Here is a 72,089-nt window from a genome sequence, read left to right as displayed (position 1 = left end):
CCTACATCTATTGCTTCTTGTTCCTGATTTTTCAAAAGATATTTTGGAGGGTTTCAATCTTTTTTAGAGTTTTTTTTATTTGCATCTGGGGAGCTTTTTTGTTTCTGGGCATTTTGGGCTCAAATGGACCTCCCTGTTGAGCTCAAAACACCCAAAACCCCCATTTTCATATAAAATTTGTCCAATTTGGACAATTGTGGCTTTGGCAAAAAAAAATGATTTTTGTCCTACTTGTGCATGTTTTTCGAGACAAAAAAATCAAAAAAATATTTTTAGGCAGTTTTACGACTTACCCTAGCCGAATGCACCAAATTTGTTAAAAAACCTTTAAAAAAAAAGGTTTTTTCGTTTTGGTTTTTTTAAAAAAGGGAAGTATTTTTACAAAAACAAAAAAACACATTCAAAGGGAGGAGGGGGGGTGAGGAGTCGGCGGCCTCTGCAAGTCCGTATGGCCTGCAGCAAGCCATGGACCTGGCTCCCACTTCCTCGTGCGCTCAGGTCCCATCGGCCCGCTCACGTCGTCGCCCATGGCCCCGCCTCCCATCATCCACTGTGCAGGAGCCCGCCTGCCGCTCAGGATGTCGCCCCGCTTCGCCTCCCGAGAACCACCCGGTTTGGCCGCCTCCCCGTTGTCACCGCCACCCAGGCCCAAGCCGCCTGTCGTCAGTCTATCGCTTCTGACCCCCTGCCCACCACCATCGTGTGAGCCCACTCCAGCTCCACCGACGTTTTCTAGCTCGCCCCTCTATTTTTTTTCCGGTCGACAACTAATGTTTTCGGCAAATGTTTTCCAGTTGGGATTTTTCCAGCGGCACATTATTTTTTCCGGCAAGCAACGCTTTTCCGACGTCTGCCAAACTTTCAAGTAAATTTTTTTCAAGCACGGGCGTTTTTTCGAGCAGGGGAATTTTTTTGAGCACCGTATTTTTTTTTGGACACCTTTTTCGGCAAGCAAGGAATATTTTGGGAATATTCCACTGACATCAGCACTGTGTAGGCAGTCTTCAAGCCCCTTTTGAGCCCATCTAGAGCACCTTTAGTCTTTTGGCCATACCTTGGGCTCACGAAATATCGTCGGAAAGCTCTTTCCAAGCTCTATCCAAATCTAGAGGTTTGAATCTTTTATTTTGTTTTTTTTATAGTGTTTTTTGCTATCAAAGCCAGAAATTCTTTTTTGCACTCCAGGAGACATAACTTGAGCATCTGAACCTCATTTTTTGAAAACTTTATATCGTTGGAAATCTTATTGTGTTCTTTCTAGTCATATGAGTTTTTCTTTCCATATTCTTCTCTGAGTACATTTTATTCATTTTTTTTCTTTTCATCACTCTGGTGAATATCTTGGATGTTTCAGGTCCTAGGATCTCTTTCTTTGAGTAGGATGTCTTGTCTTTGGCTGTTCTTTCTGTATTTCCAGTCTTATGTCTCTTCCGATCATTGTAGATTGTTTTTTGTAAGCATTTTCTTTATGCAAACACACTGAGATAAAATGTCACTATGCATTGTATACTTGGGATCTTGCACATCTTGTGTCTTATTGTACATGCACTACATTATAAAGTGTCATGGGAAGTTGATGTTTGCCTTTGTTTTCCATCTACCTTTGTCACGTGAGTGTTCCTTCCACGACATTAGCCTCATGATATGTGTTAACTGAGTGTTTCTTCCATGACACTATGTACTTTCTCTACACCTTCGATGTTCCTGGTTCTTCGTCATGCAATTCTAGTTGGTTGTCCATTTCAGTGAACCTGTCCCTCACCCTTGTCCACATTATGGGGGGGTTTTCCTGTTGTTCTAATGCTTCCTTGGTTCGTTTGATCAACTCTTTAGGCTTTGGTGTTTTATGTCATTTGTATCTTCAAGTTCAGTTGTTTGCCTTTGTTTGTCATCTAATTTGAGTAGTGTTATTTGAGGGCACTCATGCAGATTACAGTCTTTTCTACCTGGTTATCTTCTATTTCAGTGGAGGTTCTTCATGCTTTAGTGATTCTTCTGCTCTTCTTTTGTTCCTGTCCTTTGGAACATTCTTGTTTGGAGGCTTTTTCAGTCCTTCTCTTGCTTTTTCCATCTCTTTTTGGAGTGGAATTTTTTCCCACGTGGTTTTCTCTATTTCTCTGGTTCATAGAGATTTGGTTGTGGTTGGGTACCTCATCAGGCCTTGTTGTCAGGACCCAAATTTTCCTTCATCTATAGTTGCATTTTTTTTTGCTTCATGCATTTATCTTTTTATCTACTCCCTAATTTCATCTTAAGGGGGGTGTTAGAGTTATCTTGTATTAGCTAATAACTATTCATATAATTATTAGTCTATTATACTCTACGCTTAAGCTAAACTTAGGCATTTAATATTATTGTAGGTAATTATTAAATACACTTTATCCCTTTAGGGTTTATTTAGGGTTGCACACATTTAGGGTTGATAATATCCTTTTATAAGGATTATATTGTTTTTTCTATTGATTCCCTCTTTGAATGATAATCTTTTTTTTTAGAGCCATTATTATTTTTTTGTCTCCAATCTTATCTTGTGACAGGTATTTTGCTTGCAAGTGCTCTTGGGATCTCTGAAGTTGTATTTTCTCAACTTCTTCACCTATCTTCATAGCCAAATCTAATAACATTAATCTAAATACATCTAATTTAATCCTTTATTACTATCTAGCTATATTTATCCCAAAATATAATATTTTTATTAAAATATACTATCTTATCAAAAATAAACTATGTTTTCCAATATTTATATAACCAACACCAATACACATGTATAAAAGTATTGACTTAAATATAAAATGCATTAGTCAGAATATGTGCGTGTGTGTGTGTATCGAACCCACGTAAAAAATTAAAATGGAAAAATAGCATTTACCAAGTTTTCTTTTTTAATGATTTAGCAAAATTTTGAAGTATTTTAATTGTAGAATTTGGAAAGTGTTGTGTGGGGGAGAGGAGGGAGGGTTGGAGGAGGGGGAGTGGGAGGGAACCACGAGGGGAACCATCATGGACCCCAACGGTAGTGGAGATCCCACCATTGTCGGTAAGCCCACGATGGGTGGGCTACACTCCACAATCGTAAGCTCGCGGTGGGTGGGGTTTCCCACCATCGTGGGAGCCACGACACCCCCAAAAAAATACAAAGGCACAGAGATAAAATAAATTGATACGCAGAGAAATAATTTTCGCTAGAACAAAGATTAACAACAATAAATAAATAAATATATATATATAAACAGACATGATTTTCACAAGAAATTTACACAGAAATGAATAACTATAATCCTCTCAGATTCATGAATCATAAACATTATTTAGACAGAACAAATGTAGATTCAAACCCCAAATTTATTGAAATTTTTTAAAAAAACAAGATCAATCAAAATTCACAATTAAGATCACATAATGAAAATTTTCCTAGAAAACCAATTTTACCTCGGAATTTGATTTTAAAATTCTTTTAACCCAAATTTCTTTTTCAGATAACTCATTAAACCCCGTCACCCCCCCAATTCTAATGATCTAAAAATTTGTAACCCCAAATAACGAATAAGATGCAAGATGATTTCCTTCAATTAGGAATGAATTATATATGCTATAAAATAACGAAAACCAAAAATCCTACCTCTAAACGCTGACAGGAAAAAACAAGAGGTGGATGCAAAATTCTTCTAGCAACTCTCGGCTATGCAAGTTAAACCAATAGCTTCTAACTAGAAAATCAATTCAATCCTCCTTTACCCATTTCTCCAATTTCATTCAAATTTATTGTTCAACTTCAAAATTTTCACCAAATCCCAATGCATTTTCCCAAAAACCCCCCAATTTATCTCAAGAACAAAAGCCATTTCTTCACAACAAGAGCTTCCGCTCTAATTTTCCCCAAAAAGCAGAATATAACAATTTCCCAATGTAATTCCCCAATGCATGTGAGAACTTTTTAATTAATAAAGCTCATTAAATCTTTTATAACTCCCTTCATGCAAAAATAATTGGAAATTAATTAAATATAAATTACCTTTTAATAGATTATATTATGAGCACAAATAAAATACCAAATAAATATTTAACTCCCTTAAAATAATCATTTTTGAAATAGTTAAATAATTTAAACCTTTAAGTTCCACAAACTAAATTAATATATTGATGCAACAATTTCAATTTAATTAATTAATTAATCATTAATATTTAATCACCTTAAAATATTAATATTAATACTTCCTTGCTAATAAAACATTTCACTAACACAAGGATAAGGGACTGAGACTAACAACTCGAAATACCAACAGGACCAACATTAACATGACCAATACAAGTTGCGATGCCTGTTGTCGCTGCCCTAAGGCCGCCTGTGTCTGTCGTCGTCGCTGCCCTAAGGCAGTCTGCTACAGCGAAACCGGCTGTCCAGCTCCCTATTCCCCCTTTAACAGCTGGTGAGGCTGCTTTGCCTAGCTCTGCGGGGGTTTCGCCTGGTGTTGTGAATGGGGGTTCTGCAGGGGTTTCGTTTGGTGCTGTGAATGGGGGCTCTGTGAGGGTTTCCTCTAAGGTTGGAGATACGGTGCTTCCAGCGCCCTCTGTTGCTAATTGGGATGCCTGTGGCTTGGGGCCTGTGGCTGTTACTATATGCAAACCTTTGGTTTTCAAGGTGTCTGATGATACTGATTTGGAGATCATCCACACTTCCTCTGTGTTTAAAGTTCATGGTCTGATTTGCAGGTTTCAGGGTTTCTGGCCAAGCCTTCCTCAGCTGCACACTTCGATTTCTCAAAGCTGGGAACTGATCATAAAAGGTTCAGTTAACATCTTTCCTTCTGCCAAGGGTTTTTTCATTGCCAAATTTGAATATGAAGAGGATAGATCGAAAATCTTAGGTATTAATCCTTTCAGCTGGGAAGACAAATTTATTTTGATGGTTAAACCCTGGTTCCCGAGTTTTAACCCATCTACAAATTCATTTAATGAGATTCCTATTTGGGTTAGGCTCCCTAACCTTCCCCTTCATCTATGGACAGACTCTCTGCTAGAGGAAGTGGGGGATGCTTTAGGCGAATTCTTAATGATTGATAAGGATTCTTTCTAGATTTATCACTCTACTTATGCTCGGATTTTGGTTAACATTGATGTCTCTAAAGGGCTTCCAGCTGAGTTAGAGATTAAATCTTCCTTGGGATCTTGGGTCTAACCGCTCGACTTTGAAGGTATCCCCTTTAGATGTCAAAAGTGCTTCCAGACTGGACATGTTGTTGCACGGTGTGAAACAGATAAAAAGAAAAAAAGATCTGCTACTTGGTGGAAGGGTGCATCCTCTGAACACTATTTTGTTAAAAAGAAAAGCTTCTCCCAGGTGGTGGTACAGGTTCCTGATGTGCCTCTGGTTGCTGCCTTTGTTCCTCAGGAATGTATGGATGCCTGCACCCCGACTAATCGCTTGAAAAATGCTGGATCTTCTTCTTCAATGGATGACCCTCCCACGTCCCAGATTGCTGTTGGATCTTCTGTTGTCCCTACCTCTGTTGTTCCTGCCTCTCTGGATGTTGCCTTTGTTCCTCTTGATGATGGGAGGTCCTTTATTTTGGATCCATCCTCTTGGCAAAAGGCTGCTGCTAGGGTTGAGGAGGGATGGATTACTGTTAAAAGTAAAAAATTGAAATTGTCCCGGTCCTCTTTTGATATGACCCTTCGATCCCACAAGGGTAGGACAAATTCTTGATCCTTCCTGGTTAGGTTAGGACTGCTGGTTTTTTGAAGCCTATTGGTGTTTGGTGGGGGTATTTGTTCTTCCCCTTCTTTTGATTAGTTGTGTCGAGTCTCTATTGTGTTCTGTTTCTTTGAGTGGACTTTCAAGTTTATCTTTCGGTTTGGGTTACAGATCCTTCTAAAACCTGTCTTGTAAAGGGTTTCTGGTCCCTTAAAAACTTGTTTTTCCTTAATCAAAAACATTAACATGACCAACAAACAAAGAACAAGGGTACTTGATAGGGTCTTGTTCCCATAGGAACAATGGTACGATAAGGGTCTGACTGATAACTCCAATTTCCACTTTACCATTGGGTTATAGAACACACTCAAACCTAAAGGTTTAGGTGGAGTCAATGCTCAATACCTGCAACTTCATAAACAAATTGTTTTATGTGTACATACAACTAAGTAATATCATACCGTGAAAAGGGAATGGAAGCGACGTAGCTTGCCTGTAAAGATCAGTGTGGCTCTTTTCCCTTTCACCCAATCAAATCAAGGATAGAGCACAAAGCATGTCAAAACAGGTAAACATCAATACGTATGAAAAATTAACTCCTAACATCACATATATCTATAATCCATCTCAATAATCATCTGACTATCAGAGCATAAATTACATCAAACAATCACATCATAGTCAACAATAAGAAAATCATCATTAAGCCTATGATCCTTAGAGAATATATTGACAACAAAGGTCATCCAGAGTCAAAATAGGTTAAATCAAGTCTGACCAAGGGAGAGGCATTACATCCTCCCCCCCTAGGGTTCGACTTACTCCTGGAAGTCACAAGGCTAAGATAGAAGGACCAAGAGCACACTAGTCATAACACTTATTTTAATAATTCTAAAATCCTCATTCCACAACTATTCTTGCAAAACGAAGATTCTCTTCTAAATTCCTTATCGGAAAGTGGACATTTCATAAAGTACAAACATCAAAGCTTACACTTTTCAAAGATGAGAACACTTAACATCTTTATGCACCATATAAATGGGAGATATACATCTAATTCAACATCCCAACATACTCTTCTTTCTACACACCAGGGCAAAGATAACATACTTTCAGATTAAGTTCTTCAATTCAGTCATAACTAATGTATCATTTATCATCTAAAGTCCATAATGCATACATATGAAAGAAGAAGAGAGTTCACGATACATATGTCATATCACATCAACACCAACTCCAACCATAAAGCACCAAACAATCTCAATCTAAGAGAGGCAGTGAATATAATTGCATACATCAACCATCTAATGCCAACTTAGCTCAAATAGAATCCATGTCTTCAGACATCCAGCAACACATGTCAAACAATCAATCTGCAGACCATAAATTAAACATATAACCCAATCTACTTACTCCAGTTCACACTTCTTCCTATAATATCTTATGATCCAAATGGTTACAAATGAATTTCATCATAGAGAATACACTTTTATTTCCTTAGATTACTATTAGTACTATTTGATTCCCCAACATGCCTAGATCCATTCTCTGTGGCGTTCTCCCTTAACACTATCAGAGGTTCCAGCGAACAATGATAGAAATAACACTTAGCACACAACTAGGGCCATCTAATTCAAACATTCAGAATGACCACCAAAAACAAAAGAAAAGAAAATAATTCAAGAAACAAATCTGTCAAGCTCAACATTAAATAAAGAAATGTGCAGGCAATTCGGCAACCAACAACACCAAAAACATGACAAGTGTCACAAATTAAATGGAAAGAAGAGAGGATTTAGCAGTCATTCCTTCATAAGAAATTTCAAAAGAATAAAGCTAGCCCCAAATTTCACAAAATACAATACATAAGCAAGTCAAAGAAATCACGGTCACAACAAAATCTCAACATGAGGTGACCAATTTTGGCCACACTGCAGGGAGTAACTGCTACTCAACACCCAAGATCACATGTCCTGAGTGTGTTAGAGAATGAGTAATAGGCACCTCAAACTATTAAGTTAACTACATATCTTTTACCACAATGCAAACTTAATGAGCACAAGAAGTTAATGAAGTTATCCTATACGTAAGAGAACATAAGCAAGAAAGGTAAAGATACGTCATTTCACACCTACAAGGAACATACTCCATCAGGATCTGCAAGTAGAGTAGACATGAGACATAGAGCACAAAACACCCTACATTTACAAGGTCTTGAACATCAATCCCAAGCATACTCCAGAAGGACAAGCATATGACAGAAGACAAGATACACCAATCGGACTAAGAGCACAACCTTATCCAGAGATCCCAGCGTTCGAACATGGGCTCTGATACCGAGTGTAATGCCCCATTGTGAGGCCCAGATGACTTAAACAAATAACCAATGAAAAATGCGAACAATTTATTTTAAAAAAAAATAAACCATACAATTGCAATGAGTTACATGGAACAACATGAAAAGGAAAAGATGTACAAATACTAACTAGCAAAAGTTCTCAAGGCCCCACAATGATGTTACTCAAGTATAACAACAACCATACATACAAAGACATGAAATCTCATAAATTATGATAGCACTGTCTTACAAGGATCAAGATACATAATACATTGTCATGAGAGAATACATATGATCATTAGTCACATCACAGGGTATCCATAAGGATATAATCTCCATGAGTACAACAATGGAGTGGATACAAAAATCTGGTACATAATGAAAGTCTTCAATCTTTCCACGAGCCATCCCGAACATGAAGCAGGACGAACCAAAACCTAATGGGTACGAAAAGCACTCCACCCAACCATGTGGTACCATCAGGTCCATCCCCTGTGCTAGGAGGTATCAGCCAGACCCAAGTACCGAAAGGAAGTACAACATGATACAAATGACTCATACGAGGCTCACAAATCTACAAACACAAGAGACTCACAAGGCTACAATCACAGAAACTCACATGAACAACAACCAACTTCCAAAGGCCCAAGCAATCACAGGAGGACAAACCAAACGTAACCACTAGGTATGCAATTTGGAAGAGTGTCATTACTAGGTTATCATATGTTACCCTGGTAAGTATTCGCTAAGTCTCGACCGCCATCTTGGGTTACCCTAGTGACCTCTCCCAACCCTTAGCCCCCATACAAACACTAGTGGACCACACCAACCTTTCGAAAGGACAAGATTGGTGGAAGCCATTCCAGACCCTTCTCTACTTACCTTGGCCCTAAACAAGTACCTAAGCGTAAGAGAGGCAACAAAAATTAATCTTTATTAATGTGAGCTAACTTCCCATTCCAAATTCATTATGTTATGTTTTCACTCGATTACAATTTTTTATTGAGTTACCCTGGCGACCAATTTTGGGTCCTGACTCCTAATGAAATCCACTCCCCCAAGATTTGCACCAAGGATTCCAAGCCACACCAAAGATCATCCGGAAATCACAAGATGGCAAAACACCAAAATACCATAACAAGGTTTAACTCTCTTGCTAAAATAACATAACATACATGAAGTTATGTTTTCACTTGATTACAAACTTTCATTGAGTTACCATGGCGACCACTTTTGGGTCCCAACCCCATATGAAAGCCACTACCCCAAGATTTGCACCTACGAATCCAAGCTACACCAAAAATCATCTAAAAATCACAAGATGGCAAAACACCAAAATATCATAGCAAGGTTTGACTCTCTTGCTAGAACAAGATAACATACATGAAGTAACCAAAGTAGGCTAGGGAACACCATCTAGCTTCATAAACAGACAAGACTTGAACAGTTGACAATCAAAAGAGAAGCATGACTATAAATTAAAGACTCCATAAACTCTTTTCCTTAGCCTCTAAAAATCAAATACATAGAACCAACAACTGAGTATCCCCATGATGAATGACAAGATCCAATAGCAAAAGCAAGGTCTCATTATGCCCAATACAAAAGAGGTCATTCAGATCTACTAAAGAGACCGTAATAATACTTTTACATCAATTAGATCCAAATCAACATTGATTCCATTAATCCATTAACTCAATTTACTGACATTATATTATTTCATAAACATTGTAATCCATTCCTACAAATTTGCTTTCATTATATTTGTTCAACGACAAACTAAAAGAAGATTACCCAGGTTCATATAAAAACATATACATATAACTAATCCTGAACATAACTTAACCACGTGATCAATTGACTATAAGAAATAGCATTTATATAAATCTAAATACATCCTTTCTCAAAAATACATCTAATTTCTAAATATATCTATGTTTGACAAAATACATATATTTATGTGTGGGCTTCTTCCCAACACCGTGGATGCCACGGCACCCCCAAAAAAATACAAGGCACAAAGATAAAATAAATTGATACACAGAGAAATAATTTTCACAGAACAAAGATTAATAGCAATTAATATTATAATATATTTATGTGTGCGTGCGTGTATTAATACAAACAAACATGATTGTCACGAGAAATTTACCTGGAAAAGAATAACTATAATCCTCCCAAATTCATGAATTAGAAACATTATTTTGCCAGAACAAATATTAGATTCAAACCCCAATTTTTTTGAAATTCTTTAAAAAAACAAGACCAATCAAAATTCACAATTAAGATCACATAATGAAAATATTCCCAGAAAACCAATTTTACCTCGGAAATTGATTTTCAAAAAATCTTTTTCAGATAACTCATTAAACCCTCCGCCCCCACCCCACACCCCATTTTAATGATCAAAAAATATGTAACCCCAAATAACAAATAAGCAGCAAGATAATTTCTTTCAATTAGGAACAAATTCTATATGCTATAAAATAATGAAAACAAGAAATCCTGCCTCTAAACGCTGATTGGAAAAACCAAGAGATAGAAGCAAAATCCTTCCAACAAATCTCGGTTGTGCAAGTTCAACCAATAGCTTCTAACCAGCAAATCAATTCGATCCCCCATTACCCATTCCTCCATTTTCATTCAGATTTCTTTCTTCGACTTTGAAATTTTCCCCAAATCCCATTGCATTTCCCCAAAATCTCCCCAATTTGTCTAATGCACAGAAAGCCATTTCTTCATGGCAAGAGCTTCCTTTCTAAATTTGCCCAAAAAGCAAAATATAATAATTTCCCAATGTAACTCCCCCAATGCATGCGAGAACTTTTTAATTAATAAAGTTCATTAAATCTTTTGTAACTCCCTTTATGCAAAAATAATTTGAAATTAACTAAATATAATTTTTTTTTAATAGATTATTTTATGAGCACAAATAAAATACCAAATAAATATTTAACTCCCTTAAAATAATTTTTGAAATAGTTAAATAATTTAAACCTTTTAGTTCCACAAACTAAATTAATATATTGATACAAAAATTTCAATTTAAAAAATTAATTGATCCTTAATAATTAATCACCTTAAAATATTAATATTAATACTTCCTTACTAATAAAACATTTCACTAACACAAGGATAAGGGACTGAGACTAACAACTCGAAATACCAACAGGACCAACATTAACATGACCGATAACAAAGAACAATGGTACCTGGCAGGGGTCTTGTAATGGTACGACAAGGGTCTGATTGATAACTCCAATTTCCACTTTACCATTGGGTTATAGAGCATGCTCAGACTTGAAGGCTCAGGTGGAGTCGATGCTCAATGCCTGCAGCTGCATAAACAAATTGTCGCACATGTACATACAACTAAATAACATCATACCGTGAAAAGGGAATGGAAGCGACGTAGCTTGCTTGTAAAGAGCAATGTGGTGTTTTTCCCTTTCACCCAAGCACATCAAGGATAAAGTACAGGGCATGTCAAAACACGTAAACATCGATAAATATGCATATTAACTCCTAGCATCACATATATCTATATTATCCATCTCAATAATCATATGACTATTAGAGCATAATTTACATCAAACAATCACATCATAGTCAACAATAAGAAAATCATTGTTAAACCTACGATCTTTAGAGCATATATCGACAGCAAAGGTCATCCAGAGTCAAAATAGGTTAAATCAAGTCTGACCAAGGGAGGGTCATTACAAACAAGAGACAAACTACTACCACATAGTTGATTGTAAGAGTACGATAACCCGAGCGTAGTGGGTCTCTTTGTCATCTTCTGAGCATATTTTCCCCAAAAACTTTCCTCTAACCAAGGAGGACTCAATAAGACTTAGATACTAGATAGAAATAATATTTTATTAGTTCAAAAGTTAGTGTATAATAATTTATGTTTTCTTTATAACTTTCTTATTCTAGAAGCTTTTGTGTGGTTCCCTTCTACACACTATTCGAAGCTTGAAGTTTCCCTCTAGAAGTGTATTTGTATTTCCTTTATAGAACTTCTATGAAAGATTTTGCATTTCTTTTGTTGAGGAAATCTCATGTGATTTTTCTTTTGAGCTCATATTACATGTGAGTAAGTCAAGCAATAGGAAGCTTGGGTTACACACATCATTAACTATGCCTACAAGGTCATGTGTGTGTAAATGCATAAAATTTGACTAAGATTTGAATTCAGCAAGGACTTCAAATAAAATAAATTATGTAAATAGACAAAATATATGTAATATATAAGAAAATGTAAGGAATGACTTTGGAGAAGATTCCAGTGTATTTTAGTCATCAAATTGTCATGAATCAAAGTTAGCATGTGTACTTTGAATCAGCGAACAATCAATTCATCCTACTTAGATCTAAATTGTTAGGAAAAAATAATAATAACAACAACAATAAAATAAGGGTTTTGTGCAAGGCTTTCCTTGTTTTGCAATGGCCAAATCTTCTTGTCAAGTTTCCATCCAAGCAACTCTTGATGGGATGAATGAATGATTTTAATGACATCCACAAAACTAGACAAGGGATAACAAATCCTAAATCATCTTCATACTCCTTTTGATGTTAGATCTTCTACTATGGATCTTGACTAAGAAGCTAGCAATTTGTTTGATCTTATCTTCATCAAAAAGATGGTGCATGTTGTCAACCTTTAAACTATTTTAATACTGAGTTGGATATCCTCATAAGTTGCACATTCCATGACAAAGTGTTCTTTTATCTCCACCACACCCTCATTGCAAGATATGCAAGTTCTCTCTTCCCAGATTTCCTTAAGCATTTTCCACCGATCGGTCTCACGTTTGAGATGATATGATCCCATCCTCAATTGTGCAACAAGCAACTTTGATTTTCCTTTAACAACTGCCCCTAAATATGTTTCTTTCCCTATGTTCACAAATTGAGTTAAATTCTTTGATGTTGTGTGCTTTGTCCACCCAATTTGATTAGCCCACATGGCAGTTCTAAATTTTTCTATCAAAAATTTCTTTATTTCATCATTGGTGTTAGGACATTAATGCACCTTGATGTTCCACTTGCTCAACCATTTTATGTTTTGCTTCATCCAAGTAATCTTCCCATGGCCTAGATCCTCCTCGATAGCTATTTTGGGCTTATGTTTGCTATCCATGTTTTCAACTTTCTTTAAATAACTTATTAACCAAGTTAGAACTACCACTTCCAACCAAAAAGTACCTACTTCAGCCAAAAGAAATTTGTACGGGACCGTGGTTTTAACTTTGAGATTGTTTGTAATCAGATGCTTCTAGATTCTTTTTATCTCCAACTATAGTTTGACGTGTTACTACTCCATGCCTCACAGCCATAAAAGGCAACCAATGCAACCAACAAACCAAAAGGAGTTTTCTTGGTTTTACAATCTCAAAGCTCAACTTTTCTGCATCTAATCTTGGAGAAGATATGAAGGCTTTCCAACCTCCCTATATCCCTTTTGTCCTACAAGTCTTCCAACTGAGCTTATAGTGATAGTCAATCCCAAGAAATTTGTACTCTTTCATTATTTCTAATGGTCTGCCTTCAAAAAGAAAGGTAATTTGTTTGTCATTCCTTTTCAAAGAGAAGATCACGATTTTGGTCATGGTAATGTTCACTTGCATCCTGTATGTGCTCTCTTAAACCATAAGCTATTTTTGAAATCAAGGTGAGAACATCAGCATATAGAAGTAGCTTCACCACATATCCTGCCAATTGGACCCCTTCTTGCTAAGTAACAAGTTTTCAAGTCAACTCAGCTCAAATGATGGACAAGTTACCTTAATGGGTTCACATCTATCATGCCAAAAGAAATTGAACAATAAAAATATAGAGTGCAATTCCTAAACCAAAAACTAGAGAATATCTGTCATTTAAAAACACAGGAAATGGGCATGCATTGTGATTTTTTTCATTTGAAAATGATCTATGTTTAAAATATGGCATTTAAAGTAGTTTTATTTACTTTTCCATGTTTTATTGGAAATTTGGCCAGGGTTATTGCTCCCTCCCAAACTTTCTCTGCAATTCTAGTGACCTTAATCTTTCCCACACAATTTTAATGAGGAAATTAGTGCAATAGAATTAGTTTATTTGAATCCAAGGATACTTGAAGGATGAAATGTCAGTGCGCCCCACAATTTAGGAAGAGCTAATACTATGGTGTTTTCAACTCATATCAGTAGGAAGTAACAGTAACTAATTCGACAAAAACCTTATGGAATATTTGTGGATCGAGGATTTCCATTCCTGATTTTTGGCATATCAGTAAAATAATACAATTCCTTAATGTTCTTATCAGTAATCAGCATTATCGTCATGTGATATAGTTACTTTATCCTGTAGAACAATGCAAACAGTTTCTTTGAAATATACATGAAAGAATCCTCCTGTAACTGAAGTTTGACAAGACCACCTTGAATATTTACTTTTCCATGTTTTATTTGGAAATTTGGCCAGGGGTATCTCCCTCCCAAACTTTCTCAGCAATTCTAGTGACCTTAATCTTTCCAATACACTTTTGATGAGGAAATTGCTGCAATAAAATTAGTTTTTTGAATTCAGAGATCCTTAAGGATGAGATGTCAGTGTGTCCCAGTATTTAGGAAGAGCTAAATAGTCTGGCGTTATTCAATTCATATCAGTAGGAAGTAATGGTAATTACTTTGGACAAAAACCTTCTGGAATATTTGTGGATTTCGGATTTCAATTCCTAGTTTTTGGCATATCAGTAAAATAATAGAATTCCTGAATGTTCTGATCAGTAACCAGCATTACCGTCATGTGATATAGTTACTTTATCCTGTAGAACAATGCAAACCATTCCTTTGAAATATACATGAAAGAATCCTCCTGTAACTGAATCTTGATAAGCCCACCTTTGATTATTTTCATCTTCAATGACCAAAAACAGTGCCTGCTTAGAATGCACATCAAAGTCTGTGATTGTGAATTTACATTTATTCATATTATGCTGAAACATTTATCTAATAATTTGTCATTCAGAAAACCTATAGAAGACAAATACAAACGTTCTTTTAGAACTTGTTTCCATAATAGAAGAAAGGTAGTCCTAAAGGAAACAAACTAAAAGCTCACAAATGTAAATTGGAGAAAACACTCTTAGTTGCTTTGGAGAAAAATAAGTAGCCTTGAAATAGTTAAATGAACAACTGTTAAAAATATTCACAATCAAGACTTAACTTAGAACTGACATGGGAAGAAAATGGTGGATAGGGAACCCATGCCATGTATTAAACACGAATCTTCAAAAGGGATGATCGTCCATGGAATACTTGGTTCCGAAACAACTATTTTCTGGCATGGACTGGATTTAGGCAACCTTAGGTGTTACTGTCTCAGGAGGCTGTGGTAGAGTAACAGACCGAAGTAACTCCAATGAGAAAAGGAGTCCCAGAAAATGAGAGAGAATAGTATTTCCACAAGCCTGAAATGCAACACAAAAAAACAATATTTGTCAGATCGATGAGAAAACAGTAACTGGCTCTGAAAAATTCACATGCAAAGTCTTAGTCACACATTCAAAGGCAAAACAGTTTACATTTTACAAGATATTACAAATAGCATATATATTCAACGCAATTAATGTCACCTAAATGAGTCTTTGTGACATTTTGATGCCACTTGTATAACATGATATGAGGGTTCTGTCAAAAATAAATATCATGTATCATTTATATATTAAAGGACTAAACCAGACAAAAGTATGAGACTACCATACACTTGTCTTCAAAAGATGATGGTGTCTAGATATATCTATTCACAGGCTACAGTCTATGATGGTGCCCAGGATATTTATCAGAGGCCGTCATTCATTATGTATGCAGATTTTGGCCATTTATATTTACATTTTGTTAGCACTATTATTGATGCATTTTACATCTTATCAGCTCTTATTCAAGATTTAGATGATTATTTTTAACTGCCTTCATTCTAAATTTCTAGTAGTATGGTTTAATTATTACTTATTTGCTATTTTATTTTTTATTTGAATCAGTCTGTAGTACCAGCTGGGATTTTCTTTGAATTTTTTCAACTTCTTTTCTGTCTTGCTAGGGTTTATTTCCATTTTTCCAAAAATAAAGTGGCATCTGCTAGTAGGAGAGATGGCAGCAATCCTAAGAACCCTACTTGGAAACATCAAGCAGCAGCTAGAAAGGTAGGAATGGTAACTTGCAACTATTATGGGTTAAGCATAATAGAAGGCGTAAATTGTCTCAAATATTATCTTGTACAAATCACTTGCTGAGATGTTCTGGCATATACACAAGCATATCAAGAGGTTGACAGTGAGAGCCAAAAGTTCTCTTCGCATCTTATGATTAGAATAAAGAAAACAAAAAGAGTATGACAAAGGAATTGGCAAGTATGAGTTCTACAAAGTCAGGGAAATTTAGGGAATTAATCTTCCATTACAGGTATTCAGCATTGTAGGCAACCATAGTTCCATTTTTTGGGTTTCTCAAAACACTTCTTGTGCACAACCTTCATTAGAAAGTATTGCATGTCATGAAGCCAAGTTGGCATGTGCCAATTTTTGGCACTACAACATTCCATTTATGTTGTGGCAAGTCCTTATTGGAAGCAATTGGTCACTGTAATGAACATGGCAAGTTGGGGGTTCAAGGCACCAATTCATTATTAGTTGAGTGGGCCATTTTTGTAGGATGCAATCAAAAACAAATATCAATTAGTAGATGAATGAAAACAAATTTGGAAAAATAGAGGTTGTGGCATTTTATCTTACAAGTGGATGGATGGCAAGGACCAAACCATCATCAACTTCCTCATGGTTTCAAGAGGACAACTAGTGTTTTTGATGTCAATCGATACTTTTAGTGGAATCAAAAATGTCAATACCTTGTACAACTTGTCGGACAAAGTGGTGATGGACTTCGGAATGGAGAATGTTGTCCAAGTAGTAACAAACAATACAATTGTGTATGTAGCAACTAATAAACTTCTACAGGAGAGACGCTATATGTTGTTTTGGAGCCCCTTGTGCTACCAACTGCATTGACCTTCTCCTTAAAGATATTATAAAAACCTTGGTGAAGAGAGGTGGAAAATGAGAGAAATGTCACAGACTACATCTACAAACACAAATGGATTCTAAATCTCATTAATGGGCACATTGATAGCAAGGAGCTTGCCGCAGTCAAGAGTCATAATGTCTATGACCAATTTTATCACATTGACCAACCTTAAGTACATATTCGAGCCCTAACTATAGAGAGGTCAAAGTGAAGAGAGTCATGAAGACCATTTTTTATGATACATTTGCCAAGTATATGGAGTAGATCATCAAAGTAAGCATTATTTCAAAAATTAAGTATTTTATTTTATTTTATAATGTAAAATTTGTTGATTGTGTAAATTTATGATATTTTAATTCACAGAATTCATATTTCTAATTTAGTTTAATTTGCTAATTTCATTTCTATACTCTCTTACTTTAGGTGTCAAAACCTATGTTAGCAGTATTTGCAGGGAAGGCCCGGACTCAAGCTGGGTACAAGCTAGGTCCCGGTAGAGCCGGTCGAACCCGAGTGCATCCTAGACGTCTAGGGTGCACCTGGGACAAACCCAAGGGCGTTCCAGGGGCAAAACCCAGATGTACCTGGGAGAACCCAACTCGTGGGTGCCCAAAAGCGAGGCCCACAATTTAAAAAACAATTTTTTTAACTTAAAAACACATTTTTTAACATTTTAAATTTTGCAAAACCCTAAACATGCCTCTATCCACTCTTTTCACTCATTCTTCTCATTATACTTGCATTTTTCACATTTTTTTCTCTCCAAGCTTGTTTTGAAGGTGATTGCATATTTCTTCGAAGGTGAAGGCTACAGAGGTGCGAGACATGCATCAAAGGCGTAGGAATCGTTGGAGAAGGAATATTTAGCCATCATAGGTGAGTGAATCTTCATTTTTTTCAAGTTCTTTTTTAAAAAATTAAGAAGTTTTGAATTATTTTTTACACTTTGTATGTATAATAAGGGTTATAATGCCAATTTTTTTCCAATTTTTTTCAATAACGTTGAGTTTTCTATTTATGATTTTATGTCCATTATTCATACATAATGGTTGGAAGTGCAAGTGGAAGCTCTAGTTCAGTTGCCCAGGCCCATACTCAAGAGAGCATTTTTAAAATTGATGTCGATTCACCACTTTGGCATTATACAACAATGATCAAGCAAATGTCTGGTGGTGGGAGTTTTCTTTGGTAGTATAACCATTGTGGCGTAGAGTATACCAGCTCATACTATCGAGTGAAAGGTCACTTTTGTGCCATCCCAAGACATGGAATAAAATTTTGTAAGGGTTCAAATGGTAAAGGGCTGCCAAAATCTCTAATTATGGAAAATATATTAGAGAACAAGAGGAAACTAGCAAGAAAAGCAGCAAACCAAGCACTGATCATCCTCTTGCCAAGGCAAGCTTGAAGAGGCCTGTTAGTGGCTCCACAAGACCGGTTGGGCCATATCCTTCCATGCCAATGCTACCACCTTCTAAACTAGAGAATGCTGTGGTTACACAAAAAAGAGGCCCATTGGATAGTGCCTTCAAAAATGAAATTAGAGAGGTTGCAGATCAGAGTGTTGCTTGTTGCATTTATGGCAGTAAGCTTCCTTTCAACATTGTTTGATCACCTTATTTTTGAGACACGGTACATACCCTTTGCAATACACCTCCTAATTATGTTTGTCCTCGGTATGAAAGGTTGTGAACCACCTTATTGGCAAAGGAGAAAGCTTCCGTAGAGACACAATTGAGAATCATTAAAGATACATGGCCAGAAATAGGTGTGTCCACCATTTCCAATAGATGGAAAGATTGCAAAAATAGGCCATCGATCAATGTTATAGCAATGTCCCCTAAAGGTGAAATGTTTTTAAGAGTTTTGGATTGTGAGGGGCAAGTGAAAGATGCAAGTTTAATTGCCAATATCCTCATAGAATCCATTGATATGGTGGGGCCTCAAAATATTGTCCATGCCATAACGGACAATGCTAAAAATTGTCAGGCAGCTGGGTCCATAGTGGAGGCTGCATATGGTCACATTTTTTGGACACCGTGTGCAATCCACTCATTCAATTTAATCGTGCAAAAGATTGGCACACAAATTGATTGGGTCAAACAAATTTATAGAGAGAGCGAGGAGATTCAAATGTTGTGACTAATCATCACATGTCACAAACCATATTTAGGACCTTCTCCAAGTTGGAGTTGTTGAAGGTAATTTAAATTATTTTTTTAATTTTATTTTTTTTATAATTGATATATGACGTGTATTTTTTATGTCATGTTAGGTTGTCAAAAAACAATTTGCATCTCACATACTGATATTAAGACGACTTGTGAAGGTGCAAGAGGCCTTGAGTGCTATGGTCATCAACACCTTTGTGGAGTGTATGCAAGTAGTAAAACACAGAAGAGCCCAAAAAGTAAGCGTATTGATCCTTGATAATTAATGGGATCGTGTGGAAAATGTGTTGAGTTGCACTGAGCCCATTATTTATGATGACATGGACTACATGGTGGAGAAAATAAGAACAATAATAGAGGCCAAGGAACATGACCCAACGGAAACATTTTTCAAAATTGTAAAACAAATTGTTGTTGACCATTGGAACAAGATGACCACCCCCTTACATCCCTTAGCATTTGCTTTGAAGCCAAAGTTTTATAGCGTAGATGTTGGTTTTTGTAGCTAGGTCGGATCCCTTCTGGGGGCCGACCTACTACACAAATATCAAGTGGCCTGTCGGCCTTGATATTTAAATATCTCAACGGCTATATCCAATATAGGGCTGGCCCTATTTGGGCATATGATCTAAATGTAACTTGTAACTTGCTATGAGGCGAGACCTAATTCAAATGTAATTTGTAAATTCAACTTGTATCGTGGCGCCAATTATGTATTAGGCCGACCAAGAAAATTAAGGGTATGTTTCATATAAGTACAAGGTGACTTGTAGTCACAATAAATATAATAACCAATCATCTCTCTGCCTTATGCGATCTGCACTAATCAAGACATCTACAGCAGCAAATCTGATCACACCTAGCAGCGAACCTGATCACTTCATCATTGAGCGAATTTAGCCTACTTGGAGAACTGAAGTTATTCTACCTTGAGCGAGCTTACTCTAGGCAAGACGAATCATCTCCTAAGTCTGTGATGCCTGCTGAATCTGCTATCCTCAACCAGCGAACATCATTCAAGATCAGCATATGACATTCTGGGAATTTCGTTCATATTCAGATCTGATCAGAGTTGCAGATAAGTGTGTACTTTGGTGATCATTTGTTGTGCCCTAGATGGGCTAATTTGTAGTTTGGTTGTGCCCTTAATATATATTGGATCTAAGATATTCTTGCTGGGTTTTTCACCTCCAAGAGGGAGGTTTTCCCAAGGTATCACTGTGTTATGTGTGCATTTCATGTTTTTTGTTTCTTACTGTCAATCTGATTGCTAAAATTAACATGGTATCAGAGCTTGGTTTGAATTGGTTGTGATCAAATTGATAGTAGTTTGTTTCACCTCTCCTTTTACACACAAGATGGTGGCGAGCATGCCAACCATAAAGGCATATCTGATGATGCACGCGGTGCCTAGAAATCATTGTGGAGGGGATCAATGTCATCTTGCGTGATGCAATATTAATATCACCTTGTTTCCATACTGGACAACCTTGTTTGCAGACCACAATGATGCTGCTACACCATAGATAGCGATAACTTCATCAACCACAGAGAGTTCTCAAGACTTGCAGGGTCTCCACTTGAATACATGGCTGGGAAAATCAATAAAGAGATAAGTAGTCCTTTAATGTTCATGTATTGCATATGTAGTCATTAAATATGTGTGTTATTTACATTGGCAGCAGATAAGCTGCATTTGAATGTACTTGCCATGAGAAACTTGCCCCTTACATGCAGGATATTTCATCACAGCCTTTTGCTCTTCAGGTTATAGGTTTTTGGAATTCTATTTGCAATGAAGAGATTGACATTCAGGAGAAATATGAAGGGGATTTTAGTGAAGCAATAGGCACTCTTGCTTATGCTCTACAAGCGGTCTTTCAAAGAAAGGACAGACCAAGAAGCATTCAAGGGAGAAAGAACTTGAAGCTTGCAGTCATAGAATTGAGATGATGGCCGGAAGCGTTTCTTCAAGGAAGGAAGATTTTGAGGCATCCCGTGAGGAAGCATCACAGGCTAAAGTCTAGAAAGCTGAGTTGGTGATACATAACTAGAAGTAACCTTGGAAAAGGAGGTCAGAAGATTGATTTCAGCTTCAGAGGAAGCATGACATTTCAGCTTCAGAGGAAGCATGACATTCCAGCTTCAGAGGAAGCCACACTATCATGAAGATTTGGTTAATGCATTTTTCTCTATGATGGAGAAATTTGAGGTGAAAGCCCTTGTTAATGAGTTCTCTGTGAGGGAGGAGTTCGATGTGCAATCCCTTGTAAATGAGTTCTTCTCTGTGAGGGAGAAGTTCGAGGTGCAATCCCTTGTTAATGCATTCTTCTCTGCGAGAGAAGTTTGAGGTGAAAGCCCTTGTTCCACCCTCTGCGAGTAGGTATGGTGGATCCACCCTCTGCGAGTAGGCATGGTGGTGATGAATTCTTCTCTGGGAGAAATCTGAGGTTAAAGCCCTCGTTCCACCCTCTGCGAGTAGGTATGGTGGATCCACCCTCTGCAAGTAGGTATGGTGGATCCACCCCCTGCGAGTAGGCATGGTGGTAATGCATTCTTCTTTGGGAGAAGTTTGAGGTGAAAGCCCTCTTCCACCCTTCGTGAGTAGGCATGGTGGGCCCACCCTCTGCAAGTAGGTATCATGGGTATCATGGAAGAAATTCCATGATGTGCTTGTTCACTCTCTAGGAGTAGCTATGGTGAACATCTTATGGGTTTCATCCATGGGAGTAGCCATGGTGGTAGTCACTATGTGACTTGTTCAAAAGGAATCCTCCCTAGCTAAGAGAGAGTGTTGGTTTTTGTAGCCAGCTCGGATCCCTTCTGGGAGCCGACCTACTACACAACTATCAAGTGGCCTGTCGGCCTTGATATTTAAATATCTCAGCAGCTATATCCAATATAGGGCAGGCCCTATTTGGGCATATGATCTAAATGTAACTTGTAACTTGCTATGAGGCAAGAACTGATTCATATGTAATTTGTAAATTCAACTTGTATCTTGGCACCAATTATGTATTAGGACGACCAAGAAAATTAAGGGTATGTTTCATATAAGTACAAAGTGAATTGTAGTCACAATAAAATATAATAATCAATCATCTCTCTGCCTTATGTGATCTACACTAATCAAGACATCTACAGCAGCGAATCTGATCACACCTAGCAGCGAACCTGATCACTTCATCATTGAGCGAATTTAACCTACTTGGAGAACCGAAGTTATTCTACCTTGAGCGAGCTTGCTCTAGGCAAGGCGAATCATCTCCTAAGTCTGTGATGCCTGCTGAATCTGCTATCCTCAGCCAGCGAACATCATTCAAGATCAGCGTATGACATTCTGGGAATTTCGTTCATATTCAGATCTGATCAGAATTGCAGATAACTGTGTACTTTGGTGATCATTGGTTGTGCCCTAGCTGAGCTAATTTGTAGTTTGGTTGTGCCCTTAATATATATTGGATCTGAGATATTCTTGTTGGGTTTTTCACCTCCAAGAGGGAGGTTTTCCCAAGGTATCACTGTGTTATGTGTGCATTTCATGTTTTCTGTTTCTTACTGTCAGTCTGATTGCTAAAATTAACAGCAGAGATGCCTGCATTGCCAAGGAGGGTGCCACCATATAGAGATGCAGAGGTTGTTGCTGGCTATAGGGCTGCATTTAAAAAGATATATTCAGATGAGGTAACTAGAAATATTATCGTGAGGTTGTTTGCCCAATTCATATCTACAAAAATATCATGATGTTATAGCTCTTTAAGACAAATACGGGATAAATGTTGATGAGTGGTGGTATGTACATGGTTAAGGCTTCATTTTCCTGCAGCCTCTTGCAATTAAAATTCTCTCCCAAGTATGTATCCTTTTTTTTTTTATTATTTTCCAATTCCATTTGATGCTATCATATTATTTTATATTACAATTTATAATTATGTTTTAACTATTAAGATTTTAACTACATGTTATATGCAAACTCATAACAGGTTGCAAGTTTTTCTTCATCTAAGAAGAATTGCAGTACATACTCCATCATCCACTCGGTCAAGCGCAATCATTTGGGTGCCAAAAAAGCAAAGGATTTGGTCTATGTACACTCCAACCTTAATCTATTGTCACATAAGAAACCTGAATATAATGCAGGTGCGACAATGAATTGGGATCTAGCCCCTGAGTGTGCTGATTTAGATGCTATAGTTGCACAGCTTGCTCAAGTCTCTATAGATGACGCAGCTATGGTACTTGACAGAGACTTAGCTAGTGGGAGTGGCAATCCAATGGATTGTGGTTCAAATGATGTTCAATTTGAACCAAATGATGACCTTGGGCTTGGGCTTGGGCTTGGGCTTGGGCTTGATGCTTTGGATGAAATGAATATGAAGATTGAATCCCATATGGCTTGTAATTTGAATTTTCATTGTTTAATGACATTTTGAGACTTGAAAGTTGAATATTATCATTTTTGCAAATTATGAATATTTATTGGCAATTACGGATTCATGTATGGGAAAGTTTAATTGTATGGATTGTAATAATGGGAGTGACAGTTTATAATTTATAATTCTGATATTTGAACATATGTGTGTGTGTGTACAAACATGCCCATACCCGTACTCGAGGAAAAAAAAATTGTCATACCCAATTCTCTGTGTACTTGTACTCGAATCAGTATATTAGGTCAAAACCATTGGTTAGTGTTCTGCGGTAAGTGGGTGGTTATAAAAACCAACACAAAGGCCCTACAACCCAACAACAATAATGGTTCCTTGATAGAATTGAGTGTCCAACACAAACACTCCAAATTGCCTCAATAAGGCTGGATGACTCCCTAGGTTCTAACTATTATGTCTCACATCGACCTTTGAAGGTAATGACGACCAAAAGATATGCACTCCACCGTCCCTTTGTCAATTCCAAAAACTCACACTACCAATAGCAATGTTATCGCCCAACATAAGGAAATGAAATCGCCCAAAACTCAATTTCCATCATCCCTTGGCATCCAAGCTTTCAAGCAAAACTTGAACAGCAATAAAAACATCCAATCGCCCTAGCGAGGAATGGGGTCCCAGTTTCACTAGGCAATCTATCCAAATCTTCCAAACTCAAAAATTTGTCTTGGCATAAGACAACAAATTCCATAAACCTCCAAATGTTGAACCCAAATGTGAAATCTGTGTGACTCCCCAGGGTAGGTCTTTCACTACTAAAACGGATTTTTCCCTTAGGGTTTTCATCCTAGGGTTTTTGTTCCACAAGGAGCTCTCCAAAATCCTCATAGAGAAAAGAAACCAAGCATAGTGACATGAGCTCCAAAATCTCCTTTTATAAAAAACCCGTAGAATTTTCCCAAAAACCTTTTCGAATTTCTGCTTCAAAATGATTCTCATTAAAACTCATTTAATAAAGTGACTTTAATATCTCCTTTTAATGTTTCACTTCAGTCACTTCATTGAATTGATTGAATAAAGCTATCCTAAAATGTACTTTATTGAACAACTTTAATTAATTAATTTAATCTATTCCCTTATAGTCCAACTTAGCCTATGAGAAAAAAATAGGCTAAACGATCACTACCGACTACTACATGAAGGGGGCATTAATAGCTTATTTAAGTAGCTTTAATATCTCCTTTTAATTTTTACTTAAGTCGGTTTATTGAATTAACTGAACAAAGTTATTTGTAAATGTACTTTATTGGACAACTTTAATTAATTGATTTAATTTATTCCCTTATAGTCCACCTTAGCCTACGGGAATCCAATAGGCTAAATAGTCAACTCAAACCACTCCTCAGAAGGGGACGTTACATTTTGTACTTTGTTGAGATCTTTGAAATAAATGTTTGTGAGCTAAGCATGGCTGAATTCATTTTATTCAAAGAGGGTTGATAGAGAGAAGGTAACAAAGACAATTTTTTATAATACCTTTGCAAAGAGAGTCGTAGAGATCAGCAAGGTAACTTCAAACTTTAATTTAAGTTTTCATTTATATCTTTTAGTTTGACTTTGTTAAAGTAATTATTTTAATTGTAACTATCGTTTGCTTTTAGGTGTCAAAGCCTTTAGTGAGAGTTTTGTGCTTGGTGGATTGAGATGAGAACCCAACGGGTTACATTTATGAGGCCAATGGGTTACATCTATATGTTGTTTTGTTTCATCCAGGTTCCTCATTCTTGTTCAGCTCTTCTCATTTACCTTGGACCACTTGTTCCCACTAGCTTTGTTAGATGAACTAGAAGAGAAATCATAGCTACCACTTCTATTGGAAAAAAAATAGCACCTGCTTCTGCTGAAGGGAACAAGTATGGGACTGAAGTCTTAAGCTTGGATCTACCAGAATAAAGCATAAATGCAAACCAAGTTCCTATATTCACTCAGTAGCACTGTGAATGACAAACAATTAAAAAGATTGAAGGAGTTCTTGGACACAAGAATGCTGGCCATGAGCTATCATTGAAAAGATATTAGATCTTAATAGGAAAACCTTTTACACATATACATAATTGGTTGAGTGTCCCCAAAACATTTCAGACAGACATTTACTTGAAAATCCCCGTACATGCATTTTTTCTCTTCTAACAACTCTGATTTTTCCATTTAATAATAAATGATTCTTGTTTTCAAGAATTTATTAATCGTGAGAATTGAAGATTGATGATCTAGCTGAATTCATAGTAGCTGAGGCTACTTGTGCATTTGAAACCATAGCAAGGCACAAGTCTTTTGAGTTGACCCCAAAGAGGAAACTAATTACAACAGAAGAAAGTTATCAGAGAAAACAGATCATCACATTTTTAAAATATAATCTGAAGTTTGAAGCTATCTCAGCACTAAAATAATCAAACAGTGGGAGATTACATTAAGTCTCAAGAGGCACAAGGAACATCTGAATCAAATTAGAAACTTCAAAAGTTTTGTATCCTTAAAAATAAAGCAAATACCTGCACCAAGAACACATCAAGAGCCAGAACAGGACTGTAACCTGGCGATATTCCTTGGTAATACGGGTTAGCTGAAGTAGTTAGAGCCTTTGCCACTAAAACCCCTACAGTTGCTTGTATGCCAAGCACAGTTGCACCCATACCAAGAATGTTTATAATAATTCCGTTTTTAAGGTTTCTCACCACATCAGCACGTAGAGGAGCCTGCAAAACACATGTAGTAGATGAAGTATCAAAACATATTAATAAGTTCATAAGACCAGTCTAGATGTATCAACAGTGTTGTAACAAAATGCTCTTGAGATTAAATAGGACATATCTAGACAAAAGATAAAACAAAAAGAAAAATGTTCTAGATCTCAAGTCACTATAGAATTTTGATTCAGCAACAGTGTATTCAAGCAATAATCTTTAAAAAATCGTGATTATACCCAATTAATCGCAGATCGGGAAGGTGGACAATTTTTCCCTGAATTAATCACAATTTGTGGAAAAATCATTGACCAAATTGTCAACGATTTTTCACGTTAAAATCGCTTGAAAATCACATTAAAACTGCCTGAAAATCGTGTTAAAATTGCAAAAAAACGTGAAAAAAGTTGCTCTAAAAATCCCGCAAAGAAAACCCCATGAAACCCTATAAAAGCCCTCGAAATCGCCATATAGATGCAGAAGGCGTGACGAGAGCAGAAAATTGCAGTCGAAATCCATATATCCGTAAGATGCAGTCGAGTGGCATATAACTCCGCATTGGTTAGCCCAGTCGCAGGTGGGTTTAAATTTTTAATAATATAGTTTATAGATATGATTTCATTTATATTAAAATTTAACATTTACGATAATTCAATTTGATATTATTTTATTTATAAATATTTAATAATTTTAAATTTAGTATTTTAAAATATTTAATTAAATTTTTAAATTATCAATATATTAAATTTAACAAATTCAAACTATTTAAATTAAAATGTAAGATATATAACATTCTTTTATTTTAATATTCACAAATTTAATCATTTAAATTAAATTTTAAACTTATTAATATGTTAAATTTATTAAATATAAAATTCATAATTTAACAAATTCAAATATTTAAATTTTTTATATATTATTTAAATGAAATTTTAAACTAATTAAGATTTTAAATTTATTATAATTTATATATATATATATATATATATATATTCGATTTTTTCAAAAAATATTATACTTTTGATTTGCCAATTTTTTCCCCAAAAAAATTTTGCTTCTAAGAATTTATATATTGAATATAATTAAAAAAATAACAATAATAATAATTAAATATTTCAATATTTAAATCTGAATATAAAATTAAAATATAATTGAAAAATATACATATACGTAAAAATAACCCTTAACTATTAATCATTGCTAGTGTATATATATATATATATATATATATAAGAGTTAAAAAATAGCCATATCAGTATCGGATACTGCTGTACCTGTATCCATGTCCATCCAACTTTGTAATTCATGTGTTGAAGTCTATTTTTGTTTGTTTACAATATCTCTATGCTATGGAAATGTCCTTAAATATTAAAAAAAGTAGTTTTTACTGTTTTTTTCTTGTTCAATTTTTTACGTTTTTTGTAAATTCAATTTTTTCTCGACTTTTTCCCGATTTTTTCAAAAAGTCTTATACTTTTGGTTTGAGACTTTTGGTTTGCCGATTAATTCCCCAAACGATTAATGTTTCACTGATTTAAAGTATATTTTAGATACTCAAAAATGTGTAAAACAATAATTGTTCAATTTGACAAACTATAACCACATTACTATAACAATCACCTACTTCAAAAATAATAAATAAAGGTCTGCATTTCAAACAAAGTTGGTTTCTGTCAGAAAATCAATCACTGTTCACACATGGAAAAAAGGACCTATGAAGTGTGGAGAAGAACAGAATTCTAAATTAATCATAGAAAGCAAAATACTAAATAGTTACTCTGTTCCCCACATAACCTTTCACCCTTCCTGAGTCCATTACTTCATATCCATGAATATAATGCTTAGTCACCCAGATTAATTGTTACTCTGGTCTTACCAACCTGCATCAAAGATTCTTTCTCCAAACTACGTTGCTATGGGGTCAGAGAATGTTCAAGTATTAAATTGTTTACAATGTATGAAAGCATGAAGAGAATTCTTGTTTCAGGCACCTGTAGCAAGAAACGCTGCATTACCTGGAATATTGGTTATTCTGTTCTCCAAATTAGATTCTTTCCTGAGAACATTATTTACTATACATGAATCATGATGGATATTAGAATGATTTTACGAACTCATACCTTAAAAGGGCTAAAGTCATGAGATGAATCCAAAGAGGGGCTGAAGATCTCAAATCTCTAGTTGAAAAGGATGTACTTAAAAATAAAAAATGCATTGATTATTCATTATACGGCATACCACCTGCACTATTAAACATGGGAATATAAAAAACGGAGTTTACACATTCATGGACAACAGTTGGGGAGGTCTCCCATGTCCAGTGGATGACACACGGAAGCAGAAAAAAAAAGACAAAATAATAAATATTGATTTTATACAGGAAAATTTCACTTATGAAAAATCATGCATTAATAGAATAAATTGAGAAACACGATGCGACATGTGACAATAACTGAATATTGTCATTGGTCAAGGGCACGAAATATCTCAAAATGGGTTGAAATTTTCTAATTTTTATGATTTTATTTTGCAATTCCAAAGAATTTTCTCTTCAGATCCAGGACTTAAATCCCCTACACTTACAGTTTTCAAATTTTTCATATTTGAAACAAAAAATGGGGACAGGCCATGAAGATTCTAATTTTACTGATTATTTGTATATGAAATTTTTTTTTTTAATTATCAAACAAGGCCAAAATTGGTAATCTTTTACATCCAAAATCTTACTACAGAGAATCTACTGAACTGATCAAGAGTATTGTTGATGTGTGTTTTATGCACATAACATTTCAGAATAAAATACCAAGGTAATTTACCCTCTCTTGAACAAAATCACCTCAGATGTGAAGGATGAGATCAACTAAAATGATTCCAAGGTTTCTACATGTCAGGTCTTGGTGAGTGGGTAACTCAATGGTCGTTGTGAATTGTTGTGTTCACTTGGGGACTTACGCAAATGTTAGGATTATCTTCTTCGATCATGAAGATGCAGAATAGGTGTACTAACAACTTAGGATTTATCAATGAAGCTCCGGACTTAATTCTTACTAAAAATGGGCAAAAGGAATTAGGGTTCAGGAAATCTATTCCAGCCTAGGAATGTAGGAAATGATGAACAAATCTAGTGGAATCAAACTAGGCAAGGTCTCACAAACAAGTATTGACACAAGCTTAGTGCAATCGTCTAAGGTATACTTAAGGATTTTCAAACTATTACCATCACACATTGACACCATCCAAGTTGATACTTGTCAAAGGTTGCATAATAGTTGAAGTTAAGCTTACACAAATTTCCAATTGATCACACAAGGCGCACTTACCAACCGCAAGAGGCTAGTGGTATGGATTTAGGATTCCACGTAAATATATTCAACAAATCTTTCACTCAATCTAACATACATGAAAATAAATTCTAATCTAACTTGGAGGAATTGAGAACCATGAATGCAAAGACAACACTTGAAGAGCAAAATCACCAACAATTGAACAATGATTATGATTCAAATAGCTGCAGCATATACCAACAATTCTACAAAAATTATCTCTTACAAATGAGAGACAAGGAGGTATATATAGAGTCTCTTACAAAATGGATGGCCAAGATTGATACAAGATCAACAGCCAAGATCATGCCAACAAAACCCTAGAATTGCCCTAATTAGGGTTTACATAAAAAATGGCCCCACCAAGATATGGCCCAATAAAAAGATACCTAGTCATCAAATAGGGAATCTTCTAGAAGATTCCTCCCTGCATATCTCTCTCTCCTAGCATACTCCAAGAATCTAGCCAATACAAAATCTAACTCCATGGAAATGCTAGGCAAGGTATCTTGCTGCAAATCAATCACGTCCAGTGAATTCGAGCAAGCATCCAAACTGTTATCCCAATCTAGCATGAGTTTCTGCGAACTATGAACATGAATCAACAAAGAGACCAAGTCGTCTATCTCTAGAAGATTCCTCCCTGCATCTCGCTCTCTCCTAGCATACTCCAAGAATCTAGCCAATACAAAATCTAACTCCATGGAAATGCTAGGCAAGGTATCCTGTTGCAAATCAATCACGTCCAGCGAATCCAAGCAAGCATCCAAATTGTTATCCCAATCTAGCATGAGCTTCTGCGAACTATGAACACGAATCAACAAAGAGACCAAGTCATCTATCTGACTCCTCTTCAAAGAGTCCAACTGGCAAAAATACATAAATTTCATCTTGTCTCTTAATTCGGCTAAGTGTAAACCACTAGCATCACTAACATCAACACCCAATAATTCCTCAATTGAGGCAAGGATCTTCATCTGAATGTCCTAAATCAATCCCTCCATCTCCATACAACTCAACTGGGCATTCTCATAAGTTGATCTCTTCACGGCTAATGAACAATACCAGCCATGGAAATCGTATTTGTCTCCTCTGTGCACAATGTTCTTGTTGACCAAGGTGGAATTAGGAATCTTCTTCAAAGCCTTGAGGCGTGGAATAGTCTTCTCCTGAATAGTCCGGAATTCTTCCCAAACTCCCTACAAATACTGGATTCTAAACACGAGCCCTGTTGTCCTATCATATGCTTGGACAAACTGAGTAAGGAAATCATATGCCTGCTTTCTTGCACTCTCAATCCACTTTTCCACCTCCGAGAGTGTATCTCTCGCTGCCTCATAGTGTGAATGTACTCCATGGTCAACTGCAATAGGGGAAATAAGGGTGGGATTCTCACGCCTTATCCCCTGCAATATACTCTGTAAGTCTGATATTCTCTTCACTATACTTTTCTTTCTCTGCAATTTCTTTGTCTAACCTTGCATCGATCGCCTTGAGGTTATCACCAACCTCCTGAAACTCTTGCTCTCTTGATGTACGGCCAAGGGCAACTGAAGTAATCTGGAAATCCATAGGAGTAGCAATGTTCGTTGTCACGCCTGCAATAGGAACAACAACCTACGCAATCCACATTCATGTCTCATCTCCAGCTATGTGCGACAAAATCTCTGCTCTCTTGGGTTCTTTTTCCTTAGCACTCCTAGCTAGGTAATCATCAATGTTATCAATAGGCTGTACCTCTATCATTTTCTTACTTTTCTCCATACTTCTCATTAGCCAATCAAGAATAGCGGCCATCTCCATACCATCATCGAGACACATCTCTCGATCAAGCCCTCTCAATGCCGAGATAACATCATCATCATCATCAAGATTATTCCTAGTCAAATCGTATATCTCATTTCCCAAACTAACCTCCAAAAGGACAGTAGGGGATCCTGGCTGATCATCATTCTCATTTGGTGGTGCAGATGTCGTTGTGGCATGTGACTCCTGAATATTCTCTGGTAGTATCACTGTGTTGGAACATTGTTGGGTTTCCTTATTCTACTCTATTATTTCAATCACCTTAATTGATGAGACACTGAGAGGTGGTGAAGGAATGATAGGTAGAGGAATGATAGTATTTTGTTTCTTCTTCTTCACCTCCTCAATCTTCTTCCCTCTGGCCTTGACTCCTTCTGGCATGTTTTTCCTTCTCTTGGGAGCTTGACTCTCTTTGTCTGCATGAATCCTGACATCACTGATAGTCCTATGATCATCTTCGAAAGCAGACTCTTCCAGCTTCATCTTTTCATATGTGAAGGGAACACCCATATCAACTAACTTATTCATCTGAATATCTACCCATGCACGGGAGAAACTCAAGACCTCTCTCATCAATATATTCAGATCAATCTCTTATGATTCTGACCAATTAGGCAATAGGATTGCCTTCTTCATTTCATTCTCATACTGTGGATGCGTATGATCCCTGTCATCTAACACTTGATCAGGAATGAGGAAAAGTCCACACTTCCTCATGAAATCCACTGACATTCTGGACCACATTCGTCTTTTCACTGCCTACTCGTCCATCAGGTCGGCCCAATAATCTTCTATGTCTACCTTGTGGATGAACTTCTCTCCCCTGGTCCTTCCAACTTTCTTATCTAGATCAAATCTTTCTCTTTTCTTGAAGGTTGCAAATTGATAGAATGCAAGCTCCTCACTCGCAGTGCTGGCGGCTAAGGCAGACTGGCAAACCTCTGACGTCTTCCCAACTGAAATAGGGAATGTCATGCTTGTCCTATGCTTCTCTCTTTGAATGGCATCAAACTCTAGAAGTTGTCCCACCACTTCTAACAAGATCATTCTGTCAGACGGATACCTAGGAACCCTGTAGGGTTCGGATTGAAACCCATGGATCTTGAGGTACGTGAAAGTGGGAAACCGAATATACCATGATCCATATTTCTCTATTAGCTCCGTTGCCTCCTTGGACAATCTTCTATGGATTCTGCCTTGCAGCAATGTACATGGTGAATACATCATTCACTCTCTTATAATCTTCATGTTCAACTAGGGGTAGCACTCATGACTCCTGAATTGTCTTTGCCCATTCCCGACTTCACCTTTGCATATCAATCCTTTGTATGAAATGAACCATGCAAGCAGGTATACCAAGTAGGAAGTCATGGCGAATGACTTGGACCGCTCTATATTCCTCAGCTGAAAGTCCCAATTGTCACTTATGATCTTAGACCAATTTACCAATGTCCCTCTAAGACAATCCTCGATGAAATAGAACATCCATCCATCGAATATTGCACCCTGCGGCATCCACATCACTCTGTTGAGTAGGAATACTAAGTCACTATACTCCTCTTTGAAGTCTGTGCACATGAGTGTCTTGGAAGCCTTGGAATGATGAAGCCTAGGCTCAATCATCCAATCCTTGCTTATCATATTCTTACACACATCCATCTTCTTCGTGTATCGCTCTTTATATTCATCCCTGGTTGCATCCTTCAAATCTGCTTCGCGTGGAATTCCAAACACCTCAGCAATAGCATCCTCAGCAAGGTAGGCAATAACAACGCCCTTAGGAGTTTTGATCAAACCCCAAAATACAAAAACCCTTCCTTTGTCAGATTTCGGATTTCAAGGAACCGGTCTAATGCTTACTCTTGTGGTAAGCATTAGACTGTTTCCCCAAACCCCAACACCCAAAGACCCTCTCCTACCTCCCTTTTGTCCCTTTGATCTTTAGGTCTTTGGGCTTCCTGACTCCCCATCCTTAGCAACGTTTTCCTGAGGGCGCAACGCTTGATCTTAAATGAACAACAACACTTCTTGATTGTTTGATCAACACTCAAGGATCTTAATGCTTCACAAACTCCTACTACTTGTCTACTTTCATTCATGAGGCTATAGGGATGCATTTAATGTATTTTGCAGGTTGCCATCAAGTGGAGTCTCAGGCCATGTCTATTAATGGTTGTTTGATGGTCTTTATGTTAGGTCTGCATGCTCCGACTTTAGATTGTCAGGCAATCCACCTTCTAGAAGTACTTTTCTTCTTGGGATTGCCTTGTTAGGGTATGGTCAAGTTTCTTGCACGCACCATCATGTTAGACCTGGTCGCTTCTCTATCTTCTCAAATGGACTTTCTCTTGTACATGCCAGAGTTAGGATTTCCTCTCTTTGACTGTTGGTTCCTTCTCTGCGATCAGTTTGGGATAAATAGGTTGTCAAGCGTCGCAGTAAAGGGTTCTATCCCTGATAGCTTGAGCTATCTTTTGCTCTTTCACTTCTCTTGAGGATTTGTATATTTTTTTTGCATTTCTGCTATTGTAAGTTTGGTTGTTGGATTGAAAGCATCATTCTTGCCTCTCTTCAATTGTGCATATTGTGTATGTCTTCTTACCTTCACGTTGGGTTTGTATTTTGTGGCTTTCTCTCACACATATGCTGTGTTAATTTTTTTCTGTGTGATTTGTGGAAAATCTTCTTCCCTTTTGGCATTCAACAAACCCTAACTTCCAGACATGTGTTTGGTGTCATTTATACAATTGAAATTTGTGCATCTCCATGGTACTTGGTTGATTCCTTGTGTCATTTCGGGGCAGGGAAAGAGACATCTCTTATCTTGGTGCATCACCTCAATACTTTCTGCATTTTCTCACCTCTTTCCTTGTGTCCCCGGGCCATCCCCAAGTCCCCGAAACGTCCCTGGTAAGAGGGTGGGGTTTTTCAAACTGGGGACGTGTCCCTGAGTTTCCTTGTATTTTAGTTATCCTTGTCGTGTGTAAAATCTTAATCCACTTAGTCTTAAGGGTATCACAGAGGCCCCAAAAGGCATGATGGTCTGTTTATATCTTTAAATTCGATTTGGAAAAATATTTAATATAGTGTCTGAGGCAAGGATCTGTTAGTATGATTTGTTAAACAAATCTTTTCAAAGCTGCATATGTGCCCATGATAAAATGATGTTGGCTTGTCCATTTTCTACCAAATTAGCTGATTAGTTGACATTTAAAAGATACTGACTCAGAGGACAAGGTAAAAGTGACTAACATATTTTAATGCTTTGAAGATTTTATCCAACACATGAGATGTCCCTGCTCCTGATTATATTAAATTTTAATTGATCAGGAATTTAGAAATGGCCTCACCTTAAGGTTTGTAATTGGCAAAGAAAGGATGTCCCATTATTTTTGCTTACTAGTTAGCACCCCCGCAGTATAATTGATAGCTTGCCCAATTAATTTGATGAAACATTTCAGTGCCTGACCTTGCATATTTTTTATAACCCCACTAAAACTTGCTAGCCCAATATCACCATGAGACATTTTCAATTTTTACTTGAGAAGGGGCTTCTGGGGAAGTCTTATTTGTAATCTTCCCTATTCCTATGGTCTTATTTTTCTCCATCTTTGGGAACACATTATCAGCTTAATTTTTTCCAATGCGACCTCGACATAAAATTCTAGGAATCAATAAGTGTTACATAAGGGATGTTTGGCCATCTCTGACTCCCACTAAAACACAAAAATTATAAAAGGCATCCTTTTGGGCATTAGGTACATACCCACAATATTTCAGAAATAGTAGATGTTTTAATTTCAGCTCAATTTTGTATCCCATCATCATTGTTTAGACATAGATTGTGACAGGAAAACAAGTTTTATAACCTCATTCTAATGTATAAAACTCAGAAATATATTTGTTTGATTCAGATAAAAATGTGAATAAATGAACCCTTATTGATTCACCCCACATTTATGGTTGAGTGAAAAACGGGAACAAAATTTGAAGACTAAAATTACCCTTTTGATGGATTATATACTTGTTGTGACCTTTTCACACATCGCCCCATTGCTAACGGGAACCCCCTCTTTTCCTGCTTTCTACGTTGTTAGGTTAGGGTTTTGGCTGCTTAGTGGGCAATTTTGTGTTTCTCGTGCTCGAGTCTTGGATTTTTTATCATGCCTAGTGCCGTTTAGGGTTTTGAGGTTATAGGATCAAGCGCGCGAAATTGAGATTCTAGATGATCCTAGTTTTGTCCAAGTGTAGACCCCCTTTTTGGAGCGTTAACGTGTTTTTGAATGTTTTTTGCAAATGAAGTGAATTTGGTGTGGATTCTTTATCCATGCCCATATCGATTTTCCCCTGGCCCATTTTATGCGAATTTTGATGAATTTTAGCATGGATTTTTATCCATACTGATATCGATTTTCCCTTGTGGGGAATATTTTGGTGTTTTAAATGATTTTTAATGGGATTTTTTAATCCCTACCTATATCGATTTTCCCCCAGAGGCTCAATTTTGACTTAAATTGAAATATTTAATATATGAGCCCCATTTTAATTGTTTTTAAATGATGATTGGCGATTATTCAAAATTTTAAAAAACAAAATTAAATAACTTGCAATGAGCATTTAATGTTTTTACCCTTCTAGAAGCAAGTTAGTTTTACCAAACAAGTATATAAGCAAGTGTTTTATCCCACATTGCTTGTGTGGTAAAAGTGAGAGGCAAAAGCAAGTATAAGAGAGGTGTCTCCAACATTATTTTATTATTAAGTTTGCCAGGTACCTCCATGTTTGGCGATTTTTTCTCTCTTATTGGCAAATTTTGGCAAAGGGTTGAAGTGAAGTGTTTGATTGGAGGCCTCCATTTTTTCCAGCTTGGCAATCCTCTCCATTGCTGCCATTGAGGTTTGTTGCCTCCATTATTTCCAGATTTTCGATTTTTGGTTAAGTTTGCCATTTTTGGTGAAAATCACGATTTTGTGAAGGATGGCAATTTTTGGTGATTGAAAAGCTTTGGCGATTTTCCACCATTATTGCTTGCTGTACCAGATTTGAGTTGCAGATTGTTGGCAGATTGGACGTGCATTGAAGACATTTTTCAGATTTCCCAAGGATTGCGCCATAGCTGGAAATTACGATTTTTGATTTGGCAAGTGTTTCTGCCATTATTTTGGTGAATTCCCTTCACACTTGGTGGCTACCATCATTCCCTACTTGCTGATGTGTTGCAGACCTGAGTTTGTCCTCCATTGTTGCAGCTTGTTTGACCTCCATAGCTGGCTGGAAAATCAATTTTCAGACTTATATCTTGTTCCCAGCTATTTTGTGCTTTTAAGCCATTTTATTCAAGGAGCTGATTGGAGACATTTTCAATCAATTTTCAGAGTTATCTTCCATCGTTGCAGACCTGAAACTCCATTGTAGGGGTGCTATCCTCGGAAAATAAATTTTTCCAGCCACCTACCTACCTTGCAATTTCACTTGGGAAGCATTCTTGCTTCATTCCGGAGTTTATTTCTGAGTATTTTATCATTCCTAAGGGTGCTGGTAAGTCTGAAAATTTCATTTCCAAATTTGTCTTCAAACTAAGTTTTCATTTCCAGCCCTACAGACATACTCAAATTTTCTTGTGTTTGCCTTGGAAGGTTGATTCTCATCAATTTGTGCATATCTAGATGATTGCAACATGTTTTAAAAGTTTAATATTTAGGTTGTCTTCAGATTTTGTTGACCTCCATTGTTGACTGTGGAAGGTGTCCTCAACCATACTTTGTGTGAAAATACAACTTTTCACACCTTTCCTTAGTCACCGTTGATACGGTATACTCCTTTGCACTTTAGTTTACACAATTTCTAAGTATAAGGAGGTATCAATGAATTTCATAGAGGGTTTTCATACCCTAACGTTGTCACATTTCAAATCTAATCATCAAGATCTACCAGGAGTGTCGACTATTTTCCTGACTTCATGCTCTAATTAGCTTATAATCTTTAGAAAGTCAGGAATTTTATTAAGAATATTATTTATTTTCTTAAGTTCTAACTTCAAGTTTCGTACAGGTGCGATGTCGAAGTCCAGATTTAAGGAAAGGAAAGAACTACAGAAGATACTAGAGAGTGGATTCTATCCAGAGCTCAAGATATCATCCAGATCGAAGGAGATCACAGATACAAACATTCATTTCCTGAACCTGAACCTGATGTGACAGCGGATGTTCAGTGTCGGAAATAAGATTCCTTCCCCAGCATATGTAAACATCATGAAGAGTGGTATTTTTCATGCAGCTAGGTTTCCACAGTCCATACAATGTAGTGAGCTTACCCTGGAGTGTGCATGATGTTATGATCCTCGAAACAGTCTAACACTTACCAAAAGAGTAAGGGTTAGACCAATTCCCCAAAATCCAAAATCCGACAAAGGAAAGGTTTTCATATTTCAAGGTTCAAGGAAACAGTCTAATGCTTACCAAACGATCAAGGGTTAGACCAATTCCCCGAAATCCAAACTCCAAAAAGGGAAGGGTTTTCGTATTTCGGTGTTCAGGGAAACGATCTAATGCTTATCAAAAGAGTAAGGGTTAGACCGATTCCCCGAAATTTGAAACCCAACAAAGGGTTTTTGTATTTTGAGGTTTGGAGAAATGGTCTAATGCTTACCAGAATAGTAAGGGTTAGACCAGTTCACGGAATCCAAAATCTCACGAAGGGTGGGTTTTCGTATTTTGGGTTTCAATGAAACAATCTAACACTTACCAAATGTCATGCCCCCGCCTAAGGAGTAGTATTAACCTTATGTTAATCAACAGAAAATTTGTCTTATTTATAAGACATCACAAATTTTAAATTCATACAAGGTAGCAATCAGTGGTTAACAACAGCAATGATTAGTGTCTAGACAAACCGCACAAGTAGCAATTAATAAACCTAGCGATCAAGATATCCAAAGATCCTTAAGCATATTAAGAAGTGAATGGGGCAACGCTTGGTGAAGAGTTGTCATTAAGGATCAAACATGAAGAGAAAAGGTTAAGAAAGGGTTGTGACCATTCTAAAGGGGCTGCCACTTCCAAAACATTGTCTCTCCTCAAAGAGACATAAAGATATAAAATAGGGAGGACCACAATGAAGTAAGAACATGAAGGAAAAACAATTGAATAATTATCAAATCAGGTCAGGGAATCATAATTGAATATATATTATCTGCAACAATTGGAAGGATCATAAATTAATATTATTATATATAATCCGTGCTTATATATTATTATATATTATGCTAATGATATCAACATATGCATATATTCATAATACAAAAGATACTAGCATATTCTGAGCCCAATTACTTAATCATTTCTATCGCCCTCACCCCCCCATAAGGAGAGGAGTGGCGTTGTTAGGGAGAGGCAGAATAAATCCATCCCAAATTAGGTGACCCACAAGGGTGGTTTGGACGGATGTTCCTAAAACTTGAGCCCAATTATGGAGGTGGTGTTATAGTGCCCTAGACAAGTAAATCCTCATCCAGGGTTGAGGATTAGAAAGGAAGTAAGAATTGGGTCTTGAACATAGCCACCATCAATTCTACTATGATTGTACTATGAATAAATATGGTTATCTAGTTTTAAAAAACTAATTTAAGGCATGTTAATATTAAGTAATGGGTGTTGATTATTGGGAATTGGAAGCCTCCTAGTAGGGGACATTACAAATGGTATTAGAACTTTGATCCTGCCATCCTGCAGGGTAAAGCTAAAAATTAAAATATTCAATGCAATCTAGTCAATAAGAAGTATCTAACAATGTGTGTATTCACATGTATGCTCCGTGACTGCATATATTCATGTGTATGGTTCATGTTTTTATGTGTATGCCCCATGTTTGGTTCATGCCTCTATGTTTTTAGAACATTACTCCATGAATATCCATGATTACTGCTTTTGGTTGATGCAAAATATGAAAATAACTAGAGTGAACCAAAATAGATATGAATTTATTGAGGAAAGAACATTGCATTTGAGGTCATAGATGTGTGTCATACCTCTCATACTCATCTTAATATATAAGTTCTTGCCTTAACCTTAAGAGATATCTACAATATTAGACAAATATTGGGCCAACCTAAACACTTACAAAGTGATGCAAAACAAGAGCGAGAGAAATTTACAAACCTTGCCAGCTCTAGGATTTTATTGTTACGAAATTGTTCAAAATTGCAACTATAATAGAGTTGAACAGCAGAAGCTAATTACACCATAAACTCTAAGGGTTGGTTTCAGATTATAATAATAACAAAGATTCAATGAAAACTAATTTTGCTTGAGGACAAGCAATCTCAGGAAGGGTGGATTGTCATGCTCTCGCCTAAGGAGTAGTATTAACCTTATGTTAATCAACAGAAAATTTATCTTATTTATAGGACATCACAAATTTTAAATTCATGCAAGGCAGAAATCAAGGGTTAACAACAGAAATGATTAGTATCTATACAAATCACACAAGCAGCAATTAATAAACCTTGAGATTAAGATATCCAAAGATCAATAAGTGGATTAAGAAGTGAACGGGGCAACATATGGTGAAGAGTTGTCACTAAGGATCAAACATGAAGAGACACGGTTAAGAAAGGGTTGTGACCATTCTAAAGGGACAGCCACTTTCAAAAGGTTGTCTCTCCTCAAAGAGACATAAGATATAAAATAGGGAGTACCACGATGAAGGAAGGACATGAAGGAAAAACAATTGAATAATTATCAAATCAGGTCAGGGAATCAGAATTGAATATATATCATCTGCAACCATCAGAAGGATCAAATATATATATATATATATATTTATTGTGCTTATATGTTGTTATATATTATGCTAATGATATCGATATATACATATATTTATACTACAGAAGATACTAGCATATTCACAGCCCAATTACTTAATCATTTCTATTGCCCCACCTCCTCCCCCCACCATAAGGAGAGGCGTGGTGTTGTTACGGAGAGATGGAATAGATCCATCCCAAATTAGGTGAGCCCCAAGGGTGGTCTGGACGGATATTCCTGAAACATAGGCCCAATTATGGAGGTGGTGTCATCATGCCCTAGACAAGTAAATCCCCATCCAAGGTTGGGGATTAGAAACGGAGTAAGAGTTGGGGCTTGAATATAGCCACTATAAATTATACTATGAATAAATATGGTTATCTAGTTTAATAAATTAATTTAAGGCATGATAATTAAGTAATGGGTGTTGATTATTGGGAAATCGCCAACCTCCTAGTAGGGGACATTACACCAAAAGAGTAAGGGTTAGACTAGTTCCCCGAAATCCGAAATCCAACAAAGGAAGGGTTTTCCTATTTCGGGGTTCAGGGAAAAACAGTCTAATGCTTACCAAAAGATTAAGGGTTAGACAAGTTCCCCAAAATTTGAAATCCGACAAAAGGAGGGTTTTCGTATTTCGAGGTTCAGGGAAAAACAGTCTAATGCTCACCAAAAGATTAAGGGTTAGACAAGTTCCCCAAAATTTGAAATCCGACAAACGGAGGGTTTTCGTATTTCGAGGTTCGAGGAAACAATCTAACAGTGACCAAAAGAGTAAGGGTTAGACCAATTCCCCAAAATTCGAAATTTGGCATAGTAAGGGTTTTCATATTTCAGGGTTCGAGGAAACATTCTAAAGCTTACCAAAAGAGTAAGGGCTTGACCAATTCTTCGAAATCCAAAATCCAAAATCTAACAAAGGAAGGGTTTTCATATTTCGAGGTTTGAGGAAACGATTTAACACTTACCGAAAATAGTAAGGGTTAGACCAATTCCCCGAAATCCAAAATCCAACAAAGGAAGGGTTTTCATATTTCGGGGTTCAAGGAAACAGTCTAACACTTACCAAAAGAGTAATGGTTAGAACAAAACCTCGAAATCGAAAATATGACGAAATCGAGGTTTGGGGAAATAGTCTAAAACTTACCAAAAGAATAAGGGTTTGACCAGTTCCCCAAAATCCAAAATCTGACAAAGGAAGGGTTTTCATATTTCGGGGTTCAAGGAAACAGTTTGACACTTACCAAAAGAGTAAAGGTTAGACCAATTCCTCGAAATTCAAAATCCAACAAAGGGCTTTCATATTTCGAGGTTCAAGGAAACAGTCTTATGCTTACCAAACGAGTAAGGTTTAGACCAATTCCCCAAGACCTGAAATCCTTTGGAAAACGGTTTGGAGAGTGGGAAAGTGGATCCCAAGGACTGAAGGCAAGATGCAAGGAGAGAAGGCTCGAAGTTCGGCCCATTGACAAAGAACACTTGAGTATTTTCTTGATTTCCTAACTTGACGCTTGATCAACTGAGGTAAAACTGGTCCATGGAACATATCTCTCATTGGTTCTTACCAATGGACCAAGGGTGTCATAAAAGGACAACAATGCCTGAATGGTTATGACTATTTAAGGAATTAAGCTAAGTTGCCGGTTCAAGTTCGAGTTCGAGAACCCAATTCGCCAATTCGGCAAAATTTTGAAAAGGGGTTTGGGCTCGTTTTGGGTTTGTTAGTACAAAAACAATGTAAAAGTTATACATTAAGATTAGAATGTCACATAGCATCATATAAAAAACAAAACCACCATAAACTTAATAGTTCTTTTTAATGTCCCCATTCGGGATTCACCTTGATTTAGACCTAAAACAACATTTCTAACTTAAAGTGAGAATTGTAGTACATTTTAAAATATAATTTCATTAATTCTGAAGACATTTTACTATAATATTTAACTCATAATGCTAAGAAAAGTTTTTGGAAGAAAGAACTTATCTTGATAAGTCTCCCAACATCCCCTCTAAACCATGTGTAAACTCTTGTTGTTGATCATGTTTTACTGCAGCTTTTATCTGGTTGATATCCCACAATTTTGTGTAGAATGGGTATAAAACACAAATAATTTTCCCAACAGAAATCCTCAATCTTCAACATGTTGTTGAATCCTCTTAGACCATCATTGACCTTTTGGTAATGCTGATTGTTCAAATCACAATCAATAATCTGCAAAGCTTAGGTGAGGCTGAAATAAAAACCACAATCAATATTCTAAAGTCGTCCAAATGGGTCCGATTCCCTTTAGTGGAGCTGCTGCTAAAACACAACTATAATGATGAAATCTCCAAAACCTTTTCTAATTGCTGCAAACACTGTTTTAGGATTATTTTATTATAGGAACTTGAATAATTATTGTGTAGGGCCCACAAAGCACTATGACAAGCTTAATACTAGTAAATCTGAATTTTCTATTCAAATTCCCTTACTATAATTCTGATATCTATGTCAGATCAGATGGTATTCCTCCCACGTAGTATAGGCCATTCTTTTGCTCCCTTGCAATAAATAGTGTTGTCTCTAATCTAAACTTATGTGCTGGCAGTTGGTAAGCCAAGTGGATCAATGTTCACCAGGGTAGATCCAATCAAGGAATTAAAGGTAAATAAGTTTCTAAGTTACATATTCATAAATCCTTGCAACCTATAAATGCCAAATGGCAAATGTTAAATTTGAGCAGATCCAGAATTGGATATAAGAAATAAACAATACTATATTCCATGCTTTTCCAAATAGATGGGTTGTCTTTATATATGGTGGGAAAGAAAGCTCCAAGAGACACGTCTTTTGTCTCTTGGCAATCGTTGATTATTGCACCCTTAAATCGTTGCCTTGTCTATCTTTAATCACACCTTTTCATAACTTATTGTTAATTTCCTCCAAGTCGCTACTGTTTATTCCTTTATGATAATCGCTTATTATCATTGGCTATGCCATTTAAGATAAATATAATTCCTTTGACCTCTGACTTCTTTATTTGCTGGCAGTAGTTATTTATTCCAAATCGGGTCTGTACACATATTATGATTGCCGTCTCTGTTATCATTAACAAGTTTTAACAAATCCCTTGTTCATCGATTATTATCAATGTCATTAATCTCTTCAAATGTATATGTCTTAGTCTAGCTGTTTAACACTCACTGATCTGCCTACCATATCCTCAAAGTTTAATAGTCTCTATCCATTGTCGATTCTAATGATGATATATTCATTCTGATTGGATGCTTATCAGCCTGGAGTATTTGGCACATAGATATATTATTACTTAGTTACTTTATTTCATCTTTGGCGATCCTCCTCATGCATCGATATGATAACTCGATCCGGTCAAAAGATATTGGATCGATATGCTGATAAGGATATCGTTCTGATTATCATCATGCTGACTATTGTTATATCCATTCAGATTGAACGTTGAGTATTGCATAGTTTTGAGTCATGCTCTGATCTTCTTCGATACTTCCTCTGCTGGCAGAGGTAATGAGGAATGGATATATCATATATATAATCTTTTAGATGAAGAGCGATTGACCTCAACTGTATAGTCACTACTTCAATATGTATTCTCTCCATGTTGACTCGGTCATTATTTGGTTATATATATATATAGTGTTATATTTTAATTGTATTATTATTTATTATTAAATTCTATTTTAGAACGGCATTATCAGGTTTTGATTGTTTAGATTGGGACGTCACATTCTTGTCTGTGACTTACACCTGAAGAAGTATTGAATGTATCCAAATCAGATCAGACTACTGATGATCATGAAAGTGGCATGGGAATAAGAAGCTAATTGCAATTTAACTTATGTTTATTTTAGGAGAAGATTGGGACTCTAAATCTGTGTGGAGATCAATTGTTCTATTAAAAGTATTGTCTATCTCAAATTGTAAGGTCTGATACAAGTTTAGTAATGTCTGTATTCGGTGAGTCCAACTACTTAAGTGTGTAAATCATAAGTGAGCTTAGAGAACTGAATATTTTTGTTTCTGTTCATAAGCCGAGGATTGTAAATCAGAATGAGCTAATGCATGGGTATTCTGCTGTTGTGATTGAGCACTGTTCCAATACATTGTATAAGGTTAACAATTTATGTTGTTGTTCTTGATAATTTCAAGTCTGAAATTTGCATGATAACTTGCAAAACAATCACACAAATCTGCAAGTCTGAAACACATATCTCTACAAACAAGAAACCCTCATTGCTATAAACTTTTTAAAATTTTGCAAAAAAAAATAGTAAATTTAGGTGCCTAGGCGTCCAGGTTCGCTCTGGATTCACCTCAGGTTCGCCCCAAATGAACCAGCTCACCCAGGCAAGAACCCTGGCCGGACCCAAAGGCGAACCGGACCAGGACCCGAACCTGAACCAAACCGGACCAGTACCAAGGGTTGAACCCAGTGAAACCTGCAACTTAGGATTTAAGGTATAAAATGAGTATCAAACAGAGAGAGGAATCATCAGTGGAAAAGTTATATATTTATTTATTACTTGTTTAAGGAGTAGAAACCATTACACTTAGTCTCAAGACGAAACCCCTCATGATTATACAATTAAGGACGAAAACCCTTAATTTCCATTGCTGAGTTAGGGAGGAAAACCTCTGATTCTGGCAGATCAGAGCACTTTCAAAGTAGGCATACAAGAGGAAATCATCACAACTTGAAGAAAACAGAATAGCAGAATAAAGAAGTGCTATGTTTTTCAAGAAATAAATTATTAGTTTTCAAGCCAAATTATATTACCAAAATTACAATTTTGAATAAATTAATATTTATGATTTATATTGCAATTATAACTGTGAATCAGCATCATCATAGGAAATAAGAAATGTTTTAGAAAGGGCCTATTGATAAGCCTCCCTGGGTTAATCCAGAAGTGAAGGAAAATAAATCTGCCGAATGGTCCAAACCAACAGAGGGATGTGTCAAAGTAAACTTCGACGGAGCATCGATGGGTAGCCCAGGTCCATCGAAGGCAAAATATGTAGAATCTGACTGGACTAACAGTATCATTACGATGGGAGCCAAGAAGTTAAGTTGGTGGAAAGATTGAATAATGAGGCCGAAGCTCAAACTGCACTATTGGCTGTCAAAATGGCAAAAAAACTATCCATTTTAAAATTACATTTGGAGGGTAATTTTTTAATTATTAATAATTATAAATACAATTATAAAAGGGGAGCCTATAGCATGGAAATTAAATAAATATATTAAAATCATTAGAAATTATTTATCTACATTTAAAGATTTCAAAGTTTCCCATACGTTGAGGGGTGGGAACATGGTGGCAGACACCCTACCCAAGTTAAAGGTTCCCTTTAATGATTGTCAACTAGATGAGTTGCGGGAAGATTACCAAGGAATTCAGCTCAAAGAATGAGATGGTTCGAAAGCTGTCCTTCGCAAAGATCGTCATGGGAAGTAAAGGAGTTGTTTAATGCAATATGCTTGGAGTGACATTGATATTAAATCCAGGGTTGTCACTTCATTCTTATTGCTTGGAGAATTTTTAAAAAGTGTGACAAAAGAGAGAGAGAGAGAGAGAGAGAGAGGTGCAGCATTTCAGAGAATGGAAGCCAGCTTTACTTTGATTACACAAAAGCAACAATTGGCCTTCTTAAGGCAAAATCTTGAAGAAGAGGATGAAGAGCGTCTTCAAAACCAAAGACCCAATGTTCTTGCAAATAGTTGATATCTTGCTCGAGGAGGAATACATGAAGTCTAAGCATCGATATTGCACTAATATTGATATTGCGTCCCTATTTATAGCTCGGTGCTTGGAGCTGGGGGAAAAGGATGATGTGCACTAGGTTATGAAGGAGTTTGTGAAGGACGAGGGGACATATGGAATGGGTGCATTCTTGGCAATGGGAAAACCGAGCGAGGGTTTCATAGCCCGAAATGGAGATTGGCTCCATGTAGGAGAGTTTGAACCGCCATTGGGCCCATTCCTCCTGTGGAGTGCATCAAGTGATAGGGAGCAACGACGTGCAAAATCTCAAATTGGTTGGGATGCCCTGAAGGACTATCTGTGCAAAAGGGAGATGGAGCGAAAAGCGGTCAGTGTAGAGGCAAAGAAGAAAGGCAAAAAAACTTTTGAAATTAAGTCCGGAGGACTACTAGGTGAGTGAACGGCAGAAACCAAAGAAGAAAAATTGAAAAATGATGAATTTTGTATGATTTTGTGCAATTTTTATCATTGAGTCGACATTGTATATCCACTATAATTTTTGTATGCTCTAAAGAACCAATTGATCGAAACAAGTGCATAGGGTTTAGTATTAGGTCAAAGATGTAAATTTTGTAAATTGTTATAAGTGGGCTTGTAAGTAGTAGATCAAGCAATGCGATGTTTAATTTGGGGGTGGAAAGGCGTTGTAGGCAGTTTAGTGGTTCCATCCAGAAACTCATAAACTATATTTTTCATAATTTCCTATTAATAATATAATATAATCATTACCAATCAAAAAAAAAAATGTTTTAGAAGAGACATTACACCTTCACTTTGTAAGCAATTACATTGCGTGTTATTTATTAATGATTACCCTAGAAGGACATGGATACTCTTTCTCAAGAACTAGTCTAAGTTATTTATTTGATTTAGGGAGTTTAAGGCTTTCTTGGAAAATCAAACTAGGAAAAAGATCAAGGCATTGAACTCGGAAAACGGAGGTCAATATTATTTTGCAAAGTTTTACAGATTCTATTACGAGAATTGTATAGTAAGACAAAAAACAACTCCATACACCCCTTAGCAAAGTGGAGTTGCAAATTGCATGAACAAGACATTGATGGAGATGGTTAGTAGTATGCTTGGTGATATGAACTAAAAAGAGAAATTCTCAACAAAGGCAGTTTCTACTGCATATGCTTGGTATTACCTAATTAACAAGTCTTCTTCATCAGTGCTTCTTAAGAAAACCCTTGTGGAGGTTTGAACAAGAAAGAAAAAACCTCTTCAACATCTTCATGTATTTAGTTGCAAGGCATATGTACACGTGCCTAGTGAAAAGCAATCAAAGTTGAATAGCACGGCAATATAATGTATCTTCATTAGCTATGGCACCAATGTGAACAAGTACAAGCTTTGGGATCCCATGCTTAGAAAAGTTTTGTATAGCTAAAATGTGATATTCAAAGAGACTGGATCTTCTTCTAAGCTATATAACCAAAGGAGGATGAGAAGTCAATTGTGCAGCTAAAACCTAATACCAAGAAGGCTATACCAAAAGATAAACCAGAAGTTCATGCTGGACCAAATACAAGGATAGTTTAGAGTGCTCAAAGAGATTGAAAAAGTATGACTTTCAACTCAACATTTGAAGAGGTCTAGTTGGCAAAACTAGTAACTAGAAACATAAAACCCACCTAATTTTACATGTAATTTTTCTTTGTTGTCCAACTCTAGTGAGCCTAGAACGATTAAGGAGGCAATGGAGGTGAATGATTGTGAGTTTTGGAGATCAACCATGGATGATGAGATGGTTGTATTGAAAAAGAATGATACTTGGCACTTAATTCAATTGCCCAAAGCATGGAAACTCGTAGGATGCAAATGGGTGTCCAAAACAAAGTTGGGTTCAGATATTAGCATTGAGAAGTGCAAAGTGGAATTGGTTGCCAAAGGTTATTTCTAGGTTAAAAGAATAAAATTTTGGTGAGATTTTCTTCATTGTTGAACAATTGACATCTATTAAAATAGTTTTAGCTTGTGCTACTAATTTTGATCTTGAGATTGAGCAGATGATGTGAAGGCAACTTTTTTTGACAATGATTTGGAGGACATCTAAATGTCATGGCCAAAGCACTACATTGAAAAGGGTAGGGAAATTTTGGTTTGTTGGTTAAAAGAATCCCTCTATGGTTGAAATGGTCTTCTAGAATGTGATATAAAAACTTTGTTTCGTATAATTTAGAGTTGAGGTTTATTAAGTCCAAGTCAGATTCTTGAGTTTACAATAAATAGAGTAATGATAATTTTATCATTATCAATGATAGGCTGATATTTGGTAATGATAAGGAAACAATTAAGGATTTAAAATTTCATCTTTCTTTACTGTTTGAAATGAAAGACTTAGGGGCTACTAAGTACATCCTTGGGATAAAAATCAAATGAGATAGGGCTAACAAAAAAATTGGGTTAGACAAAGAATATATGTTGAGTCTATTTTGCAGCATTTTAGCATGGCCGACAACAAACCAGTTAATGTTCCTATTTTTGTGAGAACCAATCTTTTAGTTGAGTAGTGTCCTATGACACCAAACCAAACATTGCCCAAGCAATGAGAATCTTAAGCCATTTCATGGCTAATCCTAGTAGGAATTATTTTAAAGTTGTTTTATGTTTGCTATCTTTATTTGGAGAATGATTAGAATAGACGTTTTTTGTATGATACAAATGCATAGTACCCAGTAACTGAAATCATGTCAACCTTGTACCAAGAAATCATATGCAACAATATCTAAAGTTTTATTGTAATGGAGATACTAGTTTCATCCACATAAAGGCCAAGTTGCAGATCACAACACTTTTGTGCAGTCAAAGTTTGTTAATAAATATAAAGATAAGTTACCTTGACCTTGATAAGCCATGGGAGGTGGTTGTCCATTAGACTCTGTATATTTCTCCTTGTGTACGGATACATGCATGTACCCATGATCAGAATAAATGAGGACATAATGAATTTTGGTCTTGAATATAATTATGAAAACTGTGTGAACATTGATTTGTGAAAGAGAAACAAGTAGCCCTAATATAGCACTCTCAAATGATCGCAGTATCTTCTTTGGAAAGAATCCTAATTATATTAAATGTATGGACTAAAGCTTAGCAGAACATTAGCAAATCCACCCAAGTTTATAGGAGCTCCTACAATAGGTCCTTTGACATAGATGCATTGGCATTGTCATAACAAACCTGCAAGATGTGTACTTTCTTTGCCACAAACTTATAATTGATTTGTTCAGCCAGTTGTGTGAGTGTATGCAGTTAAGTTATACAGATGTATTTATGGAGCTTTCTCAAAAATAATGCATGAAAAAATAGATGTTACAAAACATAAACTTTTGGCAGAAGAAAGTTCCCATTTTTATTTCACAACCTAAGTGATAGAAGCTGTTAAAAATGTTCGAGATGAAAAATTGCAACTCCTAAAGCTATAGAGCCAGCTGAAAATTTTAGTCAATGCTGATTTGAAATCAGCATAAGTATTGGCATACACACAGTTTGCCCACTTACCTAACATAACAAGAAGTAGGTATTGCAGAGGTAATTGGATATATTACATGAATGATCGAAAGATCATTTATAGAGTTACAAGATCAATGTTTCCATAAAGAAACAATCGATAACTGAAGACAATATTAGAAACTAACTAATTACACTAAAATGACCATTAACAAACAGAATAAGAAGATATTATTCTAATACCCTCCCTTAATGGTCATTGTCCTAACAACCGAGAGAAAAAAACAAAGAAGGCAGCCCCCTTCTTCTCAGAACCTTCTGCTACAAGAGCCTACCACTATCCCTGTCACTGTGATGAGCCTTCCATTGACCCTGCCAGAATCTGGAGAACTTCTAGATGACACAAATCTTCCACAAACTTTTGTAGATGAACATGACGCCCCAAAACAGATTGCAAGAAGCCACAATTTTTGAGGGAAAAACCGTCACACTGAAACTGAAGTTTACAAAACATCGCTTTTCGGAAAAAAAGGGTAAAAACCCTAAAGCAGAAACACCTGTACCGATGATTTTTGAGGACAAATATGCAAAACCCAAAATCCCTCACGAACATCGTGAATTACAGATGACCAGACACGATTTTTGAGGTGAAAAATCGATCAAAACCAGACACGGATCAAAAAACAAACTTTGTTCTTGAGGAAAAACCAGTAAAACCCAACAAAAAATTTTAAGGACAAAAATATAAACCCAAAATAATTTTTTTGAAGACAAAAAATTATAAAAACTATTGGAAAATTTTTAAAGGGACAAAAAATTATAAAACCCCAAGCCAATAAAAAAGAATTGAGGTTTCAATATAAACCCTAGGCGGCATGAACAGAGCTCGAAATGCAGAAACCCTTTGTCGTTGGAGGAAAGAACCCAGAAATTCGTTATGACTAACCACTAAAAATAAATCGAGAGTAAAAAACCCTAGGTGGCAGAAGAATACAGACGAATCTGCAGAAATTCGTGAAACCCTTGGCGCAGAATAATACATAGGGTTACAAAAAAACCCTAGTCGCGGACTGGGAGGCAGCAGAATGCCTTAAAACAAGATTGCTAGAGTCGAAGACAGAAAATCGCAGGCGGAAGACAGACAAGCACGGACACAGGGGCCAAAAAATCCCAAGTAGAAAAAAAGAACACCCGGCACAAAAAGACACAACAAGAAAAATTTTGCGGGTGACGAAATTTATTTTTTTTTGTTTCCACCATCGCCAATAACAAAATCGCAAAAAGAAGACGAAATCGCGCGAAATGCCCATCAGGAACAGAACAGACGAAAAATAAATCACAATTGTTGCAAACAAATCCCATCGAAAATCAAACGCGGAGCCGAAAAGACACGGCAGGCCAGAAAAAGACACAACCTCAGATTCGCGCTGCCGGAAAGATGTCATGAAAACCCTACAAAAATCCGACGCAGATTGAGGAATAAAGCCTCAAAAACAAACCCACGATGCAAGAAAACAGAGATGAAGCAAAAAAAACATGAAAGCCCTCAGGATGAACTGGAATAATTTCGAAAATTTCTACTAATTGGAAATTAGGATTAAAAAAAATTCGAAAAAATTCTCCTAAAGCTCTGATACCATATTACAGAGGTAATTGGATATATTACATGAATGATCGAAAGATCATTTACAGAGTTACAAGATCGATGTTTCCATAAAGAAACAATTGATAGCTGAAGACGAAATTAGAAACTAACTAATTACACTAAGATGACCATTAACAAACAGAATAAGAAGATATTATTCTAATAGTAGGCCAAAATCAATTACTTACCAAATTGTGTTTAACACTTTATAACAACCACAAAAGCTGTCCATAAATCAGATCCATGGTAATATTGAGATATAAAAAGGGGACTTCGAACTCAAGAATACCTTTAGGAAAAAGTAAGGAATGCCAGCTAACAAGAAATAGAGAGCTTGGATGGGCCAGTTCAATTGATGACATAATGTCACAACTTGCTAAATTTTCAATGTTTGTGCAGAAGCTAATTCTTAAATGGGTAAAATTTTGTGGCTCTTTCATCCAAGGAAGCTGAGAAAAGGGCAGCAGTTAGTACAAGATGTGAACCAGACTGGTTGAGAATCATACTTGCTGTTTTGCAGATACAACAAATACAAGCATCCAGCTTACCAATAACCAATGTGTGCTGCAGCTGATAAGAGACTTGTTGATCATGCAAATATAAAACACATCAAAGCATTCACATTATGACAATTCCTTAAATGGGATAAGTGTGCTGCGATATTTTGAGCAACATAGGAACAGGATGTCAATAATTTAATCAAGGCTCTTGGTCAAAATAGGTTTTTCAAACTTAGATATGTTTAATCTTGTGAACAATCTCAACAATATGGTCATTAAGGGGGAATATAAAAGTAATAGATTACTTATGGTAAAATATTATCTGTGCACCAGCTTACAATAACTAAGCATGGATATTAGTAAATGTCATGATCAGATATTGAGAAAGTCATTAGATACAAAAAGCATGGCATCTCAATCAAAGGTGTCATTAAGTCAGATTAGGAATTTTTCACATTCTTAGAGCATAATCAAACAATGTACTCTCTTGATTCGATAATGCACAAGCAACCTTTTGGTTTCAAAATAGGTTTTTCAAACTTAGATATGTTTAATCTTGTGAACAATCTCAACAATATGGCCATTAAGGGGGAATATAAGAGTAATAGATTACTTACGGTAAAATATCATCTGTGCACCAGCTTACAATAATTAAGCATGGATATTAGTAAATGTCATGATCAGATATTGTGAAAGTCATTAGATACAAAAAGCATGGTGTCTCAATCAAAGGTGTCATTAAGTCAGACAGATTAGGAATTTTTCACATTCTTAGAGCATAATCAAACAATGTACTCTCTTGATTCGATAATGCACAAGCAACCTTTTGGTTTCTCATTGCAACATTGCTTTTGTTTTCTGTCTAACTGTTTAACACAATTTTCTCACCATTGATCCAGTTCAGTAGTTTTACTTCTGCAAATTTATTGTGTCGGTCTCTGGTTTGATTCCTGTTTGCATCCTAAATTTTGATGGATACAACTGTCTAGTGCTACCTAAAATGTGCATTACTATAGAGCATGGTGCCCTGTAGTGCACCAGGTCAATTCCTGTTTACATCTTAAAGTTCGATAGATATGACTGTCCATTGTTACCTAACAAGTACATGGTATAGTTTCAGGTAGTGCATCTCAAAGATTAATGAATATGACTATTCATTGCTACCTAACATGTACATAGCATATTTTCAAGTTATACACTAATATTTAAGAATCTTATCAGGGTTTCTCTGCTGTAATTTGCTAATGGATTTTTCTGTCAGCCCAAGAAGCTGCCAAGGATGAGAAATAATTTTGCAAATCAATAATCATAGATTTTGTGACAATTAGCATAACTTTCGGAAATCCAATACGATTCAATAACATGCACGAACAGAGATATTATCTCTTACAATATTTCCAGATTTAACAATGTCAAGATTTTTAATGTCAATGTTTCAGATCAAACACCATGATCTAACATCAGAAAGAAAAAACACAAAGGATAGATTGCAAACAATGCTCCTTAAAAGAAGAGACAACCTGGAAGAGAAAACAAGAAGACTGGACAAAGACAAAAAATAAAAGTGGATAAAAAGACAGCAACACCAAACATATAAAAGGTTAAAAACTACAAAGAAATTAAAGAGAAACCATGAGAAAAATAAATTAAAACAGGAAAAAGTAAAACAAAAATAAGGAACCAATTATGAAAGAACACCACAAAGCTATAAAAGAATTCCAAAATTATCAGTCCTGGGATAAAGATACAATAAAAAAGGTTTAGTGACCAGATGAAAAAAGAAGGATCTAAGCAATTAAGAAGACAGGAAAGAGAAGGCTACAGGAATGTGGGATCTCATTTTTTCTTATTCTCTTTTGTTCATCCAGTTAGTAAGCCTTTTTATTATATCTTTCTCCTTGGATTGATAGTTTTGGAATTCTCCTACTATGTGGTTTTACTTTTTTAATTGGTTCCTTATTTTTGTTTTACTTTTCCCCCTTTTAAATCTATTTATCATGGTTTTTCTTAAATTACTCTGTAGTTTTTTAACTTTTTAATCATTTGGTATTGCTCTCTTTTCTTCCACTTTTTCTTTTTTTTCTTTGTCCTCACCATCTTGCTTTGCATTCCAGGTTCTCCCTCCTTTTAAGAAGCGTCATCTACAATCTATCGTGTTTCTTCTTCTTGATGATGGGTCATGCAGTGTCATCTGAAAAGTTGATGTTAAAAATCTTGAGACAGTTAAATCCAGAAACATTGTAAGCAGTAGTATGGACAATGGAAATATCATGACTGTTAAGAGATATTATCATAAAGGCTCATGTTGCAAATAAAACACACAACATGAAAATTCTTGCTTGTGAAAGCTAACAGTGTTGCTTAAATATAGCACACACATGTTGTACTAGAGACAACAATCAATAAAAAAGAATATATTGCAGCAATTTTTCTTAGCTACACACTAATATCTATATTTTATTAATTATTTCCAAAAAGTTAAAACAAGTTTTGGCTGAAATAGTTAACACATCTGTCACTCTTTTTACCTTTGCAGGATCATTTGCGTTTTTCCGAAGACGCTCAGATAGCCGAATGTACCCAAAAGACCAGAAGACAGACATAAATGCTGCTGCAATTCCACCAGCAGTCAAGTAAAATGTTGGTGGAGATGTAGGGCTCCCAGTAATGACTGCTGAGAAAGCAAGTATCACAGCAGATACGACTGTGCACACAAGCTGGCTCCAGAAACCCAACCCTCCCAACCGCTTAAAATATATTCCAGTCCTTTCTAGCCGTTTGGAAACCTATGTATCAACAACAACATTAATTTGGAGCCAACAATTATGTGATGTACTTTTCTCTAAAATATGTCATTCAGCTTAAGTTTGTGGTTTATTCTTGAGTGCAATGCAAGAAGATTTGAAATTGAAATTCAATAATTACAGCAATGTCTCTTGATTAATTTTAGAATATTCAAGCCACAAAGTAATTTGTATATCAACTGTATATTCATCGACTACATTTCCATCAAACCATATAAGGATCTAATTATATGTACTTCAAAATTATATCTCACAAGGATAAAAGCTGGTAAACATTCTTAAAAGGCACCTGGACCTTCCACAATGTTCTTAAATTTGTTGAAATGCTTCAAATGTGGAGCCCTTTTTCCTCTAAATTTGATTAAAGTTGATGGTGCTACTGCTCTCTATAGTGACAAGATGAATGTTGTTTAGTAGCACTTTTCGTCGAAAGTATACATCCATACATAGCACACAATCCCAAGAATAGTTTTTTGATGCTTAAAGTCATAAATCCATTTTTCTTCTAAATTTGATTAAAGCTGATGGTGCTCTCTACAGTGACAAGCTGAATGTGGTTTAGTAGCACTTGTCAGTGAAAAGATACATCTATGCATGGTAAACGATCCCAAGAATAGTTCCTTCACATTTAATTAAAGAAGGCACAAATAATGAAAGACCTTAACCACTGTTTCACAAAAAGTCATGTTATTTCTATTTGTCTTTAGGCTTATATAAATGACAAAATTATAAGCATAACATGGCAGTTGTGTCCTTGTCAACTGGCAGTTTTGCATTTTTCAGACTGTAGTTGCACCTTTGTCAACTGGCGGTTTCACACTTTCCAAATGGCAGTTTTGTCATTGTCAAGTAGAGGTTCCCCATTTTACAGATAGCAGATATAGAATTGTCCATCACAGTATTTTCTGCAGATAATGGTTTCTCCCAGTCTAATCTAGTGGTTTTGTCACTGGAATCTGAGCGGGTAATCTAGTTGTTTTGTCACTGGAATCTGAATGGGTATAGTAACATCAGAAAGTGGTGTCTCTTCCACAGAAAGTCAATCAAGAGCCCTTTGGTGCATAAAAGGATCCTCCCAAAGATTCTATAAATGAGAAACACAAATTCAATTCCATGTAAGAGAGTGAAAAGGAATTCATTTGGTTGTTAGGAAGAAGTATAGAGAAAAGAGTACTTCGAATGAGCATAACAATAGGATGCCTGTTGTAGCATAATCTTTTTGAACTTTTTGTAATTGTTTTGGTCAGGATAAGGAGAAGAAGTTGAACTATTGTCACTTCCAGTTGGATTACCCCACACTAGGGTTTCCAAATAAATTTCTTGTGTCAAGTTTGGTTTGGTTTGTAAATTTTTTCTTTTCCAGCCATTGCAATATTTGTTTCATTTTCAACAACTAAAAATTGCAATATTTCTTTCATTTCCAACCAAAGTTTAAAAACTCGGACTCGCCACGGACTCAGCAAACCAAAAATTTGGACTCGGACTCGGACTCGTGAAAGACTCGCAAAAGACTCGGCAAGGACTCGGCAAAAAAAAAAACCGTAGTTTTACCAAAAAACATAAAGAAATTAATGCATTTAGAGAACATAAGAGCCATAATTGAAACATTACACATGTCATATGATTTACAAACACGCAATATTTGAAATTTGAAATACTAAATCTAAATACCCAGATTCCTTCAATGCTAATTATGTTGTTATATGGAGTCTAATCAGACTCGGAGGTTAAATTTTCACTACTTCCATCAGCGCAGTTTCCCCCTATATTTTTTGACAGGGGGTTTGGGGGCAGTGCCCCCAAGTTGGGGTCAAGGGGCATCGCCCCTTGCGAGATCAAGGGGCAGTGCCCCTTGCGCGCTCCCGCGAGGCCAAAAATACTTTTATTATTTTATATAGGCATCGGGTCTAATTTTTCTATTGGCAAAAAAACCCTTCATGAGATATTTCACTCCCTCAATTACGCCAAATGAAGGCAAAAAAATAAAAATAAAACTCACTTTTAAAGCTTGCATGAAGTTTTTTTTGGGTCGCGCAAGTCCATCTGAAAGACTCGCGAGTCTTTCAGATGGACTCGCCTCGCAAGTCCTTGGCAAGTCGACTCATGGCTCCCATGGACTCACGAGTCAGTGGCGAGTCCACGAGTTTTTAGACTATGTTTCCAACGGCAACAACTAAAGAGCACTAACTTAACACAATTTGCATGCAAAACTATCCTTTAGATGATGAATTCAATTAAAAGAACATTCTTATGTTCTATAACTTCCAACTAGTTCATATTGGTGTCAAAGTAAGTTTAATTTTTGGTTATTGTCGATAGTGTTTGGTTGATTTGCATGACAGTAAAATGATCAAAGAGAGAAGAATTTGAGCTTTACAAATCAAAATTTACTACAAAAGTGGAATCAAGAAGTATGGAAAATCGCCAAAGGATCTTGCAAGAAGAACTCGTAGCTTGGAATCAAATATGCAGTATGTAATGAAGCTGCAACATAACATAACCAAGCAACAGGAGCTCATGGCTAAGAAACAAACATCTATTGAGATGGTTGTTCATACTCTTACCAAAAAAAAATCGTATAGAAGAGGAGAAGCCCCATGATGAAGACAAGTTCAAAAATAAATTCAAAGATGAAGAGGAGTGGCCTGTGAGAAGCAAAGGAAAAACTAAGATAAAATCATCCAAGTATCCCCCTTACAAAGATGATATAGAGGCTTTTGAAAGCAGGTAAGCACTGAAATTCTAGATAAGTTGTCAAAAACAAATGAAGGTTTACTTTAGCAGGCACAATGTTACTGCAGCACCAAAGATTTCTTTTGCACATCTCAGAATGGAGAGTTGCACTCTAATTTGATGATATCAAGTTTCTTCACAAAAGAAGAAAAAGACAATTGTAACTAGGTTGGATGAATTCAAATAGTTGTTAAAAATTAATTCCTCCCATACTGGGCATAGCACTGACCAAACATTTACGAGGCAATAGTTGAAGTGTGCAGCATAATATTACAAAATTCTTTGAATAAGCCATGTTGATGGGTTTGGACTTGAAAGATGAGGACAATTTGACCAAGCATAGGCTGGTTTTCATTTACACATAAGGAGACAAGTCATCTATGGCAAACCAAAGGACCTTGATGAAGCATGTGTGTAGGCATGATGCATGAAGGAACAAAAGAAGCAAGGTGAGGGAGAATCATCCAAACAAAATCAATCAACAAATCAGTCCAAGAAAGAGCAAAATCATCCATCCAAATTTTGCAAAGAGTATAAGTTAAGAAGAATGCCAGACTAATAGGTTTGTAAAAAACCAAAAAGTCGTTCCAGTTGTTGTTTTAATGATAAACCTATGAAAAATATTGAGAGTTGCATCAGGGAGTGCATCCCAAGAATTGTGCTAAGGAGTACTCCTAGAAGCCCATGGCATTGTTATAAGAAAAATGGAGATAGAGAATAGTTCCAATGTAGACAATAGATAGGATGGCACTGCTACCAAAGTGGCATGCAAAGAATAAAAAAGAAATCAAACAAGCAAGCTTTTAAGAATCAAGAAGACCATGGCAAATGCGCTTGTTGATATCAGCTCGTCTGATTTGATTTTGAAAAAAATTATTAACAGAATTGGTTAAAATAGTTATGATCATCCAGAATGTGATATTAATCCAAATAACAAAAAGCCACAAAAATCAAATTTGATATTAATCCAAAATGTGTCAATGAGATGAAAGCAGATATGATACCACTTGCTGCATTTGATGTCATGTTTAGCAGTAATATGTATCTCAGGGATGCTATCTTCATGAGTGCCAAACAAATTCAAATGCGTCAAGGATGGGGTCAGTTATACCATCAAAGCGAGGCCAAGCTTGCCATAGTAAACACTAACCAGCCAAAAAACTCACTCAAGCAAGTAAATGATGTTGTTTACTTACTTTGAAGAATAAAAAAGTTGATGTAGTATAGATTTTTAAGATAAAAGGTACTAAAAAGAGATAAAAGAAAAAAGTGTTCCAAACTCCCAAGGATTTGCCTCCTTATAGGACATTAGAGCATGAGATTCAATTGCCTCTATATGGAGCATTTTGAAGAGATTTCCCTTCATTCTTTCCCCCTCAAGCCCAAATGGTGGAAGCACCATGTAGACAATACTAATATTTTGTTGGCCACATGGCCAACAAAACTTAGAAAAGTTTCATTCCCACCTAAGCAACATTGATAAATGCATCACTTTCACCAAAGAGTTGGAATCAAATGACCAACTCCCTTTCCTTCATGTCCTTCTAATCAAAAAACCTGATGGCTCCCTTGGTCACTGCATCTTTAGAAAAGCCACCCATACTAATTTTTACCTCCATTCCTCCTCCAATCATGATCCTTCCTAAAAAAGTTGGCATTCTGAAAACTTTCGCAGCAAGGGATTATTGAATTTGTGATGGATGGTTTCCTAGAATTAGAACTCTCACACCTAACCAAGGTCTTCAAACTCAATGGTTTATAAAAGCAAACACATACCTAGGAATTAAAAAAGGCATTTGATGTGCTTCAAAACCAATTGACCCCCTTCACAACCGGTTTCCATCTCTCAAATACCCCATGGACCCCTTCATTTTAAAGTCTATAAGGTCATGTGCTCTTGTGATCTCCCACACATTGGAGAGATTGATCACTCTTTTAGAACTAGACTCAAGGAACATAGTGCGGATATTAAACATGATTGTTACACCAAGTTAGCTCTTTCCAAGGACTTTTCAACTCCAAACACCATATTTTCTTAGCAGATTGTCAAATCTTGGCTAAGCTAAACAAACTTCAGAAGAAGAAAACTCTAGGAAGTCATAGAAATCATCAACCAGCCTTCCAGCCTCAACTATGGTGATGGATGGCCTTTGAGTCTCTCTTGTAAACCATTGCTTGCCCATCTAAAGAACTTAGCTGCCTCTACCTCCCATTGATCTCTTCCCCTCATGTCTGCTTTCTTGTCTCCTTCCTCCTTTCCTTTTTTCCTTCCTCAATCCCCGTCTCACCATTCTCATTCCCTTTGTTATTAGCTTCCTTTCATTCTTTCTTCCTTCATCATGTAGTTTGTTTCTACACCTTGACCTTGTCCTCCCTTTTTCTTTCCTCTCATGTTCTAACCCTCTTTCTCTCATCGTCTTCTTTCTTGTTCTCTTTTCTTTTCCTCTGTAATATATTTATAGTTATGTAAATGACAATAAATATATAGGTATTTATTTTTAGTTGTTCTTGGGTTTCCTTGGGTTCATTTTTGTGTCCTATTTGTTGAAGTCTTCTACCCCTTTTTCTTATCATGTTTTTCTCTTCCTTCTGTTTTATTGTGATTATTAATTTCTCTTCTAGTAGTTGGTTTCCCTGGTGTTATTTATTAATTAGATTCAATTTTGTCTTTTTTTCTCTCTCCTATTTCCTTGTTTTATTTTGCTTATTTACTCTTTAGTTTAATTTATCACTCCTTTTCATTTCTTTTCATCCTTTGTTCTCTTTAATTTGTTACCACTATTTTATTTATTTTATTTTTCTTATTTCTCTATTTTCATCAATTTATATTTTTACTAGCTATTCTTTTATTTTTCTTATTCAACAATTTGTTATTTCACTTTTCTTTGCCTTTTCCTTCTTACTTTATTTCTTTGTTCTTATTGTACTTCCTGTCTCGTGAGTTATCCTTTAATTTTTTTGGCTTTGTTTTACTGTATTATTTGTTTTATTTCTCTATTTTAAAAGTTGGCTTTCTCTCCTCAATGCTTGTCGGCCATTCTGTCATGTTCCCCCTAATCAGGTCAGCTGCCAGACCACTCATGGAATAAAGGTGTTTTTAAACACCAAACCAACACATTATTTAATTCATATTTAAGTATAAAATATAACTAATAAAACATGAAATATAAATATAAAATTAAGTCTTCAAAATTCAAATGAAAAATTAAAGGTGATATTCAGGTGAGCGCCAAAGGGAATTCAACTTCAAACAAGATTAGCTTATCTTTGGTTGGTTTCAAATAGGTGTAAATAGTTGAGCTCAAGGCTCATTTGGGGGATATGGAGAATAGATTTTTTCAAAATTAATTTCTGACCTGTAATTTTGGATGAAAACCCTAGAGTTACAGCACTTTGAGGTGGGATGAAAACCCTCGCTCAGACCTTTTTATCTTTTAATCACTTGGTTGTTGGCTAAAATCTTGTGCTTCACTCCTTTTCAAGGCATCTAACAAGATCTCAGGATAGCGCACCTGCTGTAAGGACAGCAAGTGACCAGCTTCTGGTCATCATTGTTTGAAAGTCTTTCCTTTCTGTAAAGTGGCTAGACAACCTATATAACATCTACATACTCAATTTGGTACTACGCCTGGAAAATTAACCTCTAAAGGGGGGTCACCTGATTTATTTGCTTGATCCAAGCTGCACAGAGCATATCTCGTGTAATGTCCCAACTTGGGATTTCCCTTAATTTAAACCTGAGACATCCATTCTAATAACCACAAATTAGAATAGTAATATATTAATAAATACAATTTTATCAGAATTAGATATATTTTACTATAAAATTCTGAGATTAATTCGAATAATGGAACTTATCTTGATCAGCTTTCCGGATTTTGACAATTAAGGATATGTTATGACTGATAGAGTTAATGATACCAGCAGTTCTGAAGGTGTCATTCATTGATATGAGTATGTAATTTGTGTCTATGACTGATTTTGTAATGGAAACTGTACTGTCGTGGTTTGTGTTGTAGTTCTTTGTCACTATGCTATGTATATACTGTCATCCCTGACACCAGTCCATGTATTCATGCGATCTGGTTTACTGACTCTGTGCATATAGAACCACCCAACTGGGCAATGATGGTGGTGTTCTTCCGGTTTTCTATCCATAAGTATATATAACCACTTTATGCCAAAATGTGAATGAACAACTCAGCTCATCCCCATGCATACCACTAAGAACAAAGATGTTACTGCTTGTAACATAAAAACAGTTCTGATCTTATCAATCCATGGTGATGTTATTGGATGCTTTGATTCCTTTCCTTTATATCTCTCAATGTGAGGGAAAGGTTACACCACTTCATCATGTATACCCTTTGGCAAGAGACACGCCCTTTCACCATTAGCACCCTTTGAAAGAGTGCAACTCTTCATTATTTCTGCCCTTTGAAAGGGACACAACCTCTCATAATCAGATCTGCATTTATTATTTATATCAGATCTGCACCTCTCATTTTCAAATTATTCCCCCTCTCAAATGAGGTTCTCTTCTCCCTTTTATATCTCATTGTTGAGGGAGTCACAACTTTTCCTTTCATGTCTTTTGACTTTTCATTAACTTAATTAATTTTTAATTAATCATATTTAATTATATTTAATTATATTATTTTATATTTTAATTTAATTTTAAATATTTTAATTTTATTATTATCATTTATTATTAAATTTTATTTCAAAGTGGGGACATTACATCTCGCTACCCAAAAACCCATAGTGAAGTTTCCAACCCTAACCCAGCACCGATTAAAGGCAGTTTGCAGAAATCAAATCTGGGCAAATTTCCACCAGGTGGGAACTGTAGCAAAGTGATCAATCAGTCATCCCCAATCTGGTTACAAACTGTTTAACCAGTTCAGTAACAGCCCTGGGTGTACTAAGGATCATGGAGGTGACTTTTGGACTCATTTAACTCCTGTATGATTCCTTGATGTAATAAATAAACGTTCCAGATTGCATCAGAATTCAACTATTCTATATTTTCAGTGCTTATTTTCCTTCTCTGCTAAATGTATAGAGAATTATATCTGATCTGAGTTTGGGTTAGATCCCTCCAAGGGAAAATTCTGCATTGCCAATTAGACATATGAACTGAGTTAATATTTTGCATCAGTTAAAGAGGAATTCACAAACCCTGGGACAGTACAATTTCTCACGTCCTTGTTTTTGTAAATCCTGCCTATATTTATGCTTGCTAAATCTTCCAATTTTCCCAACATTATTTATTTCTTATCCTGATGAGGGATCATGTGGTATGATCGAAATGTTGACACAAAAATATTTTAACACAGTTTTATCCAGAAAATATTAAACAAACAATTATGGACTGTGGAAACATCATATTTTATATTTATAAGTATCATTTGTTGGCAAAATTTATTCTATGGTTTGTCTAGGCAATAACACTTGAAGAGCAATCAAACAATGAAACGGCTTCAAGAAATGTTAGAAAAAGAGAGCATCCACCCTAGTATTTGACAGTGAAGGTCACACATTATCATGGTATAGAATGGAGACTGTTGGAGACTTGCCTTGAACAAGATTACTATCAAGAACAAGTAACCAATCTTGTGAATTGATGGGTCCACTTCAACATTCAAAATATCAACTAGGAGGAGCTTGAATTGGGTACCACCAAGTTTGCATGGAGGAGGAGAGCGTAAAGAAGACCATCCTTCAAAATGGAAACAAGTTCTACATGTGTAATAGTGTAACTAGATTGTTTTTTGGTTTTCTGTGCAACAGACAAAGCATAACGGCATTAGTCGATACAAGTCTTTCAAGTTTTTGAAAGAAATAAAGATATTAATATCATTGTTTCAAGAGGTCACATACCCCCAAAGTCCAAGTATTGTCCTGAGGACTTAGGGACTTGGAGGGAATGTCCCTGTTGAGACATGGACCAGCTAGGACCCCAAGCACACGAGAGGTGTGGCTTAAGGGGGGGTGTTGGTGTTGGAAATAAGCCACACCCAGATCGACGATGGACTAGTCCAAAAGGGGCTAGTAGCTCAGTGGTAGAGCACTCCAGCAGCGTATGGAAGGTCCTAGGTTCGAGTCCTAGCTGGTCCATGTCTCAACATGGTATCAGAGCCAGGTCCAGGCTAGGAGCCCCAAGCACACAAGAGGTGTGGCTTAAGGGGGGGTGTTGGTGTTGGAAATAAGCCACACCCGGATCAACGATGGACTAGTCCAAGATGGGCTAGTAGCTCAGTGGTAGAGCACTCCAACAGTGTTTGGAAGGTCCTAGGTTCGAGTCCTAGCTGGTCCATGTCTCAACAGTCCCTTTTTCAGGACAGCTTGCTCTATTTGGTGCATAATTTTTTTTTAAAAAGGTATCTTTTTAAGGAAAAACCCTTAAAACCTGAAAGGGAAAAGGGGGAGGACTGTCATTGCAGGTGCTATACATCATATTTACTTAAAATTTCAGCTGCTTTTAGTTTGTTTAAGTTATTCTGATAGTTGTCATCCTACTGTCCCCAAATTTAAAAAAAATTATTGTCCCCAAAACCTCATCCCACTAAGCCAGGAACTCAAAGAAACACTATGCAACGTAAAGAAATGTGTCTTTACAAAGCGATCACTGGTTTATTTTGGACATTTCAATGGAATAGAGATAAGAGTTGATACAGAAAAAATTGAGATTATCAACAATTCACCAACACTACAGAAGCAAGGAGCTTTGTTGGAACAATTCAGTATATTAGAAAGTTTATTCCTAAATTCTCTACAATAACAACATAATATGCCACTGTGAAGTGGCAAGGGTTTTCACCGGGGTAAGGAACAGGAAGGCACTTTTGATTCATTGTAATACAAAATCAACCATGCATGAGTGCTTGCTCTTCCTGATTTGCAGCATCCATTCAAAGTTGAAATGGATGCAAGTGGATGTGCCATATGGGCGGATTTATGGCAAGAAAGGAAGCTAATTTGTCATCATTTAGAGGAATTTTCTGAAGTTGTAAGAAACTGTTCTATTAATGCACTTGTTCAATCATTACGAAATGGAAACGATATTTGAAGGCAAAGGATACAATTGTTCAAGTTGAGCATAAACTTTTTTGCCAGCACATGATAAATTACAATAAGAAACACACTACAAATGGACATGATTTCTTTAACAATTCCATTTGGTGATCAAGTACAAGAAATTTGAAAAGAAGCACAAATGTAATGGCAGGTATGCGATCTAAGCCACCAATTTCAAAACAAGTTTCAGACTTGACAACCATTTCACAATCTAAGCCTCTCAAAAGGGAAGCTTGTGGGGAAGCATATACACAAGATGCAGATTTTGAGGAAACACATCAGCACTTGAAGACAAGAAAATTGACTGTTCAAGATAAGGTTGATTTCTACCTCAAAAATTAGCTACACTACAAATTGGACAAGCTATGTGAATCAAATGAAGAAAAACTTCTATCAATGAGGGAAGCTCATACTTCCAAAGTTTCAAGTCATTTTAGCAGTACGACCATGGTTCTCTTGCAAATGTATGTGTATTCCCAAAATGAAAGAAGTATCAAAATCCATTAAAGGATATAAATTATGTTAATGCGAACCTATAGTAATGAAAGAAGAATTGTGCATGCCTCTATTTGTGCCTATTAAAACCATAGGAAAACATCTCTATGGATTACAATTGCAAAGAAGCTGATACAGAATTGCAGTTAATAACCCATTGTATGATGTCTCTATAAATGTTAAATTTTCTCACAGTCTCACCAATTTTCATTTGCTCCTATCAAAAGCCTTTGACATATCTGATTTTATGAGCAGCCCCAAGCATCCCTCTGTGTTTTAATATTTATAGGTGCAATAACTCCTGTGCAGCTATTATTCCATCATAGACTTGCCTTCCATTGGTAAAGCTAGTTTTGGTCAAAATATAATTATTGGAACCAAAGATTACATTCTATTTGCCATCGCGATTGAGATTATATTGTATATTATGTTAGAAGAGAGATAGATGCATATGCTAGCATCACATCAGCATTGGTTTTGAGAATTGGCACCAAGGTTGTGGAGAACAACTGATGATTAGAAATTGCAGAAATGGGAATCAGCTAGGCCAAAAGAACAGATAAATCTGTTCAGTTTTGTTTCATTTTAGTATGGAATTGCTTATGTTACATCCTACAAAATGCTTAGGTGTAAATATTAATAATTTTATTTTTTTATATGAAATTTCTAAATAAATAAAAGGCTCTCTTTATGTTGATTGGCTAATAGCTATGGTTGGAAGTATCTGTTTGAATTTTTATACAATTTATTTTTCAACTAAACAAGCTTAAGATTCTGTTGAAACTCAGAAAAAATGCAAAAGTGTCCCTTAACATTTGTTATATCTACATAAACGGGTACTGCCCTGAAGGCCCCATACCCATACAAGCACCATTACCATTCTAGTAGTGCTATCGCATTTGGTATCTCATAGTTTCTTCTATAATCTAGGGCACCAAACTGCCATATAATAAAAACATTTTTTTTTTAAAAGCGCTGGCTCGAGAACAACAGTCATGGTCAAAACAAAAAATTTATTAAAAAAATTATGAACATAATTTAAAAACACACACAAAACTGCTCCTAGTCATATTTCATCTGCCTTTATCAAACCAAAAGTTAAGCATGTTTTGTTGTTCTTTAATTTAAGCATGTAACACTGCTATTATGATTAATTTTGTTTATGTTTCCTATAATTTTTATATTTCTTTCTATGTGGATAACCAAGCCATACCATAGATACACAAAGTAACAGAAACCTCATATCCAAATCCGTAATGGTACATAGTTTGTAAAGGATACTAGAATTATCAAATGAACTGCCTGCATGCCTATCTGGAGGCGTTCCATAAGTTTGCTTAGCTAAAACAAGTTTTGGAATATTCACTGCTAAATGCAAGACCATATACATGTTAACTGGATGCGGCCACATAGTACATTTGTCACTGACACAAGATTTAATGATGCACGCTGCAACTGCTTAGTAACAAGATGACAAGGCCAAGTCTTGCCACAATGTGAGATTTGTAAGATACAACACCAAGGCAGCTCTGAAAATATTTCCGGATAAGCCATGCATGTGTGACAAACCACAAGAAGCTACCACTGTAGATAAAATAGGTAAAGAAATGCATCTAGGTTTCAACTTGGAAAGATATAGAAATCTTATGACAAAAACAAACAACCAGAAACCAGAGAAAAATTGTAAAAATGGAAATCAACTAGGCCAAAGAGATGACAATCCTTATTCAGCTTTCTATTCTTGCACTATGAAGTTACATTATAACCAAAGAAACTCAATTTTTAAAGTTATAAACCAAGTCACAGAATACAGCGAATTTCATGGATGAAGTTCAAATTTAATCGAATTTCAAACTTTTATTAAAAATTCATTCAAATTCAGCCATAAATTTGTACGGCCAGGACGTCATCTTTTTTTATTAAAGTTAAAATTTTAAAAAGTATTTTTCTAGGGTTTCTGAAAAGTGTTTAGGGTTTTTTTGAAGATTTTTGGCGGATTTTCTCTATACAGTGCTGCCATCCGCCTCTAAACAACAACTCAGCTGGTCACGGGTATTCTTTGTATATGCTTTGTATCTACTGGGTCGCGGGTATTCTCAGTATCTGCAACCGCTGGGTCACGGGTATTCACTTCCATGGCTGCCAAGGTCGCCGTATACATATAGCAGTGTGAGACTTGAGGGCTATTTTGATAGCAGTGTGAGACATGAGGGCTATTTTGATAATTTATAAGAAGTATACATATATTTAAAAATAAACAAAATTATATAAGGCAAATTTTATCCGAATTTTTTTTTTTAAATTTTTCCCTTGTTGAATTTCATCCAAATTTCATGGCTGTCGAATTCGAATTTGAATTCGAACCTTGTGACTTAGGTTATAAATGATAAAAATGTATTTTGAGATAATGAGTATCTATCACAGATAAAATTGATTGGACCAAGGCAATAATTTGACTTATCTGGCTAACCTTATGGCAGTTATCTCCACAACTAAGAGTAAATCTTAAATATTTTAGATCTCACAAATAAAGTTTGAGACTTTATTTGAAATTTGGAAGATATGCATGTCCCTTGACACTCACCATAAAAGATCTGAAAATGATTGAATATAATGCCTATATGTTTCTTTGGATGTGGTGCAATAAATTAGGCTCGGCTTAACCAAAATAGAATGTTTACAGCTCAATGTAGGATAACTTCTAGTGTTAAGTGCCATGTGGCATTCATACCAAAATATAACATTTCAGCTTGAAATTCATCTTAATTCACATCTATATGTTGTGAATGCTTCTTACTTAAAATTTAAGATGAAGGTCGCATGTGTCAAATTTTCTAGAATTGCTTCAAAGTTCAAACTTACTGGATCATTAGATTCTGCAGTTAATGCTAAGGTCCCAATGTACAATAACTTTTAGCGTTAACAGCCATTTGGCATTCATACAAATGCAGACCATTTATTTTAGCTTTAACTTCATCCTGATTTTGATCTAGATATTGTGAGTTTTTCTTACTAAAAACTTAAGATGAAGGATCTGATGTATCAATCAAATTTTCTGGAATTGCTTTAAATTTACCAGAAGTCTGGTCTCTGTAGTGGAAGACAAGGCTCCTAATGTAGGATAACTTTAAGTGTTAAGTGCAATTTGGTGTTTATAGAAATTGGACCATTAAGCTAGAACTTCATCTTTATTTCCTTTAGGATATTGTGAATGCTTCTCACTGAAAATTTAAGATGAAGGATCCTCTATGTCGAACTTTTTAGAATTGCTTCAAATTTCCTGGAAGTTTGTATCTGCAATTGATGCCAATCCTCCCTGGAAATAATTATCTGAAAGGTTCATGTTGATTATCTAGGCGTTTGTTTGTAGTTGAGATGGATTTTATTTATTCGTCAAACAGAGTCATTGATCTTGCACATATGCAATGGCTTGAGACGATACTCAGCAAGGGTGAATACTTCATTGCTTGCAAGGCAATGTATTGAGAAATTATTATCTTAGAAAAATAGAGCACCCAATGGCTCTCATGAAGGAAATGAGCTCTAACCTCCTAAAAAATGCTGGTCACTTTTTGTAAGGGAGAGAATGTGTAAAAGGACAAAATAAGACGTCACAGTAGCATCACCGAGTAGTACATCATAAAAATAATACGTTAAGATACACTGGTAGATCTCTACAAAACATAGAGAAATAGGAAGTTATTATTACTTCTAAACTCGCCCTTAATGAAAACTTCCAACAGGAATGCAAAGTTGTTATTGTTTCCACATTTCCCCGTGATGAAAACTTCCAAAAATAATGTGCTGGCCCTCTTCCGATGGAATACAAAAGTAAAAGGAGTTGCCAAGATCAAGACATTTCATTAACGTTTGTCCAATACCCTAGTCCATATACTGGTGTTCAGATGAACTATATTTTTCGCAGGATGGACCTGATGAAAAGGTTCAGATTGACCTCAAAACTACACTTTAGGCCTAAACAACTTCATGGACCAAACTAATCTGATAACAAAGTTGGCCTGCTTAACCCAAAATCAAATGATCGCTTTTTGTTCCTTCATGGGTGAGTACTTTTTCTTGAATACCCGAGCAGTCTGGACTAAACAAAGAAGTGTTATTTTATATGAACTCAACCTAAAGCCTTCCATTAGCATGCTGAGGTGCTCTACCATTACACTACCTGCCTCTTTGTGGTATTGAATATGGTTTGTTCTTCCAACATCCCCCACAAGCTGCACGTAATTTCTTGGAGCAGTCCAGATAGTGGATTGTCCTTCAATAGAGAAATTACGCAAAAGTCTACGAATGACTAAAGAATGTCAAAGTATAGCAAATTAGAATAGCTATGCAGGTGGGAAGACTAACATTCTCCAGAACTCTCTCAGAAGAATAAGAGCCCTACAAACAAAAACTACCACGCAGTTCTCACAGAGGATTGAAAGAACTCGATAAACCATTCGAACGAAAAATAAATACAACAGCAACAAGTTAAGCTAAAGCACATCAATATTTATGAATTTAAGCAAATGGATGTTCAGGCAGAAGCATTGAGGCATTAAACGAAAAGGGCATACCTGAGCAAGCTTCTCAATTTCACGTTCACGGTCAGCATCTGAAGACCCGACCGTTTCTTCGGTTGGACTGTATGCCTTCCCTCTATTTAAATTCCTTCTTAAAAATACCCCATTGTCCTTGTGAAATAAAGGATTCAAAAATTTGGATGCCCCAAAATATGCAAATGCAGAGATATCAGTAAATTGGGTTCTCGTGGGCAATTGAATAGAAATAAGCCCTGACGAAAAATTTGTTTTCTGGGCAAAACAAGTGGGTTTGAGACGGGGTTTATCCAGTGGTGGTGACAGCCCTTTCAACTTCATTTGCATTTGTAAACATATTGTGGATTGGGATAACCCCTGCATAGTGAGACGAAAAAATGTTCAGCACAATAATCAAATTGATTGTACTGTTGATTGCTTGGCAGAAAAAAAATTGGGATGGTTGTGAAAGCAGAGAGAATATTTGAGAAATGAGCCCAAGGAAGCGTATGACATATTACTGTCACATTCGAAAGCTGTAGACGTCAATTGACGAACTGTTGTCGGTCATATATTTCTGTCACTTGTGAACGTTGGAGGCGTCAATTGACGGATATTTGAATTTAGCGTCAATTGTTGGGATATCGAAAGGAATATGGAGATTTGACAACAAAGTAGACTTCTTTAAAATGCATTGAACGTTAAAATTTTTGGGTAACTGCTAAGCGTTTGTAGCATATGATTTAAATTTGAATGTTTTAAGAGTTTATGATCATGTTAAAATAGTAGATACATGGTATGGTAGGGTTTATGAAAAAAAAAAAAAATTACAATCGAATTTAAAAGCAGTTAAATGATATGGTAGATATAATTATTTATGTATTTTTTTGTATTATCAAAAAAGTCTAGGGAAGGGTATCAATAGTTATTCATCTTAATTTCACATATCTTGAGTTTCTAAACGGTATATAAGAAATTGATGATCTTTTTGTTTTTTCATATGTGATTTAACATCAAAAAGTGGTCATTTTGAGGTGACATCCAACACACATTCTTTGTTGTCCCATTAATCATTTGCTTTGATCACCACAAAAATTGCACAACTGATTCAATATATAGACCTCTAATAAGTATTTTGCTCAATACTTACACGGGAATTGTGGGTATTAATAAATTTTTGCAATTCCTCTTATTAAGTACTTTTTTTTTAAACTGTTGGACATACAAATAGACAATTGTTGATATATGTGATTTTTTTATAGACTTTTAATTAACATGTATTCCAAAATGATTATTGCCTAAAACATAAGTAACAATTGAATCTTTTCCCTATTTTTTAATAAAAATAGTATAACAATATAAAAAAATATTATGTAAAATAAGTTTGTCAATATGTGCTAGATTTAAATGTCTGCAATCTAATTACATGTTTTAAAATTGCATCATTAAATGAATCTAATTTTTTTATTACAATGGCATAGTAATACACACAAAAAAAAAAGTATAAGCTATCAAGTAGTCTAAGCAAAGCAAATATAAAAAAAGGTTTTATGGATCTTAAAAGGACTTTTTTTTAATAGAATATTTGTTTGTAATGATTGTTAAAGTTGTGAAATACAACCTCACAGAACCCAATGAACACCTACATGCAAATAACCTGTCACGTACAAGAGATATTGAAACACAAACAAGGTGCTTTGAAAGCCTGAAGCAAAAAAAAATATGCAATAATAATCATCAGTGTAATGATTACAAAGGGATCAATCCTTATAAAAGCATATCAAAACCTAAAAGTAAAAACCCTAGGATGAGTAATTAATAATTAATAATGAATTAATTATTAATGTACCTAAGTTTAGCTTAAGTGAAATATAAATAAAAAGGTGACTAAACTATTAAATCGAGATTATTTAATTAATTAAGTAAATAACCTTATTACTCCAACACCCCACTTAAGATGAACTTAGGGAGAAGCTAAAAAACTAAGGACTAGATGCATGAAAACAAAAAAATGGGTCCCAGCAACAAAGCCTTACGAGGTACCCAAGTACAATGAAATCTCTGTAAAGTAGAGAAAAGGAGAAAACCATGTGGGAACAAAACTCCTCTCCTAAAAGAGAAACACAAGTGAAGGACTAAGAAGCCTCCAAACAAGAATGTTCCAAAAGATAGGAACAAAAGACGAGCATGAAAAAACATTGAAACATGAAGAAGTTGCAAATATTGTCGTAGAATGACTACTAAGATGCTAAAATAAGAACCTCCTCTGAAACAAAAGATGATCAGAATGAAGAAGACAACAATCTGCATAAGTGCCCCCAACAACACTACTTGAATAATCAGATGCCAAACAAAGGCAAAACATCTGGTAGTCAAAGATACAAATGGCACATGAATCTACACGAGTGACCCCAATGGCACTACTCAACCGTGCAAGAGAAAACTGCTAGTTGAAATTACAAGTGTCAATAATCTAAAGAATTGATCAAGTGAAGAATGGAAGGTCACCTCCAGAAATGGGAATGCAAGAGTGTCCATATGGTAAGTGCTCCATCTTGTTGAAATGCATGGGTAACTAGCCAGTGCATTCGCCTAGTACATAGGAACAAATTTTAAATACATAGTTCACTCCAACGTGAAACTAAGAAAGCATTAGCACCAACAGTAGAAACCCCCCCCCCATAATGCTGACAAGGGAGAGATATGACAATTACACTGAATCT

General features: G+C 35.9%; 1 protein-coding gene across 1 annotated transcript; it reads right to left on the bottom strand.

Annotated features, from left to right (window-relative positions):
* Nucleotides 1-14,900: 14,900 nt before the first annotated feature.
* LOC131045090 (protein TIC 21, chloroplastic) lies at nucleotides 14,901-69,905 on the bottom strand. The gene is made up of 4 exons (XM_057978615.2): nucleotides 69,406-69,905; nucleotides 54,248-54,505; nucleotides 26,213-26,416; nucleotides 14,901-15,492 (listed from the first exon to the last, which is right to left on the bottom strand). Exons 1-4 carry the CDS (start codon nucleotides 69,748-69,750, stop codon nucleotides 15,379-15,381), a joined length of 921 nt encoding a protein of 306 aa, XP_057834598.2. The 5' UTR covers nucleotides 69,751-69,905; the 3' UTR covers nucleotides 14,901-15,378.
* Nucleotides 69,906-72,089: the final 2,184 nt, after the last annotated feature.

The sequence above is a fragment of the Cryptomeria japonica genome, chromosome 6, assembly GCF_030272615.1.
Source record: "Cryptomeria japonica chromosome 6, Sugi_1.0, whole genome shotgun sequence".
Taxonomy (NCBI): domain Eukaryota; kingdom Viridiplantae; phylum Streptophyta; class Pinopsida; order Cupressales; family Cupressaceae; genus Cryptomeria; species Cryptomeria japonica.
This window is presented reverse-complemented; position numbering and strand designations above follow the sequence as displayed.

Bases quoted from the DNA above. Each gene is read 5' to 3' on its own strand.
- LOC131045090 (XM_057978615.2), bottom strand. From the start codon at position 69,750: ATGCAGGGGTTATCCCAATCCACAATATGTTTACAAATGCAAATGAAG. The intron at 26,417-54,247 runs GTAAAAAGAGTG...TGTGTTTTGCAG, and splicing joins ACGCAAATGATCCTGCAAAG to GCTCCTCTACGTGCTGATGT. The intron at 15,493-26,212 runs GTATTTGCTTTA...GTTGCATTTCAG, and splicing joins TTGATGTGTTCTTGGTGCAG to GCTTGTGGAAATACTATTCT.